Genomic DNA, 72,089 nt, shown 5'->3' with positions numbered 1-72,089 from the left:
TAGAATGATTGACTTTCCAGCATAAGCCGTTAACAGAAAAGCACCTTCTCTAGCACTTATTGATTTCACAGTTACCACGACATTATAAAGTCCCTTCAGACCTCCCACCAAAACACTAAGCACCTTTTAGCAAAGTTGAGAAACAACAATAATTAGGTTGTATGGACCTGTGGAAACAGTGTATCATTCTATGCTCTTCCCCAATCCGGGCTTTTGAAACACTGACCTAGAATGTTTTGCTTGCATGTGGCTTTTTTTTTTTTTTTTTTTTTTTTGGAAGCATCCTGGAGGGATTCCTACCACCTTATTCTGTCTTTGAATGCATCTGTAGGTTTCCAACTCATGAACATTGTGATGGCACACTGGGGCTACAATCAGATCATATTTTGGGCATAATTCCAAGTCATTTACCACAGACTCCACGTACTTAATCACATGGAAAAATGAGTCCCTCTTATGCTTCCAACATATGAAATGGGGTGAAAGAAAGTCACAGCATTTTTTTTCCTTAAAATATATTGTACCTTTTCCTAGAAGCATTTCAACAAATCTGTATATCACTAAATAAAAAGGTCATTAATGTACTCTGATTTATCTACCTCTTAGAAATTGTAGGTGAATAGTCCTGGTTATCTACAGAAGTATTCTGAAGAAGAATGTGATCAGCACTGAGAAAAGAGAAAAAAATAGCTGAGGAAGTTCAACTTGAAAGCAGCACAGACCCACACAGCAGCATTGCCCATCAAAAAATAATTCCTTATGGTTTTTCTCTGCTCAGTGTTCTTTAGCACATCAATTCAGTGGGAATACCTAAATTATCTGTTCCTTTCTCCTTTTTTTGTATTTTTTATTTGATATTTTCTTCATTTACATTTCAAATGTTATCCCCAAAGCTCCCTAAACCCTCCCCATGCCCTGCTCCCAGACCCACCCACTCCCCCTTCCTGGCCCTGGTATTACTCTGTACTGGGGCATATGATCTTCTCAAGACCAACGGCCTCTTCTCCCATTGATGGCTGACTAGGCCATCCTCTGTTACATATGCAACTAGAGACACAGTTTTGGGGGTTACTGGTTAATTCGTATTGGTGATCCTCCTACAGAGTTGCAGACCCCTTTGGCTCCTTGAGTACTTTCTCTAGCTCCTTCATTAGGGGCCCTGTGTTCCATCCAATAGATGACTATGAGCATCCACTTCTGTATTTGCAAGGCACTAGCATAGCCTCACAAGACAGAGCCTTATCAGGGTCCTGTAAGCAAAATCTTTCTGGCATATGCAATAATGTCTGAGTTTGATGGTTGTATATGGGATGGATCCCCTGGAGGGACAGTCTCTGGGTGCTCCTTTCTTCCATCTCAGCTACAAACTTTGTCTCTGTAACTCCTTCCATTGATATTTTGTTCCTCATTCTAAGAAGGAACAAAGTATCCACACTTTGGTCTTCCTTCTTCTTGAGTGTCATGTGTTTTAAAACTTGTATCTTGGGTAGTCTAAGTTTCTGGGCTAATATCCACTTATCAGTGAGTACATATCATATGTGTTCTTTTGTGTTTGGGTTACCTCACTCAGGGTGATATCCTCCAGATCCATCCATTTGCCTAAGACTTTCATAAATTCATTGTTTAGAATTGCTGAGCAGTACTCCATTGTGTGAATGTACCACATTTTCTGTATCCAATCCTCTGTTGAGGGACATCTGGGTTCTTTCCAGCTTCTGGCTACTATAAATAAGGCTGCTATGAACATGGTGCAGCATGTGTCTTTATAACAAGTTGGAACATCTTCTGGGTTTATGCCTAGGAGATGAATTGCTGAATCTTCCATAGAACTATGTCCAATTTTCTGAGGAAACGCCAGACTGATTTCCAGAGTGGTGGTGCCAGCTTGCAATCTCACCAGCAATGGAGGAATGTTCCTCTTTTTCCACATCCTTGCCAGCATCTACTGCTACCTGAATTTTTTACCTTAGCAATTCTGATTGGTATGATGTGGCATCTCAGGGTTGTTTTGATTTGCATTTCCCTGATGATTAAGGATGTTGAATATTTTTTCAGGTGCTTCTCAGCCATTCGGTATTCCTCAGTTGAGAATTCTTTGTATAGCTCTGTACCCCATTTTTAAATAGGATTATTTGATTTTCTGGAGTACGTCTTCTTGAGTTCTTTATATATATTGGATATTAGTCGTCTATCTGATTTAGGATTGGTAAAGATTCTTTCCTAATCTGTTGGTGGCCTTTTTGTCTTATTGACAGTATCTTTTACTTTACAGAAGCTTTGCAATTTTATGAGGTCCCATTTGTCAATTCTCGATCTTACAGCACAAGCTATTGCTGATCTGTTCAGGAAATTTTGCCCTGTGCTCATATCTTCAAGGCTTTTCCCTACTTTCTCCTCTATAAGTTCCAGTGTCTCTGGTTTTACGTGGAGTTCCTTGATCCGCGTAGGCTTGATGTTAGTACAAGGAGATAAGCATGGATCAATTCGCATTCTTCTTCATAATAACTGCCAGTTGTGCCAGCACCATTTGTTGAAAATGGTGTCTATTTTCCACTATATGGTTTTATCTCCATTGTCAAAGATCAAGTGACCATAGGTGTGTGGGTTCATTTCTGGGTCTTATATGCCATTGGTCTACCTGTCTGTCGCTGTAAATGGAGAGAAACTTGAAGCAATCCCACTAAAATCAGGGACTAGAAAAGGCTGCCCACTTTCTCCCTACCTATTCAACATAGTACTTGAAATCCTAGCCAGAGAAATTAGACAACAAAAGGACATCAAGGGGATACACATTGAAAAGGAAGAAGTCAAAATATCACTATTTGCAGATGATATGATACTATATAGAAGTGACCCTAAAAATTTCTCTGATAAACAGCTTTAGTGCCATGACTGGATATATAATTAACTCAAACAAATCAGTGGCCTTTCTCTACACAAAGAATAAACAGGATGAGAAAGAAATTAGGGAAACAATGTCCTTCACAATAGTCACAAATAATGTAACATCACCTTGGTGTGATTCTAACTAAGGAAGTGAAAGATCTGTATGATAAGAACTTCAAATCTCTGAAGAAAGAAATCAAAGATCATCAGAAGATGAAACTATCACCCCTGCTTATGGATTGGTAGGATTAATATAGTAAAAATGGCTATCTTTCCTAAAGCAATCTACAGATTCAATGCAATCCCCATCAAAATTACAACTCAATTCTTCACTGAGTTAAAAATGGCAAATTTCCCAATTCGACTGGAATAACAAAAAACCTAGGATAGCAAAACTATTCTCAATACTAAAAGAACCTCTGGTGGAATCACCATGCCTGACCTCAAGCTGTACAACAGAACAATTGTGATAAATTCTCTGTTTCTAAGTTCTATTTATACCTGGCTATTCAAGTGCAATTTTTTTCCATGAGAGAGATGCTCATCAAAATGTTTATTAGGTGAACATTCTAGAATTTTAGGAATTCTTGCTCCTACAAAGTCAGTAGAAGAAAAAGTACCTGTTGGTGTACAGAGTTCCTGCAATTCTCTAACATTGCCCCATGATTTATTTAAGGCCTGTGAGAATTAGAGAGTCAGACAATGTGGATAGCTTAAAACAAGTTTGCAATTCCACCAGCATGGCGGATTATTCTACTTTCTTCTCATCCTTACCAGCATGTGCCGTTGCTTGAGTTTTTTATCTTAACCATTCTGATTGGTATAAGGTAGAATCTCAGTGTCATTTTGAATTGCATTTCCCTGAAGACTAAAGAAGTTGAACATTTCTTTAAGTGCTTTTCAGCCAATTGAGATTCCTCTGTTGAGAATTCTGTTTATCTCTGTACCAAATTTTGTAATTGGTTATAAAGGTTTTTGGAGTCTAACATTTTGACTTTTTATATATTTTGGATAATAGTCCTTTAATCAAATGTAGGGTCAGTGAAGATATTTTCCAAATCTGTAGGCTGCCATTTTGTGCTATTTACTGTGCCGTTTGCCTTACAGACTCTTTTCAGTTTCAAGAGGTTCCATTTATCAACTGTTGACCTCAGAGCCTGAGCCATTAGTGTTCTTTTCAGAATATATTCTCCTGTGCCAATGTGTTCAAGGCTATTTCCCACATTCTCTTCTATTAGATTCACTGTACCTGGTTTTATGATATGGTCCTTGATCCACTTGGACTTGAGCTTTGTGCAGAATGACAAATATAGAAATGGAAGCAACCCAGACGTCCCTCAACCAAAAAATGGTTACAGAAAATGTGGTTCATTTACACAATGGAATACTATCCTGCTATTAGAAACAAATAGATCATGAATTTTGCAGGCCAATGGATGGAAGTAGAAAATATTATCCTGAGTAAGGTAACCCATACCCAAACGACATGCATGATATGTACTCACTACAAGTACAGAAAGAATAGAATGCCCATAATTTACCCCATAGACCCTAAGAAGTTAAACAAGAAGAATGGGCCAAGTGAGGATCCTTAGATCTCACTTAGAACAGGGAACAAATAATAATGGGAGGCAGAGGGAGGGAGGAACCTGGGTGGAAGAAAGAAGGGAGAGAATAATAGGAGGGCAGAATGAGTTATGGGGGGTGGAAACTGGAGAAAGGTCAAGAGAATTAATGGAAATATGCAGCTGATAGGGAGGGGGGAACATCTAGAAAGTCCCAGAAACCTGGGATGAGGGACAGTCTCAGGATTCAAGATGGGTGATCTTTTTTTTTTTTTTTTTTTTTTTTTTTTCTGTTGGACACTTTTTTTTTTTTTTTTTCCATTTTTTATTAGGTATTTCGCTCATTTACATTTGCAATGCTATACCAAAAGTCCCCCATAGCCACCCACCCCCTCTCCCCTACCCACCCACTCCCCTTTTATGGCCCTGGCGTTCCCCTGTACTGGGGCATATAAAGTTTGCGTGTCCAATGGGCCTCTCTTTCCAGTGATGGCCGACTAGGCCATCTTTTGATGCATATGCAGCTAGAGTCAAGAGCTCCGGGGTACTGGTTAGTTCATAATGTTGTTCCACCTATAGGGTTGCAGATCCCTTTAGCTTCTTTGGTACTTTCTCTAGCTCCTTCATTGGGGGCCATGTGATCCATCCAATAGCCGACTGTGAGCATCCACTTCTATGTTTGCTAGGCCCAGGCATACTCTGACAAGAGACAGCTATATCAGGGTCCTTTCAGCATAATCTTGCTAGTGTATGCAATGGTGTCAGCATTTGGAAGCTGATTATGGGATGGATCCCCGGATATGGTAGTGTCTACATGGTCCATCCTTTTATCTCAACTCCAAACTTTGTCTCTGTAACTCCTTCCAAGGGTGTTTTGCTCCCACTTCTAAGGAGGGGCATAGTGTTCACACTTCAGTCTTCATTTTTCTTGAGTTTCATGTGTTTAGGAAATTGTATCTTATATCTTGGGTATCTTAGGTTTTGGGCTAATATCCACTTATCAGTGAGTACATATTGTGTGAGTTCCTTTGTGAATGTGTTACCTCACTCAGGATGATGCCCTCCAGGTCCATCCATTTGGCCAGGAATTTCATAAATTCATTCTTTTTAATAGCTGAGTAGTACTCCATTGTGTAGATGTACCACATCTTCTGTATCCATTCCTCTGTTGAGGGGCATCTGGGTTCCTTCCAGCTTCTGGCTATTATAAATAAGGCTGCTATGAACATAGTGGAGCATGTGTCCTTCTTACCAGTTGGGGCATCTTCTGGATATATGCCCAGGAGAGGTATTGCTGGATCCTCCGGTAGTACTATATCCAGTTTTCTGAGGAACCGCCAGACTGATCTCCAGAGTGGTTGTACAAGCCTGCAATCCCACCAACAATGGAGGAGTGTTCCTCTTTCTCCACATCCACGCCAGCATCTGCTGTCACCTGAATTTTTGATCTTAGCCATTCTGACTGGTGTGAGGTGGAATCTCAGGGTTGTTTTGATTTGCATTTCCCTGATGATTAAGGATGTTGAGCATTTTTTCAGGTGCTTCTCTGCCATTCGGTATTCCTCAGGTGAGAATTCTTTGTTCAGTTCTGAGCCCCATTTTTTAATGGGGTGATTTGATTTTCTGAAGTCCACCTTCTTGAGTTCTTTATATATGTTGGATATTAGTCCCCTATCTGATTTAGGATAGGTAAAGATCCTTTCCCAATCTGTTGGTGGTCTTTTTGTCCTATTGACGGTGTCTTTTGCCTTGCAGAAACTTTGGAGTTTCATTAGGTCCCATTTGTCAATTCTCGATCTTACAGAGCAAGCCATTGCTGTTCTGTTCAGGAAACTTTCCCCTGTACCCATATCTTCAAGGCTTTTCCCCACTTTCTCCTCTATAAGTTTCAGTGTCTCTGGTTTTATGTGAAGTTCCTTGATCCACTTAGATTTGACCTTAGTACAAGGAGATAAGTATGGATCGATTCGCATTCTTCTACATGATAACAACCAGTTGTGCCAGCACCAATTGTTGAAAATGCTGTCTTTCTTCCACTGGATGGTTTTAGCTCCCTTGTCGAAGATCAAGTGACCATAGGTGTGTGGGTTCATTTCTGGGTCTTCAATTCTATTCCATTGGTCTACTTGTCTGTCTCTATACCAGTACCATGCAGTTTTTATCACAATTGCCCTGTAGTAAAGCTTTAGGTCCGGCATGGTGATTCCACCAGAGGTTCTTTTATCCTTGAGAAGAGTTTTTGCTATCCTAGGTTTTTTGTTATTCCAGATGAATTTGCAAATTGCTCCTTCTAATTCGTTGAAGAATTGAGTTGGAATTTTGATGGGGATTGCATTGAATCTGTAGATTGCTTTTGGCAAGATAGCCATTTTTACAATGTTGATCCTGCCAATCCATGAGCATGGGAGATCTTTCCATCTTCTGAGATCTTCTTTAATTTCTTTCTTCAGAGACTTGAAGTTTTTATCATACAGATCTTTTACTTCCTTAGTTAGAGTCACGCCGAGATATTTTATATTATTTGTGACTATTGAGAACGGTGTTGTTTCCCTAATTTCTTTCTCAGCCTGTTTATTCTTTGTGTAGAGAAAGGCCATTGACTTGTTTGAGTTAATTTTATATCCAGCTACTTCACCAAAGCTGTTTATCAGGTTTAGGAGTTCTCTGGTGGAATTTTTAGGGTCACTTATATATACTATCATATCATCTGCAAAAAGTGATATTTTGACTTCCTCTTTTCCAATTTGTATCCCCTTGATCTCCTTTTGTTGTCGAATTGCTCTGGCTAATACTTCAAGTACTATGTTGAAAAGGTAGGGAGAAAGTGGGCAGCCTTGTCTAGTCCCTGATTTTAGTGGGATTGCTTCCAGCTTCTCTCCATTTACTTTGATGTTGGCTACTGGTTTGCTGTAGATTGCTTTTATTATGTTTAGGTATGGGCCTTGAATTCCTGATCTTTCCAAAACTTTTATCATGAATGGGTGTTGGATCTTGTCAAATGCTTTTTCTGCATCTAACGAGATGATCATGTGGTTTTTGTCTTTGAGTTTGTTTATATAATGGATTACATTGATGGATTTTCGTATATTAAACCATCCCTGCATCCCTGGAATAAAACCTACTTGGTCAGGATGGATGATTTCTTTAATGTGTTCTTGGATTCGGTTAGCGAGAATTTTATTAAGGATTTTTGCATCGATATTCATAAGAGAAATTGGTCTGAAGTTCTCTATCTTTGTTGGATCTTTCTGTGGTTTAGGTATCAGAGTAATAGTGGCTTCATAAAATGAGTTGGGTAGAGTACCTTCTACTTCTATCTTGTGAAATAGTTTGTGCAGAACTGGAATTAGATCTTCTTTGAAGGTCTGATAGAACTCTGCACTAAACCCATCTGGTCCTGGGCTTTTTTTGGTTGGGAGACTATTAATAACTGCTTCTATTTCTTTAGGGGATATGGGACTGTTTAGAAGGTCAACTTGATCCTGATTCAACTTTGGTACCTGGTATCTGTCCAGAAATTTGTCCATTTCATCCAGGTTTTCCAGTTTTGTTGAGTATAAGCTTTTGTAGAAGGATCTGATGGTGTTTTGGATTTCTTCAGGATCTGTTGTTATGTCTCCCTTTTCATTTCTGATTTTGTTGATTAGGATTTTGTCCCTTTGCCCTCTAGTGAGTCTAGCTAAGGGTTTATCTATCTTGTTGATTTTCTCAAAGAACCAACTCCTCGTTTGGTTAATTCTTTGAATAGTTCTTCTTGTTTCCACTTGGTTAATTTCACCCCTGAGTTTGATTATTTCCTGCCGTCTACTCCTCTTGGGTGAATTTGCTTCCTTTTTTTCTAGAGCTTTTAGATGTGTTGTCAAGCTGCTAGTATGTGCTCTCTCCCGTTTCTTCTTGGAGGTACTCAGAGCTATGAGTTTCCCTCTTAGAAATGCTTTCATTGTGTCCCAAAGGTTTGGGTACGTTGTGGCTTCATTTTCATTAAACTCTAAAAAGTCTTTAATTTCTTTCTTTATTCCTTCCTTGACCAAGGTATCATTGAGAAGAGTGTTGTTCAGTTTCCACGTGAATGTTGGCTTTCCATTCTTAATGTTGTTATTGAAGATCAGTCTTAGGCCATGGTGGTCTGATAGGATACATGGGACAATTTCAATATTTTTGTATCTGTTGAGGCTTATTTTGTGACCAATTATATGGTCAATTTTGGAGCAGGTCCCGTGAGGTGCTGAGAAGAAGGTATATCCTTTTGTTTTAGGATTAAATATTCTGTAGATATCTGTCAGGTCCATTTGTTTCATAACTTCTGTTAGTTTCACTGTGTCCCTGTTTAGTTTCTGTTTCCACGATCTGTCCATTGATGAAAGTGGTGTGTTGAGGTCTCCCACTATTATTGTGTGAGGTGCAATGTGTGCTTTGAGCTTTACTAAAGTGTCTTTAATGAATGTGGCTGCCCTTGCATTTGGAGCGTAGATATTCAGAATTGAGAGTTCCTCTTGGAGGATTTTACCTTTGATGAGTATGAAGTGTCCCTCCTTGTCTTTTTTGATAACTTTGGGTTGGAAGTCGATTTTATCCGATATTAGAATGGCTACTCCAGCCTGTTTCTTCAGACCATTTGCTTGGAAAATTGTTTTCCAGCCTTTCACTCTGAGGTAGTGTCTGTCTTTTTCCCTGAGATGGGTTTCCTGTAAGCAGCAGAATGTTGGGTCCTGTTTGTGTAGCCAGTCTGTTAGTCTATGTCTTTTTATTGGGGAATTGAGTCCATTGATATTAAGAGATATTAAGGAAAGGTAATTGTTGCTTCCTGTTATTTTTGTTGTTAAAGTTGGCATTCTGTTCTTGTGGTTGTCTTCTTTTAGGTTTGTTGATGGATTATCTTCTTGTTTTTTCTAGGGCGTGGTTCCCGTCCTTGTATTGTTTTTTTTCTGTTATTATCCTTTGAAGGGCTGGATTCGTGGAGAGATAATGGGTGAATTTAGTTTTGTCGTGGAATACTTTGGTTTCTCCATCTATGGTAATTGAGAGTTTGGCTGGGTATAGTAGCCTGGGCTGGCATTTATGTTCTCTTAGTGTCTGTATAACATCTGACCAGGCTCTTCTGGCTTTCATAGTCTCTGGTGAAAAATCTGGTGTAATTCTGATAGGCTTGCCTTTATATGTTACTTGACCTTTTTCCCTTACTGCTTTTAGTATTCTATCTTTATTTAGTGCATTTGGTGTTCTGATTATTATGTGTCGGGAGGAATTTCTTTTCTGGTCCAGTCTATTTGGAGTTCTGTAGGCTTCTTGTATGTTCATGGGCATCTCTTTCTTTAGATTTGGGAAGTTTTCTTCAATAATTTTGTTGAAGATGTTTGCTGGTCCTTTGAGTTGAAAATCTTCATTCTCATCCACTCCTATTATCCGTAGGTTTGGTCTTCTCATTGTGTCCTGGATTTCCTGGATGTTTTGAGTTAGGATCTTTTTGCATTTTCCATTTTCTTTGATTGTTGTGCCGATGTTCTCTATGGAGTCTTCTGCACCTGAGATTCTCTCTTCCATCTCTTGTATTCTGTTGCTGATGCTGGCATCTATGGTTCCAGATTTCTTTCCTAGGGTTTCTATCTCCAGCGTCGCCTCACTTTGGGTTTTCTTTATTGTGTCTACTTCCCTTTTTAGGTCTAGTATGGTTTTGTTCATTTCCATCACCTGTTTGGATGTGTTTTCCTGTTTTTCTATAAGGACTTCTACCTGTTTGGCTGTGTTTTCCTGTTTTTCTTTAAGGACTTGTAACTCTTTAGCAGTGTTTTCCTGTTTTTCTTTAAGGACTTGTAACTCTTTAGCAGTGTTCTCCTGTATTTCTTTAAGTGAGTTGTTGAATTCCTTCTTTATGTCCTCTACCATCATCATGAGATATGCTTTTAAATCCAGGTCTACCTTTTCAGGTGTGTTAGGGTGTCCTGGATTGGGCGAAGTGGGCGTTCTGGGTTCTGATGATGGTGAGTGGTCCTGGCTTCTGTTAGTAGGATTCTTACGTTTACCTTTCGCCATCTGGCAATCTCTGGAGTTAGTTGTTATAGTTGTCTTTGTTAAAAGATTGTTCCTCTGTTGATTTTGTTACCCTCTATCAGCAGGCGTGGGAGACAAGCTCTCTTCTCTGAGTTTCAGTGGTCAGAGCAGTCTCTGTAGGCAAGCTCTCCTCTCTCAGGGAAGGTGTACAGTTATCTGGTGTTTGGACCTCCTCCTGGCTGAAGGTGAAGGCCCAAAACAGAATCTTTCCCAGAAGCTGTGTTGCTTTGGCCAGGAAGGTGGCCAGTTGTCTGGAGTCGAAGATGTCGCAGCCTCAGAAGCTCTGTGGCTCTTGCCGGGAAGGTGGCTGGTTGTCTGGAGCTGAGGATGGTGCCGCCCCAGAATCTCTGCGACTCTCTCGCCCGTCCCAGAAACGGCTGGCACTCTGTATTCCACACGGTCACCCGTGCAGCCTGCCCTCCGCGGAGTCCCGGAGCCAAGAAGGCTCCCGCCGGCGCCTGTGCCACAAACCTCTCAGGCCAGGCAGACCCCCGTGCTCTCACCAGGAAGGTGGCCGGCTGTCTGGAGCTGAAGATGGCGCCGCCCAGAAGCTCTGCGACTCTCTTGCCCGTCCCAGAAACAGCTGGCACTCTGTATTCCACACGGTCACCCGTGCAGCCTGCCCTCCGCGGAGTCCCGGAGCCAAGAAGGCTCCCGCCGGCGCCTGTGCCACAAACCTCTCAGGCCAGGCAGACCCCGTGCTCTCACCAGGAAGGTGGCCGGCTGTCTCAAGATGGGTGATCTTAAAAGAAATACCCAATAGTGGAGATATGGAACCTGAGGAGTCCACCTCACATCAGAGGAGTAGGGACACCAACCCACAGATATCAACCCACCTACAAAACTTTCAACCCTAGATTGCAGGGACATCTAAAAGAAATGCAGGGACAAAAATGAAGCAGAGACTGAAGGAAAGGCCCACCTGCCCATCTTGAGACCCATCCCATGGGGTGGGGCACGAATCCCTGAAACTATTACTGATTCTGTGTTGTGTTTACAAACTGGAGTCTAGTTCTCTGAGAAGCTCTACCAGCAGCTGACTGACACAGATGCAGATACTCACAGCCAAGCATTGATCAAGGGTCATAGATCCCAATGGAAGAGTTAGGGGAAGGGTTGAAGGAACTGAAGGGGATGGCAACCCCATAGGAAGACAAATAGTATCAACTAATCTGGACCTCTGGGATCTCCCAGAGGCTAAGCCAGCAACAAAAGAGCTTATACTGGTTGGTCTGAGGCCCCCAGCACATATATAGCAAATTGCTGCCTTTTCTGGCCTGGGTGGGAGAGGATGCACCTAAACCTGTAGATTTGATACTCTGGGGTAGGAGGGATACTGGCGGAACACCCCCTCCAAGGCAAAAAAGGAGAGGAGAATGAGGGAAAGAACTCTATGAGGGAGAACTTAGAGGGTGGCAACTTTTGGGATGTAAATAAGTAAAATATTAATTTTTAAAGATAGCTTAAAACACTATTCTCTATGGTTACAGTTAAAATTATTTCCATTACATTAATTTTATTGTTTTTATTATTCTGTTTCCAGAGGGTGATTTGAAACATGTGTTAAAACTTACATATAGATAGATAGATGATAGATAGATAGATAGATAGATAGATAGATAGATAGATACATACATACATACATACATACATACATACATACATACATGTGCCATTGACATTTGGAGAGAATTGTAACATGGAAATGATTGTCCTTAAGCTGCTCAGGAAAATTTTTATTATAATGATGAATTTTTTCCTAGAGAAGTGCATCAGCATGTGTGTACTTTTTGACATTAAGCTGTAAAAAAAAAAAAAAATTGTTTTAAAAAAACGAAAGTCTTACAAAAATTACCTCTTGAAGAAAGTAAATAGACTATGCCAAGACTAGCAATGGCCAATTCAACTGTAAATGGACCAAGAAGAGAAGAGAAGAGAATGGGAAGGGAAAGAGAAAGGGAAAGGGAGAAGGGGAGGGGGAGGGGGAGGGAAAGAAAAAGGGGGAGAGAAAGAGAAAGGGGGAGGGGGAGGGGAAGGGGAAGGGGAAGGGAAAAGGGAAAGGGAAAGGGAAGTGTGAAGCTCAAGTTCAGACAAGTTCTAACTCTCCAGGCAAAGCTTCCCATGCCAGGTCACAAAACAGCCTCAGTGCCATTGCCAGGGCCTCCAGCTTTTTAAGAGAAAACTCAGGTTCATCACTGTCTGCAAAACACCCCAGTGCTTAACTTTTAGCAGATAATTTTAAAATGTTTTCAATACTGTGCCAAAGAATAAAAACCAAGCAAACAAAATAGAATTAGAACTGTGGGCTAATTACAGAAAATGATCATAATCACTCTATAATATTTTAAAGGATATTTATACTAATTTGGTAACTCTCAGAAGACAAAGCTGATATTTTCTCATAGAAAATTCAAGGGCTAAAATGTTATGTCATTTCCATTTTAAGTACAGATACTCCAGGTACGTATGTGGATGAGGATAAAACTTCCCTCTGAAAGCAATTTTGCTTCTGCTTAAATATATGGAAATATACATTGTTAAATCCATGCTTTGCATAGAAGACCATGTTGATATAAAAATTACTGTACTAGCTACAAAGCAATGCCTTTAACCTTTAAAAGGTCTAAGTACAGCTATTGTGGCAAATGTATTCTTGAACAGACTCTCTGCTGGTTGATCAACCATGATTGCACTGGCTGCAAATATATCCTCTCAGATGATTCTATGAATTGAACCATGAAATGGAGTAATCCAGAAATGTCCACTGAAGTGATGAAGAACACCTGCATAAAATAATCATTGTGTTTTTATCAACAGCTAACTCTAAAGGTTTTGGTCAGCTTGGTTTGAGGCAAATTACCAACTATTCTTAACATGACAACATTTCTCAGAAGATTTTTCCATTCCCTTTTCAACTCTGGGGGAATGCTTGATGGTGTAGCTCAAAATGTCTGAGGTTCCCATAAAGTCTGGAAAAAGAGTCTCAAACCTTCTGAACTGAAAGTTCATTGATTTACATAGATGCCAAATAAGCAAACAACTTAATTTTTTTTAATTAAACCAGTGTATGTCTCTCTGGCCCCAAAATGTATTGGAACATCAGAAAAGTCTAAAATCACAAACCTCTACAACCTAGCTATGTTTGCCTTTCATGTTGCACTGTATACTTATCAAGTTGCAAAGCATCCAGATGTATTTTACTGACCTTTTGAGAGATTCTGAAAATTTTTTATTTTGGCTATGAGTAATCGTGTGTGTGTGTGTGTGTGTCTGTGTGTGTGTGTGTGTGTGTGTGTGTGTGTGTGTGTGTGTCTGTGTCTGTGTCTGTGTGTGTGTGTGTGTGTGTGTGTGTATGTGTCTGTGAATCTGTGTGTCTGTGTGTCTGTGTGTCTGTATGTGTGTGTCTCTGTGTGTCTATGTTTTCTGTTCTTTCTCTCTGCCTTTCTTGGCAGCTCTATGTGTTTGTGCTTGTGTCTGTGTGTCTGCCTGTTTGTGAATCTCTGTGTGCGTGTGTGTGTGTGTTTGTATTTGTGTGTGTATATATGTATGTGTGATCTGTCTATGTGTGTGTGTGTGTCTGTGTATCTCTGAGTGTTTGTCTGCTATTTGTGTCATCTGTGTGTGTGTGTGTGTGTGTGTGTGTGTGTTTGTGTGTGTGTGTGTGTGTGTAGTGTGAGCCTGTTCATGTGTCTATCTGTGTCTGTTTGTCTGTGTCTGGCATCTGAGTATATTTGGCTGTCTGTCTATCTATATGTCTGTCTATGTCTTTGTGTCTTTGGAAGTTTGTCTATCCGCATTTACTGGGGTTTGAGCATACTAAGCAAATACAATAATACTAAGGTATCATCTCAGTCTCTGGATTTAATATTGTCTATGTATTTTACTTAAATTGATGAAAGTCAGTTCTGTTCCAGTAAATCTAAACCCTAATTCATACATGGACCAGAACATAATTGAAGAGATATTTTGTGATGGAAATATTTCTTTCTAACTATAGGCTCTTGACTCAATAGAGACCATTGCCCACCAAGAATAAAAATAACCAAGGACTGTGAACTTCTGGTCACTGTGTTTTTTCAAAAATTAAGCTGAATTATCATATGACTCAGCATTACCATTACTGGACATGTATCCAAAGAAATAACAGAGATGCTTCATTCAAAGATCCTTAGCAGCACCCTTCACATTGGTCCCCAAATGGTAACAATCTAAATATCTGCCACTTGATGAATAGAGATGTGGTAAATCTCCTCTTTTATAATAGCATAGATGGAACTAGACATCACTGGGTTTACTATATATGAATAGATAAAAAAATGAGAAAATGAATACTGGATATCAGATACTGAGGAGGACAAGTGAGAAAGACGTGCTGGTATGCCATTGTACATTAGAGTGACTGTCCATTACAATAATGCACCATGCATTCCCAGAAGCTAGTAAAAAGGGTTTTGAAAGTTTTTACCATAAAGAAATGCTGAAGAGATACATTTGGTCAAGTTGACTTAAGCAAACAATGCATTCACATGTCCAAATACCATGTTACACCATGATTATGAATATATGTGTATATATGTGTATGTGTATATATATATATATATATATGCATGTATATGTATATATGTGTGTGCGCATAGAATATATATATGTATATACATACACATATATACACATATATATACATATATATATTCTATGTAATAGGAAAATATTTTACTTCAATAAACAAATAATGCAATGTTGATGAAGTAGATTTTTAAAAAGCCAACTACCAAATCTGTGGAAATGAGTATCTGGACTAAGACAAACCTTCTCCTGGTAGCCATTATTTATCTGACTAAAAGTACCATTAGTCAGAGGGTCCAGATCTATTCCCATGAAAGACCTGAAAACTCTTGTAGCATTTCTGAGTGAGAACAGTGGTGAGCAACAATGACAATATTTAATTTCTTACTCAGCAAGATAGGTACTCCAAATACATTTAAATCGGTTTTCAAAAATAATGAGAAATGCACTATTTATATTTTTCTTGAATTTCTGAGATTACTGAGAAAGGTTTGTGCTCATAGCAATGATCTTATTGTCAATCATAGTAAGTCTACCAGTGTTGATATATAACACGTTTTTACATTTGCAGCATTTTGACACCTATGGTACACACTAGCAGTAGAATGCTGTACTACTGGCATTACTACAAAACATAAAGCATTTCTTATTTCAGGACAACCATGAAGCAGGGTAATAAAAGAAAAATGAGAATTCAAGTTAAGAGAAGCAAGAAGCAGCTATTCATCAAAAAGTTAAGGTAAAAATAATGAACTAAGAGATTTTTATCTAAAAGAAATAAGGAAAAAGCAAGTGTATTTCCAAATAGCAGAATTTCTACAACATCTAAATATCCAAAGTTAGAGAGAAACTTGTTATCTTAGATGCAAAACTGACAGTCTTCTACTATGAATACTATTCTTTCAGCAGAATCTGCAGTCTTGAAACCCTTGTCAGTACCAATAGACTGAGCTCAATGTATTCAGGTATTCTGATATAAGTGGGGAGATGAGGCTCCTCACATGCAGACCTAGAGCCTCACATGAGCCTAAAGCTGGATAGGAGGTGAAAGACGTTTGTCAAAAACAAATACAGTTTCCCAATGCTCAGAGAATATGCTCAGTCTAAAAAGCATAGATTTAGCTCACAACTCAATGTCCTGACATTAGCATATATGTGTTTTAATATGACATTTTCAAATTTAATGCAAATATATCCATTTAATGAAACAATTTTATTCATCTAATGAGTATTCACCAGTATCTTACTATTTTCCAGCATTGATCTTGGTTACAGATGCATGTGTGTGTCACACACACACACACACACACACACACACACACACACAAATGGTACACGGTGAGGGAGGGAGACCTTCAGGTATGCACACACATAAACCCATAGTGATAACTCACTCTATGGACAAAGGCAAAAAGGTTTGATGGGAACATGTCTGAAGAGTTATGTATTAGATAACATGCAAAAATGACAGAGAAATTGCTTTTTGGCCCTTAGATAGAGGAGTATAATAAAGACAGAAATGGTAATCTGAGACCTACATAGGAAAACATGGGAGTATCAAGTGAACACACCCTGAAGCTGGGTGTGTCTGCTATGACTGAAACACAAGAGAACAGTCAGCATGACCTGAACTTAAAAATACAAGGGAAATGACATAGAAGAAGAGTTGGGTATATACCAGGGGACAAACAATGTAGACTATAGAGTGCACCTGACCTTTTCAATAAATGGATTGAAAGCCTTTGGAGAATCATGGAATGAGGGATTGTCCAGTGTGACTTTTCTATTAAAGCATCCATCAGGCTGCTGTGAAGATAATGGATTGCAGGGGATAGAAGTGAAGCAGGCAGGTCAGTGACAGTCTACCTCAGTAATTAAAGAAAGAGAAGGCAGTTGCTTGGAATGGGGTTGAGGAAGCAGTCACACTGCTTGTGGACATATTTCAAGGACAGAACAAATAAATTGACGATGGAGTGAATGTGAGTATGGGAATGAAAGCAGCCAGTGATGATTCCAAAGCTCTGAAGGAGGCATTGCTACCTCAACCAGACTGACCTCTGCCTGATTCAGGGCAAACTGCAGTAGAATCTGTGGAAGAGTTTTGTAACTCATTTTGAATGCTAGTTTGATATGTTAATTATAGATTTAAGGAAACAAACAGATAATCATATAGTTGAGTCTAGAATTCATTGATCTAAAGCATTAGAATTTGTAGCATATGAAGTGTCATTTGAAATCATAAGAGTGTATAAGAACTGTGTACTGATTGTTGATTGGTTTGTAACAGAGGATTCAGAGAGTTAAGTCTATGGCATTCCATTAGCTAGAATGAGAAATCATAGGAAAAACTAAATATAAATCAAAATCAAGAAGAGAGTTATCAATGAAGCACTCTCCAAAGTGTGAGAAGAATGAAAAGACACTAGTTCAAAAAAGCAGCAGGTACCATTTTATAGGACATGGGGAATGACTGTGCCAGTGCCTGCTGGTAGGCTGAGCACTCACTGGTCCCCAGTGAGTACCAATATACAACCACTGGACTTGGCAACTGAGCAGCAGTCAGGTACTACAAAGACCTCTAGTTTGGAGGAATAGGAAAATTGAAGCCTTATGTGAAATGAGAGATGTATAATGCAATATTGTTGTTTAGACATGTTGTTTAGAGTTTAACTAAGGAAACTGTAAAGAAAGAGAATTCAGTTGCCTGGAAGGTGGACTAGGACAACAACATGAGACATGCCAAAGTGAACCGGAAAAACATCACAAGTCCTCAATTCTATTCAAAGAACTACTGAGAAATGCTGAGTTTAGAAGAAATCATCTCCAGGAAATAGCACACCAATTGGTTATCCAATATCAACTAGTCAGTCCTGAAAACATATGTACAAGTACTTTTATACAAACTGAACAGGTAATATTAGAAATGTGTGTGTGTGTATACATGTAACAATTAATTTTAAAGATGGCTAGAAATTTGACAGAAAGCAAGAGGGATATATGGGAGGGTTTGGAAAGATCAAAGGGAAGGGAGAAACCATGTGATAATATTATAATTCCAACAATAAAATAAAGAAAGCCAATGTGAACATAAAAATCCTGGGAGTGTATTTAACATTTGTCAGAACAGAGCAGAGGAGGGGAATGCAAAAGAGCTGGCACAAGAATTCTTTAATCAAAGGCATAATCTGTGAGAAAGCCATACACTGAAGAAAAATACACAATAAACTGGGGACTGTGAGATATTATTGAGAAAAAGTAAAGCACTCTGAAATGGAGAAAATAGCATGGATTTTATGATTCAATATTCAAAAGACATCACTTGTACACTAACATATGTATTGTTGAGGCAAGCCTCCTTCCCTAAACCTAATTTAAAAATTCAAACTAAGGGTAGGCAGAATGCTAGTGAGTTCCTGTATGTGAATGTGTAAATGTTTGTGTATGTTCCTATGGCTTGAGGGAAAATAGACAACAGTTTTAAAAGAAACTTATTCAGAAACTCATTTAAAGACTCAAACTTAACAAACAAATGAAACTAAACATCAACAGCACATATAATGAAGTTGTATTAACTAGTATCCTGTATGACTGAGCACAAGGATAGAGAAGCTAGCTGATAAAATGGAGTAGGGGTGTGCAATAAGAATCTCACGGGCAGAGTTTGTTCAGATTTTATTTAAAAGGTGGTGCAATGAAATAAGGTTCTAGTTATATTTCCATTAAACAAAACTCGTAGTAGCCATATTTTCTATCCATGATCTCTTAGGTTTCAGCATCAACAACTTGCTTCTAGATATGTCACAGATCTACATCTGAATGCTGTATTTCCAGTGGAACAAAAATATCATGACATCAAAAAAGGGTAGGTTACTATACATATGTAAAGACCACACTATGAGTAAAATCAGTCTGCATTAAGAACTCCTGTTCATCAAAAGATACAATCAAGAGAGTGCCAAGAAATACAGACTAAGATATAAAAGACAGAGTTGGAAAGATTCCCAGTGCTTACATGTCAGCAGAACAAACAATGAGCAAACAACATGGTCACCGTGTTGCCAGAAGTGCAACTGAACAAGTGCAAGCTTGATCAAAATGACAAGATCATTTTCCAAGAAAAATAGAATCAAACCCAACATGACAAAAGGAAATAAGATCACAAGCAAAAGGAGCTGTGCAAAAGGTAGCACAATAGCTGACTTGAGGTTTCAGAGCCATAGTAACAAAAATAGCCTGGCGCTGGCACAAAAATAGAAACAGGCCATTGAGTGCAACAAAAGACCCAGAAATAAATCTGCACTACTGCAGCCATCTGATTTGAGACAAGGTACCAAAAATATACCATGAAGAAATGATAGTTTCTTCTCCAAATGGTGCTGGCAGAACTAAATATCCACACATAGGATCTTGAGATGACTCCCTGGATCTCAGCATAAATATCCATTTATGATGAGCCATAGATCTTCATGTAAGACCCAGTAATCTGAAACCACTGGAGAAAACAAAAGGAGAAACAATCAGGTACACGGGCCTAGGCAATGATATTTTGAATAAGACTAACAGCCCAGGAATGATTATTGAGCATTAACAAATGCTGTGGCATTAGAAAAAACAAAAACAACAACCAAAAGGACATTTCACAGCAAAGAGAACAATCACTAGAGTGAAGAGACAGCCTACTAAATAGAAGATATCTGCCACATAACCATGCCACATGAAATTAATAGCCACAAAATATAAAGAATTCAAAAATATTAAACACCAAGTAACATACGATCCAGTTAACATAAGGGCTAATGAACCATACAAACTTTATTTTTTCAGGAGATGATTTTCAAATTGCAAAGCCTAGTGTCATAGAGAAATGCAAATCAAATCTACTTTGAGATTCCATCTCACCCCACTCAAAATGGCAATCATCAAGAAAACAGAACACAGATGCTTCTGAGGATTCAGGAGAAAGTAAGGGCTTAAATACTGCTGGCGGGGACATAAAATCAGTGCAGGCACTAAGGAAATCAGGATGGAGTTTCCTAAATATAGAACTGCCCCGTCATCCAGTTCTACTGCTCCTAATTCTGCACCTGAAGGAATCAAACCAACTTGCAAGGGACACCTGCAGACCTACATTAACCGCAGTGCCTAAAAGCAGCTGAGCAGTGGTGTCAGCAGAGGTATCCATCAAGAGTTGGATGACTAATGAAAATGTTTGCATTATGTTAATTAATGAGAAAAAGCCAGCCACAAACACAGGAGTAGCACATCTTCTCTCATATGTGAAATCTAGAAATTAATATAAATAAAGACAGAAATAAGTAGAAAGGTGATTTACTCAGGAAGATAATGGATACCCAAAGGGTGGAGACAAGAAAAGATTGCCTGCTGGCAAGGTGTAATATGGACTTTAACGTGATCCCCAGAAGTCACAGGATGAAAGGCAAAAACTATCTTATGAAGGTTATCTTCTGACCTTCTTTCAAATTGTATCACGCACGCATGCCCACACACATAAATACAAGCTGGGATAAATTTTTAAAATAAAAAGTAATAGAAATGAATATGTTAAAGAATATGTTAGATGTGCATGCGCACCTGTGTGTGTATACATATAAAAAAAGCATACAAATTAATTCATACAATCAAAGGATTTATGCTTTTAATATATAAAATAACTTTAAAATTAGGAGAGACATAGCTCAATTTAAAATAAGAAAGATGAAAAATGGGCACTCACGAAGCAGAAAATAAAAAGCATTTAACCAAAGGCAAATTGAATTTATGAAATGGCATTTAATTAAGACAAATTAATATACTATGTTATCACTACGTTTGGGCTATAATATCCCAAAGGAAAGGAACAGAACCTGCTGAATATGTTCCTAGTGGAGTGTGGGTCAATGTACACTCCACAGAGAACTGCTAAGCACTGTCCATTAAACCTAACGCATGCTTTCCCTGTGAGCAGCAGTTCTACAGCAGATGCTATTAAAGAGCTAATAAATGACATGAAACAATTATCTATGTCGATCTTCTGAAGCCTAGAAGGCTTGGCTCTGTGTGGCACAACTCCTCACACTTCCTCCATAACCCCAGCCTCCCACACCTCTCATTAGGTTTCCCGATCCACCTTGCATGAATCCTGGCTTAGTGATCCACCTTCTAATCTTACTTCTCCCTAACCTGGGTTCCTCCTCCATGAATAGTATTTGTGTTGGTTACATTCATATTCCTATAACCAAACTATATGACAGCAAAAACAAAGGAGAAATCATCTCCTTGGGCTCATGGCTTTAGTAATTTCAATTCATCATGGCAAGGAAGGTGAAGTGGGTCCATCCAGGTGGCAGGAGCGTGAAGTAGAAAACTGTTCACACTAAGGCAGACCAGAATACAATGAGCTGGAAACAAGGACCAGGCTACAATGTTCAAAGGTGACAATGAAAGACCTACTTCCACACCCAAGTCATACCCCCTAAAGGCTCCAGAGCCTCTCAGAATAGCACTACAAGCTAGGAATCTAGTATCTGAAAATGAACCCGTGAAAATATTTCAGATTCTAACCAAATGTATTTCTGCTTTATCAGCGATTCTACTCTTCACTTAAGCCACAGAATGATACCTTGACCCTGCCTGACACATGCTATCACCTGCTGTAGTTTCTCCTATTGTCAGGATCAATGTCATAATGTCCTGCAAAGAGAAAGACAACTTGACCCAGACCCAAAAGTCCCCACAGTCTACTCTTCAATTAAGTCAGTCTTCTAGTTGCTGCCAAACCTCTGTGTCCTCATGTATGATCGTCCCAAGGCTACTGACAACAGTGCTTCCCCTGCTCATGGCCTACTGCTACTTCTGTTCTACTAAGACCCAGCTCCTGTTTTTGTCCCTCCCACGAGTTTTAGTTGTGATTCCTCCATGAGTCTTAAATCACCTCTCAAGCATTCTAAGTCATCTTATCTCACAATGTCCTACAGAACATGAAAGTGACTCTAGGTTTTGTGCTTGTTTCTTATTTTGGGTCATTTTAAAGATTAGACAAAGCTTAATTTAGTTTCAGTCTCAAAATTACTTCCATATATTTTTTTAACCCTTTAGTTATAAGACTCCTCATTAATAACATCAGGACAGTAGCGCACAGTTTCTTAGACTCTTCATTCATTGCCCCCATTTCTAGAAAGTATTGCTATCTGACAGCAGAATTATGTGAAATGGAAGAAAAAGATACCTCCAGATGTTTTCTACACCAGGACAGACCCTAAAGCAGACAGGCTTTTAATTAAACCACTTCTTTCTATAGCCATCATTATATCAATACCACCAATACAAAAATATAACCTACCAAAATAAGAAGTATAAAGAAATAAACATGAATATTCTGAGCTTCTGGGCTAATATCCACTTACCAATGAGTGCATACTATGTGTGTTCTTTTGTGATTGGGTTACCACACTCAGGATGATATTTTCTAGTTCCATACATTTGCCTACGTATTTCATGAATTTGTTGTTTTTAATAGCCGAATAGTACTCCATTGTGTAAATGTACCACATTTTCTGTACCCATTCCTCTGTTGAGGGATATCTGGGTTCTTTCCAGCCCTGGTGTAGGGCAATGCCAGGGCAAGGAAATGGGAGTGGGTGGGTTGGTGAGCAGGAGGAGGGGGTGGGGTTAAGGAGTTTTCAGAGGGGAAACCAGGAAAGGGGATAACATTAGAAATGTAAATAAAGAAAATATCGAATAAAAAATAAATTTAAAAGATATATAATAAAAAGGAAATGGTCACACATCAAACATTGTGGTACATCCCTCTAAGAGGACAGAGTTTGTCACAGGTTATGCTGTTTATAAAATCACCACACATTAGGGAATGGGTGATAAGTTAAGAATACATGGAAATTTCATATTCCCTCTCATCCTGTTTTTCAGTACTGAGGAATAAAAGAGGGGTAGATGATAGCAAAAGAGTCTAAATCCTGCTATGAATTATTCCTATCCCCAGTGACAGCTAATGCTTCTGAGCTCCAAATTTGCAGCCATAGGCTCATAGTGGTTAGACCCCATGATTATCTCAGGTAATATGGTATAACACATTCCCCTTGCTTTTAGCGGCTTCCCTTTGATTTCACTTGGGTAGAATTAATTAATTATGCATTAGAGTTGCCGTACTAAGAGAAAGATTTTACCCTAAATTTTCAGAGACATAAAAAGGTTAAGTCACCTTATCAAGGTTACACAGCAAGCTATTAAAAAGGCCAGACATAAGCTCCTTGAATATTCACCAGTGAAATATTTAATATTAAAAGTAAGTTTTCCAAGAGTCTTGTCAAATATAAGGAATACCACGTTTTTGTGCAGAGAATGATGAATGAAAATGATCTGGGGGAAAACAGTGAAGTGACTGTTGGTTCTGGCTAAAAGAAAATTCTTACAAATGCTCCTTCCAAATCCACATTCAGCAGAAATTCTGAAAACCTTTCACAATTCCTGAGGTTATGACATCCCACAGTATTATAAAATACTCTACAGTCAAAAGAGCCCTTAGCTGTGCTTGGAGTCAAAAGATCTGGTTTTGAGTCCTGACTTCAATTATCACCTGGGTGACCTTGGGCAACCACTTACACTCAGAGCCACTTCGTTATCTATAAAAAGTCAGAACAATAAGACAATAACTACCAAGGTCATTGTGAGGGTCAAAAGGAGTAAGGAAGTAGAAACTGGGCAAATCACAAATTGCTACATAAATAAAAGTCATTATAAGAGGAAAGGAATGCAAAGGTATTCTTTCAGTTAGAAAATGATAAGTGTATAATGTCACTAAAGATTGCTACTTAGGTATAAAGCAGAGACAGCTCTAGCAAATGGACATGGATGGGGTTATAAAGTGGAAAGGCTGTGGCCTCTTTGAACTGCATTTGAACCCTGTACCCTTTTGGTTTGATCAGATTTCCTCAACATATCCCCCAGACCCTGCCCCATGTACCTAGTTGTCAGGCAGGCTAATGCAATAAATCCTGAATTCATTTGACCATGGCTTTCAGCTCAGGGCTAAAACCTTGTGGAACAAGCACTCTAGCCTTGCAGAGCAGTGTGGGGTCATTATCACCCACTCTGAGTAGACCAGACCAGATTCAGGTTTTATTGCAAGCAATACCTTTGATATAGTTTTCATGTGCGCTGCATTAAACATTGATGTGTGAATGTTTCCATACCTAATACATATTTTCATTAAATAAATAAATGAAGACTGAAATTGGGTGGGAAATGCACTATTTTATATCAAACATCATATAGCAAAGGAAATAAAGCAATAATATTATGCTACACCTGAGGCTTGTAAGCCAGGCAAAACACAGAAAGTCTAGATAGTAGTGGAGGAGTTAATATGCCTCTAACATGACATGCACAGGATAAAAATGAATTTTGCTTCTTGGTTTCTTCTGGAACCTACAAGACAATCAACACAATTCCTCCAATATATATTTTATACAAAAAAGAAATTTCAACTGTAGGTGATTCACTGCCAAGGATGGAGCATAATCTATACAAGTGACCCACACAGTACCACAAGGGATACTACATTGTTGATCACATCCCTCAAATAATTTGAAATGTACATTCAAGTACACATTGGAAGGATAAATGTAGCAGATGCAACACAGTTTCATCCGAAGAAGAATTGGCCATGCTTTTCCTTTTAAATAAGCCCGAGTTCTCATGTGCTATCACTAAAATATATTAAGTAAATATTGTGTTTTTAAATGCTGTTGAGCATGAATAATTTTAAATAACTTTTCTCTTAAAAGTAGAACACATAAATGTGACACTTTAAGGGGCTTTCCAATGGTCAAGTGTAGAATTTTATCAAAGCTTATAAGCTCAGGTGTAAACACAGCTCACTTTCACTGATACAGAAAAATCATAGCTGAAACATTATGATTATTTAAAACAGCAAACAGACTGTGGCATAATTTCTGATTGTAATCAAGCTGGCTGTTGCCTAAATGGGATTTTAAGTTTCTGCAGAGTTGTGTGCACATAGGGAGATAAAGTAGAAAGATTTGTGTGTGCATCCTGCTAGAAAGAAGCCAGTGTTGACCACAGATTCCCACCATACCTTAAATAGTTTTTCTTGATGACTCACAGTTTGGAAAAATATGCAAAAGAAATCCATTGAGTTGTCAATGGAAAAGAATAGTGGAGATGTTGAAAATGAAGTCTTTTTTTCTAGGGATACTTCATTAATCAAAAGAAGGGAGTTGGAGATGAATTGATGCTATGATACAATTTTGAGACAATTTTGGGATGAGCCTGTTGGTTGGAGGCAATTTTGAGGTGATACAAATTCTGCTAGGATCTAATCGCAATTGTACACACACACACACACACACAAAATGTATAGAGTTGAAAATTGCCCTGCCATGTGAAGGTTAAGAACTGGACACACATTTCACCATCACCTGAGCTTAAGACATAAGAAAAGCCATTTGGATTAATAATGATAATTTTCTTTTTTGGCATAAGTAATCTAAGGTACCAACAGAACTCTGAGTGCACAGCCTTGGAAAGTCTAAGACAGAGCATTTGGAACTTCAATGAGTACTGAGGTCATTCTAGGTTCTTGTTAAATGAAGGTTCTGATTCAGTAAGTCTCTGGTAAAACTACCAATTCATTTCTCCCTCATTTTCAGAGGGTAGCAGTGGTGTTGACTCAAAACCAATTATTTTGAACAGCAAAAGTAATTCAGGAATTCTCACATTTGAAGAAATGAGACTCTGATGCAGATCACCAAAACATAATATATATCTTCATTTTGTGACTTTAGATCTGCTTAACTGCCACTATGGTGAATAGGTAAAAATAAAATTTTTTACTCAATTATGAAGATTGTTCTGTTAGAATAAGTACCTTTTGATAGACGCTAAGATGTATCGTCATAAATGGTTATAGCATCTAACTGGCCTGACAATCAGAGGCCATGGTGATGGATATATTAACATATGTTCCTGAAGGAGACAGGTGCAGACTCTGGTTTTCCATCAGCTTCCTGTTTGACCACTTGAAACTCTTACAGATCACCTAGTCAAAGAATCTGAATCTAAGATTTTTGTGTTTTACCCACAAATTTTCACCTCTACTAAATTATCTACGGTGGCCTCTGGTAGCTGTTTGGGGCTCTAACATTGAGGAGATGGTTAGAAAAGAGTTGGGAATGATTTAGGCTCATTTTTGTGTTCAACTACTACGCCTCACACAGGCCTTTACTCATAAGAGCTTCTCACTAGATCTGGATCTGTCCTTTTACTGTTGAGCCATTGAATCAGCAATGTAATCTCCCACTGTACCTAGAGCCCTCTCAATACAAAGCTGAGAGATGAACTGAGTCCTAGAAGATAATAAGCCTGATTCTCACACCTACAAAATATGCATGTGTGCTTCTGGTTATATTCTTCACAGGACATAGATTGTTGACTTCAGGCTTCAGGCATTGGTGTGAATATATATTAGCTCTCAACTGGCAGTATATCAAGAATTAGAGAAGCTTACACAGCTTGTTTTATTTACAGTCTATTGCATGCCAAAGGTGTTGACTCAGGAAAGTCACTCCTGACCTCAAATAACACTAAGCAGCGCTTGCCAGTGGAAGGGCATTCATACTGTGCCTACATTCCTTCTTGCCCTCAACATAAGAATAGGCCTTTAAACAGTATGTATCAATTCCTTACAGTCTTGATTTTATGGCTGTCTCTTTTGTAACTGGCACTCTAACTTTGTATCCAGTATCATTTCTTTGTCTTTCCACTGTATAAGCATATTTCTGCTGTATGTCACATATCTCCTGTCAATCTTCTGATAACGTAAGTTGTCCTAATGGCCTTCATAAAGACCCTCAGCACTGCAATCTGTTCCTTTTGGCACTCATGCTGCCACCAGCTTCTTTGTGTACATTCTGTTCAAAATCCTCGCTGGCACTGGCAGTGAAGAGCTCATTGGTACAGTGTTTAGTGGCTACCACCATGGGAGCTGAGCTGTGTGCAGTGTGAAGTACAGCAGGCTGCTCATCTGTCTCCAGTCCGATGATCACCGAATCTGATTACAGCCCGAATGACTTGTGAAAGTGCCATCTGAGCACGTTGGCATATGAGTGCACTTCTCCTTTGAGAATCCAGTTCAGAACAGGAAAAAGACCTAGAGTAAGGCACAGCCAAATGGCTCTGCTCCTTGTAACATGATGACAAATCTATTTGGCAAGCAACAGGGCAGCACTAATGCTACTCTTGGACAGAGTACATGGAAAAACAAAAGCTTCTATGCTACTATCCATCAAGAACCACATGTAGCAAGTGCTTTGCCAGTGAAGGTGCCTGGATAACACTGTAAAACATATAACTAAAGAAACTATGGTACCTTTCTAGGGAAGTCCAGCACCACAACCAAACATTCTTCCCATCATCTCTCTTGATGTAAAACAGATTGGGTAAATTCAGTTCTGGTCACTATGATTTAATTCTCTTGGGAATGACCTCATTGACCTATGCATCTCTTTTATTTTCATTATATTCATCTGAACTGTCTGTCCTCTCTTGAATATTATATCACTTTTCTCTTCTACTTTACAACATGACATCCTTGAAAGGGAATAAACCATAACTGGCCTCTTTTGGTGGTAAATTTTCAACTCTTGTACAACCTTTTGCTCACAACAGATGCTCGCTCACTGCACATAAAACTGATTAAACTTAGGTTCCATAGAAAATTAAATGAAATGGTTGGGGAAAGTAAGTTTCATTGTTTCTCTTATCTTTATCAATAAACTGTGAAGGGTTATAGAGTTATAAAAGCCAACATTTCATCTGATCTTAATCCAAACATCTTCTGATGATGAAAGAAAACCACCAAATATGAAAAACTAGGTGATAAAAGTCTCCGTTGTGGCAGAGCCAAGATACAGCCTAGATCTCATCATTTCCAACCTAATGATTTCCTTGCTGCCATGCTGCAACCTCTCTGTGTTGGCTTCAACTATGATCTCGTTAGACCACACTACCCAGTTTCTTTGGATTACTAGTTTAGTGATGCACATTAAAGATGTGATGATTTTCTGCAAGCATCTTCTCAACATTTAGGGCTACTTTATAAGGCACAAATCATGTATAGCTCGACCTCTGGGTTCCCAGGTAGGTACTTTAAGACAATAGCAAAAATCTTAATCTTTCTTCAATAAACAAAACCAAGACATCCTGAGAAGAGGCAGGAGCCAGGCCACCTGGGCCACTCTGCTTGGCATTACAAAGCCTTTCATGACAAGCTTGTCAATGAGATGATGGGAGATGTGACATGTGGGCCTACAACTTGTTCAGCCTTCAGCAATTACTAACAGAGCAGTTGTTACACCACTAGTCACAGCAATTGCAAGTGCTTTGCATAATTCTTTCTTCCTTTTCGTGAAGCATAGAATTTTACAAATAAAGCTAAGTGGGAAAGTAAGACATACACAAGAGAAGAAGATTTTATTTAGAACAACTCTAGTTGTGAAGACTAGGAAAGCCTCAGTTTAAAACGTGAATAACAGAGAAAATGAGTTTATAACGTTGAAGCATATATTGCCTGCTAATTAGAAATCAAAAAGGAATTTCTAAGCACATGTAGTATCATTTAAATTGGGATTTCTAGGAACTGGGGAAGAGCCTTGATGTCTTTTGAAAACTACTATGCATCGATCCAGCCTTGAGTAACCAGTGGTAGGGTCTGTGGTTCTCCATACCAATCCCTCAAGACCAGATGTTCTCATTCTTTTTACCACCCCATATGCCTGGGGTCTAGAAACTATCTCTTTCAGTAACAGAATCTCACTGAAGCATGTATAAATGCAGTAGAATGGTTGATATGGACACAATGTGACATCCTCTAGGTAAGTATAACAATCTCATTGGAGAAAGAAAAGAAAAGAGAACAGGGATGGCTCAAGCGCCTTGTGTTTATCATTCCCAGCTTAATGTCCACAGACCTTTTTATCCCTCTCCTTTTCCAATAATGTCAAAGCAGCATCTAATTTCATCTGTCTTTGTCCATACTGCAGTGACTAAACAGGATGAGGTGCTGTTTTCCTGGCCATTCATCTTTTCATCCACTCTGGCTTTGTTGCTTTTTTTCAGAGGTTGTAGGAGATTACAGAACAAATTCTGTTGAAATCTTCATCTTGCAGTGTGTTTCAACTGGGGTATGCACACTTAAATATTTAAAAGAAGAATGGCAACATTGTATATAGATAATTTAAAAAAAGTAGTCAGACAATGGTGGCACATCACTTTAATTCTAGTACTCACGAGGCAAAGGCAAGGAGATCTCTACATTTGAGACAATTTTGATTTACAGAGTGAGTTCCAGGATAGCCGGTGCTACAGAGAAATCCTGTCTCAGAAAAACAAAACAAAACAAAACAAAAACAAAAATAAAAACAAAAACCAACTAATTGCATATATTAGTCATGTTTAAAAATAACTTTAGTTCTGAATTTTAAATACCCATTTCAAAGAAAGTTTCTTTGAGAACTGATGACATAACTCATCAGATAAAGACAAATGTCAATTTTTGATGCAAGCCCAGAGACCTAAGTTCTATCTGTGGAACTCATATGATGGAAGAGAAAAAATGACTCCACAAAATTGCCCTCTGATCTCCATGCATAAATGTCATGTTAAATGGGCTGTGCATGCACATGCATGTGCGTGCATGTAAACAAACACACACACACACACACAAACACACACAGACCCCACATTCCAATAATAACTTTATAATAATAAAATATTTAAACTAAGTGTGTATATGTATCTATGTGTGTATGTATATGGTGTATATACATGTGTGGTAATTTGCATATGTGTTTGTGGTGTATGAATATGTATGTATGTAGTGTATGTATATATGCATAGTTCAGGAGTTTTATATATGCATTTGTATGTGTGTGTTTGCATGTATGTGTAACTTATAGTATGTATTTGTCAGTGTGTGTGTGTCTGTGTGTGTACTCCAGGGAGCCTCCTCATGAAAATTAAATAACAAGGGAACATATTCCTGGGTCATAAAATTGTAAGTCTATATGAATCACTGTAAGCAAGATACTATGACCCAACCATTTGATCTTCAAGTTCTACATTGTTGAATAAACAAAATAAAACACACTATGTGAGGGAGAAAATAACCTTACAAGATAAATATAATTCAATCAGTACAATCACAGAATGTTCACAGTTTAAACCTGTCACTAATAAAAATGAATTCATAATTATCTTCTTTTCAATTGACTTTATTCAGTTAAAGTAGTTTTAGCATAAGTTTGTTGTAAAATTTTCAACTCAGGCTAGAAGGTAATGAGCTTAATCTGATTAAATTGAGTTCAGTTATTTATTAATGCTTCAAGAATTTAAAGTTGGCCTTGAAAGAGGGAAAACAAATTGCTTCTGAGGTACTTCTCTCAGTTCAAGAAAATACTTAATTTAACTCAAAAGTAGTGAGAACCATACATCTATGATAGGTTATATGCCTTAACTTTAGGTCAGAACCCAGATCTCTCTGGATGGTTATACCCTGTCATTCCCATGAGGATTTCCAATGCATCATGAATGTCACCATGCCTCCTCATTTCTCCCTCACAAGACCCTGCTCTTCCATCTATTTTATATAAGTTCATATAAATACCTCTAAGTAACCTTCAAAATGTTAGCTCCACCAGACAATCTGTGCTTTAGTCATTAAAAAGTAGCCAGAAGCCAGAAAGGGTGCCCGTTCTTAATACTGTACTTCATGTTTGCACAATGAAGAAATAAGTGGATGCCAATAGTTAAACTCTAAGAATATAGAGAAGTGATAATAATGTAAGAGAGTAAGACGAGAAACAAGAAGATGGCGCTGTATGTAATTGGTGAGTAGAAGATTCAAGAAGTGATAAGGTTACATATTTCATTTTTCTTCAAGTAGAGGAATTTTGACAGTTTTACTAAGGAATAATATATATACACATATAGCCTCAGTATGTTTAATGTATATAACTCACTGCATTCAAACATAAAACAGCCATCCAATCATTGCCTCATGTGCACTACTAAGAATACCAATAACCTCCAGAATTTTCTGGTGTCTCTTTGTGTGTGTAACTTTGAGTGTGTCTCTCTGTGTGTATGTTTATGTAGGTGCATCTTTGTATGCATCCAGAATAGAAAACTTGAAATCTATTCTCTTAAAAAACGTATCAAGTGGAGATCAAAGAGATGGTTCACTGGTTAAGACCACTTTCAGAGCTCCCGTGTTCAATTCCCAGAACCCACATAGTGACTCATATGATCTGTAACTTTAGTTCCATCACCTTCTTTTGGCTTCTTGAGATGCTGTACACATATGATACCCAGACACACAAGGAGAAAAAACACCCATATGCCTGAGATAAAGCAATGTTTCAAGTGCACAACAGCATTGTTGTTAACACTGTTTATAAGCAGCTCTAAAGCCCTTGATAATCCTCCATACCTGAAACTGTACACCAGTGTGGCTCACATTCTCATCTCCCACTCTATAACCCTCACTGACTCCTATGGGGCTTTTCTTTATTGTCTGCAACAGTTTATATATGGCCAATACACAGTAAGCTGTCTGAGCTAAAGTACATAGCTATATACATTTGACCTTTTGTGTATAGCAGAGAAACTAGGATAGTAATTAGCATATCCATCATCCAAGTCAAACTCTTCCTGTCCCACTCTGAGTACCAGCCTCCAGATAACCTCCCAATTCTGCTCTGAGTCTCTGCATTGTTTCCCTTTTCTACATTGTTAGAGGAAGGGAATCTTCTTTTATTTTTTTTAGATACTTTCTTCATTTACATTTCAAATGCTATCCCCAAAGCCCCCTCTACCCTCCTCCTGCACTGCTCCCCAACCCACCCACTCCCACTTCCTGGCCCTGGCATTCCCCTGTACTGGGGCATATGATCTTTTTTTTTTTTTTTTTGCCGTACACACAAAGCTATTTAATAAAGCGGGGGGGGGGGGGGGGGGGGGAACCAGCGCGCTGGGGCCGAGACTCGTACACCTCTGCATAGGGTAGAGGAGTCTCAACCCCGACTCAAATTTTTCACAAGCTTTTAAAGGCAAAAACCACAAACTGGGAGGGGATTGGGGTGGGAATAGGGGAAGTTTAACAACCACAAGTTTACTCAACCAAAGAGTCATGCCCTATGTTTGGCAATGCACCTGGCCTGTTGGAATATTCTGTGGTTGTTCCAGAGATTGTTTTTCTCAAGAACATTCGGGAACTGTTTTCCAGATGGGAGGGGTTGGGCTCCGAGGTGAAAAGTTCATGTTCTCACAAGAGGCCAGTAATTTTCTATTCTTCAGTTTCAGGGTTACGAGATAGTGGGTTCGAGTCCCACCTCGTGCCTTGGTTTTACATCTGGCAGAGTGAGGAACAAGTGTGCTTACCTGGTTTTGGTCGTCTAGGTAGAAGTGGACGACGGTGTTTGTAGACGATGGGGTGATGGGGTTTTCTGAAATGCGCGCGCGGTCGATATTTGCAGCTGTCCTTTTGGGCCGTAAGGACCGGAGGACTGTGGTCAGCAGACGTGCTAGGAGGACCACAGGCTGTGGCCCTGGGGGACGCCCTGGGAGGTAAGGAGAGCCAGGGATGCCTGGTCGTCTCCGGATTGGTCAGAGGGAACGAGTTCTGTTGAAGTGGAAGCTTCCCCCTCCAAAATCGTCTAATTCTTTTGCCTCGAAGCAGGCCAAGAAGTCCCTCAGGTTTGGGAAGGCGTCCAGGCACTTGGGCTCAAACATACGGTACTGGTCAAGAATGTCATAAGCAAGGAAATCCACATAGGTGACCTTGTCCCCTGCAAACCATGGCCTCTTGCCCAGGAACTCAGAATAGAGCTTCATTTTCTCAGGGATGGCCTTCAAGAACTCTGGCTTCTGCTTCTCAAAATCGGGACTGCAGCAAACTATCATGAGCTGTATGCGGGTGTCCATAACCTGGTTCTCCAAAGTATCCACACGGATCCTCTCCTCCTCTGTCTCTCCACAGGTTGTTCTTCCGGACAAGGTAGCGCAGGATGGCATTGCTCTGGGTGACCTTGTGTGACCCATCAATTAAGTAGGGCAGATTGGGAAAATCCAGGCCAAGATTGAATTTCTCACTCAGCCACTGGCTTCGGTCAAAGTTGGGGGCATCCCCCATGACATATCTCTTCTCCTCATAGCTTGAATCTGTGTATTCCAGGAGCAAGCAGATGGAGTGAGTCAGTCCGCGGGTGTTCCAATAGCCCAGTGTCATAGACATGGCGCTGGTGCTGTGGTCTTCTCAGACTGGCTTCAGGTAGGTTGAGCTGGAGAATTTTTGTTTGTTTGTTTTTTTTTCCATTTTTATTAGGTATTTAGCTCATTTACATTTCCAATGCTATACCAAAAGTCCCCCATACCCACCCACCACCACTCCCCTGCCCGCCCACTCCCCCTTTTTGGCCCTGGCGTTACCCTGTACTGGGGCATATAAAGTTTGCAAGTCCAATGGGCCTCTCTTTCCAGTGATGGCCGACTAGGCCATCTTTTGATACATATGCAGCTAGAGTCAAGAGCTCCGGGATACTGGTTAGTTCATTATGTTGTTCCGCCTATAGGGTTGCAGATCCCTTTAGCTCCTTGGGTACTTTCTCTAGCTCCTCCATTGGGAGCCCTGTGATCCATCCATTAGCTGACTGTGAGCATCCACTTCTGTGTTTGCTAGGCCCCGGCATAGTCTCACAAGAGACAGCTACATCTGGGTCCTTTCGATAAAATCTTGCTAATCAAAAATTCAGGTGACAGCAGATGCTGGCATGGATGTGGAGAAAGAGGAACACTCCTCCATTGTTGGTGGGATTGCAGGGATGCTGATTATGGGGTGGATCCCTGGATATGGCAGTCTCTACATGGACCATCCTTTCATCTCAGCTCCAAACTTTGTCTCTGTAACTCCTTCCAAGGGTGTTTTGTTCCCACTTCTAAGGAGGGGCATAGTGTCCACACTTCAGTCTTCATTTTTCTTGAGTTTCATGTGTTTAGGAAATTGTATCATATATCTTGGGTATCCTAGGTTTTGGGCTAATATCCACTTATCAGTGAGTACATATTGTGTGAGTTCCTTTGTGAATGTGTTACCTCACTCAGGATGATGCCCTCCAGGTCCATCCATTTGCCTAGGAATTTCATAAATTCATTCTTTTTAATAGCTGAGTAGTACTCCATTGTGTAGATGTACCACATTTTCTGTATCCATTCCTCTGTTAAGGGGCATCTGGGTTCTTTCCAGCTTCTGGCTATTATAAATAAGGCTGCTATGAAGATAGTGGAAAATGTGTCCTTCTTACCAGTTGGGGCATCTTCTGGATATATGCCCAGTAGAGGTATTGCTGGATCCTCCGGTAGTACTATGTCCAATTTTCTGAGGAACCGACAGACTGATTTCCAGAGTGGTTGTACAAGCCTGCAATCCCACCAACAATGGAGGAGTGTTCCTCTTTCTCCACATCCACGCCAGCATCTGCTGTCACCTGAATTTTTGATCTTAGCCATTCTGACTGGTGTGAGGTAGAATCTCAGGGTTGTTTTGATTTGCATTTCCCTGATGATTAAGGATGTTTAACATTTTTTCAGGTGCTTCTCTGCCATTCGGTATTCCTCAGGTGAGAATTCTTTGTTCAGTTCTGAGCCCCATTTTTTAATGGGGTTATTTGATTTTCTGAAGTCCACCTTTTTGAGTTCTTTATATATGTTGGATATTAGTCCCCTATCTGATTTAGGATAGGTAAAGATCCTTTCCCAATCTGTTGGTGGTCTTTTTGTCTTATTGACGGTGTCTTTTGCCTTGCAGAAGCTTTGGAGTTTCATGAGGTCCCATTTGTCAATTCTCGATCTTACAGCACAAGCCACTGCTGTTCTGTTCAGGAATTTTTCCCCTGTGCCCATATCTTCAAGGCTTTTCCCCACTTTCTCCTCTATAAGTTTCAGTGTCTCTGGTTTTATGTGAAGTTCCTTGATACACTTAGATTTGACCTTAGTACAAGGAGATAAGTATGGATCGATTCGCATTCTTCTACATGATAACAACCAGTTGTGCCAACACCAATTGTTGAAAATGCTGTCTTTCTTCCACTGGATAGTTTTAGCTCCCTTGTCGAAGATCAAGTGACCATAGGTGTGTGGGTTCATTTCTGGGTCTTCAATTCTATTCCATTGGTCTACTGGTCTGTCTCTATACCAGTACCATGCAGTTTTTATCACAATTGCTCTGTAGTAAAGCTTTAGATCAGGCATGGTGATTCCACCAGAGGTTCTTTTATCCTTGAGAAGACTTTTTGCTATCCTAGGTTTTTTGTTATTCCAGATGAATTTGCAAATTGCTCCTTCTAATTCGTTGAAGAATTGAGTTGGAATTTTGATGGGGATTGCATTGAATCTGTAGATTGCTTTTGGCAAGATAGCCATTTTTACAATGTTGATCCTGCCAATCCATGAGCATGGGAGATCTTTCCATCTTCTGAGATCTTCTTTAATTTCTTTCTTCAGAGATTTGAAGTTTTTATCATATAGATCTTTCACTTCCTTAGTTAGAGTCACGCCAAGATATTTTATATTATTTGTGACTATTGAGAAGGGTGTTGTTTCCCTAATTTCTTTCTCAGCCTGTTTATTCTTTGTATAGAGAAAGGCCATTGACTTGTTTGAGTTAATTTTATATCCAGCTACTTCACCAAAGCTCTTTATCCGGTTTAGGAGTTCTCTGGTAGAATTTTTAGGGTCACTTATATATACTATCATATCATCTGCAAAAAGTGATATTTTGACTTCCTCTTTTCCAATTTGTATCCCCTTGATCTCCTTTTGTTGTCGAATTGCTCTGGCTAATACTTCAAGTACTATGTTGAAAAGGTAGGGAGAAAGTGGACAGCCTTATCTAGTCCCTGATTTTAGTGGGATTGCTTCCAGCTTCTCTCCATTTACTTTGATGTTGGCTACTGGTTTGCTGTAGATTGCTTTTATCATGTTTAGGTATGGGCCTTGAATTCCTGATCTTTCCAACACTTTTATCATGAATGGGTGTTGGATCTTGTCAAATGCTTTTTCTGCATCTAACGAGATGATCATGTGGTTTTTGTCTTTGAGTTTGTTTATATACTGGATTACATTGATGGATTTCCCTATATTGAACCATCCCTGCATCTCTGGGATGAAACCTACTTGGTCAGGATGGATGATTGCTTTAATGTGTTCTTGGATTCGGTTAGCGAGAATTTTATTGAGGATTTTTGCATCGATATTCATAAGAGAAATTGGTCTGAAGTTCTCTATCTTTGTTGGGTCTTTCTGTGGTTTAGGTATCAGAGTAATAGTGGCTTCATAAAATGAGTTGGGTAGAGTATCTTCTACATCTATTTTGTGAAATAGTTTGTGCAGAACTGGAATTAGATCTTCTTTGAAGGTTTGATAGAACTCTGCACTAAACCCATCTGGTCCTGAGCTTTTTTTGGCTGGGAGACTATTGATAACTGCTTCTATTTCTTTAGGTGATATGGGACTGTTTAGATGGTCAACTTGATCCTGATTCAACTTTGGTACCTGGTATCTGTCCAGAAATTTGTCCATTTCGTCCAGGTTTTCCAGTTTTGTTGAGTATAGCCTTTTGTAGAAGGATCTGATGGTGTTTTGGATTTCTTCAGAATCTGTTGTTATGTCTCCCTTTTCAGTTCTGATTTTGTTAATTAGGATTTTGTCCCTGTGCCCTCTAGTGAGTCTAGCTAATGGTTTATCTATCTTGTTGATTTTCTCAAAGAACCAACTCCTCGTTTGGTTAATTCTTTGAATAGTTCTTCTTGTTTCCACTTGGTTGATTTCACCCCTGAGTTTGATTATTTCCTGCCCTCTACTCCTCTTGGGTGAATTTGCTTCCTTTTTTTCTAGAGCTTTTAGATGTGTTGTCAAGCTGCTAGTATGTGCTCTCTCCCGTTTCTTCTTGGAGGCACTTAGAGCTATGAGTTTCCCTCTTAAAAATGCTTTCATTGTGTCCCATAGGTTTGGGTACGTTGTGGCTTCATTTTCATTAAACTCTAAAAAGTCTTTAATTTCTTTCTTTATTCCTTCCTTGACCAAGGTATCATTGAGAAGAGTGTTGTTCAGTTTCCACGTGAATGTTGGCTTTCCATTATTTATGTTGTTATTGAAGATCAGTCTTAGGCCATGGTGGTCTGATAGGATACATGGGACAATTTCAATATTTTTGTATCTGTTGAGGCCTGTTTTGTGACCAATTATATGGTCAATTTTGGAGAAGGTCCCGTGAGGTGCTGAGAAGAAGGTATATCCTTTTGTTTTAGGATAAAATGTTCTGTAGATATCTATCAGGTCCATTTGTTTCATAACTTCTGTTAGTTTCACTGTGTCCCTGTTTAGTTTCTGTTTCCATGATCTGTCCATTCATGAAAGTGGTGTGTTGAAGTCTCCCACTATTATTGTGTGAGGTGCAACGTGTGCTTTGAGCTTTACTAAAGTGCCTTTAATGAATGTGGCTGCCCTTGCATTTGGAGCATAGATATTCAGAATTGAGAGTTCCTCTTGGAGGATTTTACCTTTGATGAGTATGAAGTGTCCCTCCTTGTCTTTTTTAATAACTTTGGGTTGGAAGTCGATTTTATCCGATATTAAAATGGCTACTCCAGCTTGTTTCTTCAGACCATTTGCTTGGAAAATTGTTTTCCAGCCTTTCACTCTGAGGTAGTGTCTGTCTTTTTCCCTGAGATGGGTTTCCTTTAAGCAGCAGAATGTTGGGTCCTGTTTGTGTAGCCAGTCTGTTAGTCTATGTCTTTTTATTGGGGAGTTGAGACCATTGATATTAAGAGATAGTAAGGAAAAGTAATTGTTGTTTCCTGTTGTTTTTGTTTTTAAAGTTGGCATTCTGTTCTTGTGGCTGTCTTCTTTTAGTTTTGTTGAGGGATTATCTTCTTGTTTTTTCTAGGGCGTGGTTCCTGTCCTTGTATTGGTTTTTTTCTGTTATTATCCTTTGAAGGGCTGGATTCGTGGAGAGATAATGGGTGAATTTAGTTTTGTCGTGGAATACTTTGGTTTCTCCATCTATGGTGATTGAGAGTTTGGCTGGGTATAGTAGCCTTGGCTGGAATTTGTGTTCTCTTAGTGTCTGTATAACATCTGTCCAGGCTCTTCTGGCTTTCATAGTCTCTGGTGAAAAATCTGGTGTAATTCTGAAAGGCTTGCCTTTATATGTTACTTGACCTTTTTCCCTTACTGCTTTTAGTATTCTATCTTTATTTAGTGCATTTGTTGTTCTGATTATTATGTGTCGGGGAGGAATTTCTTTTCTGGTCCAGTCTATTTGGAGTTCTGTAGGCTTCTTGTATGTTCATGGGTATCTCTTTCTTTAGATTTGGGAAGTTTTCTTCAATAATCTTGTTGAAGATGTTTGCTGGTCCTTTGAGTTGAAAATCTTCATTCTCATCCACTCCTATTATCCATAGGTTCGGTCTTCTCATTGTGTCCTGGATTTCCTGGATGTTTTGAGTTAGGATCTTTTTGCATTTTCCATTTTCTTTGATTGTTGTGCCGATGTTCTCTATGGAATCTTCTGCACCTGAGATTCTCTCTTCCATTTCTTGTATTCTGTTGCTGATGCTCGCATCTATGGTTCCAGATTTCTTTCCTAGTGTTTCTATCTCCACTGTTGCCTCACTTTGGGTTTTCTTTATTGTGTCTACTTCCCTTTTTAGGTCTTGGATGGTTTTATTCAATTCCATCACCTGTTTGGTTGTGTTTTCCTGCAATTCTTTAAGGGATTTTTGTGTTTCCTCTTAATGTCTTCTACCTGTTTGGTTGTTTTCCTGTAATTCTTTAAGGGATTTTTGTGTTTCCTCTTTAATGTCTTCTACTTGTTTAGCAGTGTTCTCCTGTATTTCTTTAAGTGAGTTATTTAAGTCCTTCTTGATGTCCTCTACCATCATCATGTGATATGCTTTTAAATCCAGGTCTAGCTTTTCAGGTGTGTTAGGGTGCCCTGGACTGGTCGAAGTGGGAGTGCTGGGTTCTGATGATGGTGAGTAGTCCTAGTTTCTGTTAGTAAGATTCTTATGTTTACCTTTCGCCATCTGGTAATCTCTGGAGTTAGTTGCTATAGTTGTCTCTGTTTAGAGATTGTTCCTCTGGTGATTTTGTTACACTATATCAGCAGACCAGGGAGACTAGCTCTCTTCCCTGAGTTTCAGTGGTCAGAGCAGTCTCTGCAGGCAAGCTCTCCTCTTTCAGGGAGGTGCACAGTTATCTGGTGTTTGGACCTCCTCCTGGCCGAAGATGAAGGCCCAAAACAGGATCTTTCCCAGAAGCTGTGTTGCTTTGGCCTGCAGACTGCCCGCTGCGGAGTCCCGGAACCAAGGTGGCCCCCACGGAATGTGAGGCAGAAGCCTCTCGGGCCGGGTGGACCCCTGTGCTCTCACCAGGAAGGTGGCCGGTTGTCTGGAGCCGGAAATGGCGCTGCCTCAGAGGCTCTGTGGCTCTTGCCCTTTCCAGAAGCTGCTGGCCTCTGTGTTCCACACTCTCACCCACAGACCGCCCGCTGCGGGGTCTCGGAACCAAGGTGACCCCCCGAGGAACGTGAGGCAGAAGCCTCCCAGGCTGTGTGGACCCCTGTGCTCTGACCAGGAAGGTGGCCGGTTGTCTGTAGCCGAAAATGGCGCAGCCCGAGCTGGAGCGGCATATGATCTTTACAAGACCAAGGGCCTCTCCTCCCATTGATGGCCAATTGGCCATCCTCTGTACACATGCATCTAGAGACACAGCTCTGGGGGATACTGGTTAGTTCATATTGTTGTTCCTTCTATACGGTTGCAGGTTCCTTTAGCTCCTTCGGTATTTTCTTTAGCTCCTTCATTAGGGGCCATGTGTTCCATCCATGCTCATGACTGTGAGCATCCACTTCTGTATTTGACAGGCACTGTCATAGCCTCACAAGAGAAAGCTATATCAGGGTCCTGTCAGCAAAATCTTTCTGGCATATGCATTAGTATCTGGGTTTGGTGGTTGTATATGGTATGGATCCCCAAGTTGGGCAGTCTCTCGATGGCCCTTCCTTCTGTCTCAGCTCTGAACTTTGTCTCTGTAACTACTTCCATGGGTATTTTGTTCCCCATTCTAAGAAGGAATGAAATATCCACATTTTGGTCTTCCTTCTTCTTGAGTTTCATGTGTTTTACAAATTGTACTTCGGATATTCTAAGTTTCTGGGCAAATATCTGCTTATCAGTGAGTGCATATCATCTTTTGTGATTGGGTTATCTCACTGAGAATGATATCCTCCAGATCCATCCATTTACCTAAGAATTTCATAAATACATTGTTTTTAATAGCTGAGTAGTACTCCATTATGTAAATGTACCACATTTTCTGTATCCATTCTTTTGTTGAGGGACATCTGGGTTCTTTCCAGTTTCTGGCTATTATAAAAAAGGCTACTATGAACATAGAGGAGCATGTGTCCTTATTACAAATTGGAACATCTTCTGGGTATATGCCCAGCAGAGGAATTGCTGGATCTTCCAGTAGTAGTATGGGCACAGGAGGAAAATTCCTGAACAGGACACCAATGGCTTGTGCTGTAAGATTGAGAATTGATAAATGGGACCTCATAAAATTATAAAGCTTCTGTAAGGCAAAAGACAGTGCCATTAAGACAAAAAGGCCACCAACAGATTGGGAAAGGATCTTTACCAATCCTAAATCAGATAGGGGATTTAATAATATCCATTATATATAAAGAACTCAAGAAGATGGACTCCAGAAAATCAAATAACCCTATTTAAATAATGGAGTACAGAGCTAAACAAAGAATTCTCAACTATGGAATACCAAATGGCTGAGAGCACCTGAAAAAAAATGTTCAACATACTTAATCATTAGGTAAATGCAAATCAAAACAACCCTGAGATTCTACCTCACACCATTCAGAATGGCTAAGATCAAAAATTCATGTGATAGCAGATGCTGGCAAGGATGTGAAGAAAGAGAATCACTCCTCCATTGTTGGTGGGATTGCAAGCTGGTACAACCACTCTGGAAATCAGTCTGGCAGTTCCTCAGAAACTTGTTAGAGAATCTTATGTTATATATTCTTTGGTGGGTGCATCTGGATTCTTCCACCTACTAGAAAAAATTAAAATTCATCTTTGTTGTTACCTATATTAATTCATTGTCTTAGTTCAGTATACATCATGTGACTATCAAACCTTACTGTTACCTATTGTACCTATTACAAATTAGAATATCCTTTAACAAGAATGATTAAAATTCAGAATTGCTTCAGAATGTTTTGATACATATAATGAAATATATTAGCTATAGGGCTTGAATTTAATCACAAGTTTTATTCATGTTTCATAGAAGGCATATGCCTTCTATAGAAAGCTTGAAAGGTAATTTCACATATGATCCAAGGAGACCTACATTTGGACTGTAACCTGACACATGGAGCCTGCATCATTAGGTATCCCACTTCCTTCTCACAAGTACTTTCCAGACTAGAGAAACAAAACTAACATGTCTGAAGTGTTATTGTGTACACTTCCTTGACCTGAACAATATCCGGTATTAGGCATTTTGTTCTAAGCAGAAAACCTGTCTCAAAAGCTGTGTGACTGGGTGTCAGTGCCACATCTCTGAAGGTTTAATGGTGATAATCCAATGAAGAATATGCCTTAGAATGAAGTGAGTGGCTTTGTAGTTCTACAGAATTAATGTGGGCTATAGAAAAATCTATTCCCTAAGCATTTGGCTAATTACATACTGTCATCGAGGTTAGCATGCCCTTTGTTCTTGCAAAATCAGTTAGAATAAGCCATTAACTTTCTATTAGATCAGCATTAGTGGGTTCAGTGTGTTGGTTCTCTTCAGATAGAAAATTTATATGCAATAAATAATTTAACATTGAAATTTACATTACACAGAAATTTCCTGGTGGAATATCAGGGATTATTATCTGGAACAAATTACAGGAAAAAATTATCTTTTATACAATAATCATACTACACAGGAAAGGTTTAGAAAATCATTCATTAGACTAGCAGTACATAAAATTACAATAGTCACTAATAATTCAAAAGGAAAACAAAATGCAAACATTTTTCCATTTAAACATTGACACAAAATTGTAAACTGCATTTGGAGAAAATCTGTATGGCTTTGTTTTTTAAGAAATGCTAACAAGATTAAAAACCTTCATACCTTTTTATAGTTATTTACTTAAAAAACTATTTATATGCCTTCAGCAAAATTTCAGTCCTTGCCTACAAACAGGATCAGTATTGTAGCTTACTCTGGAGAATTGGCATTTATATACATACACCAGAAAAATGAATAATAATATCTATGTAAGCAGAAGATATTACCAGAGAAATAAAATATATGCCTTTCTAAATTTGGAAATATTATGCTAGGTGTGTTCATCTCAATAGAATCACTTTCCTAATAGAAATTCTAACAAAAAAAATCAACTTCCGTTTGGGACAAGATATAGTAAGAGAATAGATTCCCAGAAATGTTTTGTAATCTATGGCTGTTACTTGAAGAAAATAAAATGAAAGAAATGCATGATTGTAACATTAAGCAATTAAGAAAATATTATGAGATTATGATAGTCAGAGAATTTAAAGAATTAGCCTAGTAATTATTTTCCTTTCCTTGGGGCAAGCATCACTCAAATGATAGTCCTTTATAAATAGCACAAATGTGACTTTCCTTTTGGGTTTGAGAGGGGCTGCAAGCAAAAAAAAAAAAAAAAAAAAAAAAAAAAAACAAAAAAAAAAACCACTGTGTATAAAAGGTGAGAAATATTTTTCCACCCACACTATCATCTAGGCCAAGGTTAACCACATTTGGCAGAAAATTACATTCCAAGACAAAGAATTTACCCAGAAAGTAACATTGGAAAAGCAATGCATCAATGTCTTGTAGCAGAAGATAACATGTACCATATATGTAGTGAAAGACCCACAACGTGAGGGCTCCCCCACGTTCTGACTCAGGAGAGGCGACACCCCAAAATCACCCACAAGAAACGGGTCTTGCTGCAAATTGCAAGAGGATTTTTTATTCAAGAGCGCTCTCGGGCCCATGGTCATACACCACGCAGGGGAAGAGTAGCTGGGTAAGGGGGTATTTAAAGGAAGAAACCACAACTTAAGGAAGTGGGGAGGGCGTTGTTGGAAGATACCAAAGATACCAGTTAAGAGTCACAAGGAAGTGTAAAGTTACAAGAGTCACAAGGAATACCTGGTAATTGTTAATTCTCAAGACAGCTTCTAAGAGCCCCTAACAATAGCACATTTGCATTGCAGGTTCTGGGTGACTTTCTTTGAATGAGCACTCTTTGAACCCAGGAAGCAGGTGGGTGGAGGAATGTTGCTATGTGTTTTATGATTAGCATACCTTTACAAAGGCCTTATTCCCAAGCCTGGGCCTAAAGGCCTAGAATTCTGTTTTTACGTTGTTATACTTTCAGTAGCTGGCACACATCACCAGCACAGAGCCAAAGAAACATGGGTCCTGGTCACCACATTTCCATGTCTGTTAGCCACCTGCAGCATCACAGAGCAACCTTGGAAGAAAGATATAAACAAAGCATAGGTTTATGTTCCCCTTCCCTTCCTCCCAAATTTTAATGACAGAAATAGAGTTGCAGGTGGGGCTCTGCTACCAGTTAACTGCTCTGAGTAGCATAACAAAAGCATTACAAAACCCCATTGTTCACACTTTTTTCAGCTACAATCTCTGATACTACAAAGACAAGATGAAGCCTCTGTGTGCTTCCAATCGTGAACAATCCACTTAATGATGAAGAGCCAAATGGGGTCAGACCTGCTCTAAGAGGAGCACAAGGTGTAGGCTCTGGTTCTGACATGGGGAAATAGGAACAGATGGTGAATGTCCAGCAATGTCTTATTCCCAGGACATAGTTACTATCTGCATGTTCCCTTGAACAACAGGACTGATCGAAATACCGTTGAAGTAGGACTGTCGATTCTCACCTAAAAATATCAGATGTCAGCCAGAACTAATGAGATGAGTTCTCAAGCTGCAAGAAAATGTGTGTAAGTAGGAGAGCAATCTGCATTTGGTGGGATTTAAGGTTTCCTACAACCTTTCTAGTTTGTCAAATGATGCCACTTCCCACACAATGCAATTTCAATGGAGGCACAATCTATTAAAACTTACAAAGAGCCCTAGACCAGTACCTGGGGCATACATATACTATCATGTGTATATTATATGCATTCACAATATTGCTGTCATCATTATTAGTTGTTTTCGTATGCCTCTATAGAATGATTCCAAATGCTCAAAAAGATAGTTTGAAAAGATGACAATTTTTTAAGTGAGAATTTTCTTGTTTTATATGTATTTCCATTCATAACAAAAGTCCTTACTGATATTTTTACAAATGTCTGTCATTTGGTACAGAAGCTGCCATTTACTACATTTAACAGCATACTAAGCAGAGCAGTTACTGAACTATTCTTCCACCCTTGTTGGCCCAAGTTTTCCACATCCTCACAGACAGATGGTTTTTTTTCCATATTTTGGTGATGACTGAAACCATGAAAGCTAAAGTTTAGATTTACCAAAACAATGTGACTTGGGGAGATGGAAGATGTTGAACAAGGATTCATATCCAAGTTAGGTTGCCTGAAATGTACTCAATCCCAGTTGCTCACACCATTTTACCTCATCTAGCACTGTAACTAGGAATCCAGTTTTCTCTTCATTCACCATTGACACATAGGTAGGTCAACAGATGCTGCTGCTGCTTCTTCCTCTTCCTCCTCTTCCTCCTCCTCCTCCTCCTCCTCCTCCTCCTCCTCCTCCTCCTCCTCCTCCTCCTCCTCCTCCTCTTCTTCTTCTTCTTCTTCTTCTTCTTCTTCTTCTTCTTCTTCTTCTTCTTCTTCTTCTTCTTCTCTCTCTCTCTTTTTTTATTTTTGGTTTTGGTTTTTCGAGACAGGGATTCTCTGTATAGCCCTGGCTGTCCTGGAACTCACTCTGTAGACCAAGCTGTCCTCAAACTCAGATATCTGCCTGCCTCTGCCTCTGCCTTTGCCTCCCAAGGGCTGGGATTAAAGGTGTGCACCATGCCCGGCTTTTTCTTTTTTCAGATGCTTCTTAGAGAGTTTCCTGTTCCTTCTCTTTCCAGGAACCTAATCTGATAAGTAAGAAAAGGCTAATGATGGTGAGCTTTCAAAAGTCACTTATGGTCATGGGTTGACAGTAAGGGCACTCACTGCCCAGCCAGAAGATCTGACTTCAGTCCTTGAAGCATACATAGTGGAAAGAAAGAAGCAGCAGCTTATCCTCTGATTTCATTTGCACCATGCCCCGCATATGCCCCACCACACAAAAATAACACTATATATATATATATATATATATATATATATATATATATATATCTTAAGATGTCACTAAAAAGTCATCATTTGTTACCCTGAAAATGTTATTCTTATGCTTTAAATTCCACTCTAACTTTTCAAGGAGAAATGGGAAGAGTTTTCCTGTGTGTACTCTATTATAAATACCTACTCTTAATCCATTCCTGAGTCCCTCATAGACACAGATGCAGTATGTAGACATTGCTAAACATCATGTTATGAATAAAACCACTAATGTTGTGTATCAGTCGTCAGAAATTTTTCAGGAAAAAAAATTGTATCAAATCAAAAAAATTTAATCCCAGATTTAAAATATTAAAAGGTGATGTGGCTAAGATTCCCTTGGGAAGATGAGAGATATCAAGTAGGATACTTCAAAAGGACATATCACGTGTTACAAAGACAAACTTTAGCTTCAATCAGTTCAACCAACATTCTCCAACTGCCAACCAGGCTCAGGGTTATGAATGATTTGAAGTAAAACTGCCCAGGCATCACCTCTTCATATCTGTGCCCAAATCCCACCACACTGTCTCAGGGGAGGCCTCTTCCAGATATTCAATGCCTGTGGTCTTAATTTGCTGAATTCTTATTTCTCCCCTTTCAGAAACTACTTGGAATACAAGAATTGGTCTTCAAAACCTGAGAAAAAAGACACAAAGGAGGAAACAATATGCACACTGGCATGAGGTCAGAGCTCTAGTTATCTCTAACTTCAAAAGTTTTAAACTTCAGTCCTACAAAGCAAAAAGTTCCTGGGAGACCAAACCTTAGCAGTCTGAAAGCATTTCATCACCAAATCTGTCACAGCTGTTTCTGGAGTTCTTTTGCACTTTTTTTTTTTATTCTGTGGGGACTTTTAACATTTAGGAACTTTATGGTTATTTTTTCCCACATCTTCTCATTGGTTCACATCTTGTTCTGCTACTGTTTATGCCTGTGTCCTCTGAAATTTTTCAAATTCTTTGGGCCTAAAAATTAGGAGAAATTAATGGTGCCAATGTCCTTATGCTTACTGTGAAGAAAGCACACACACACACACACACACACACTTCTTCTCTTGCACATCTCTTCCAGGAACTACTGCCTATTCCAGCTGAGATGTCAATCAAACCCTATCTCTCAAGGACTACCTTGTAAGCCTTCAGAGAATTGGTAGTGAGAATCTTCTAACTCTACGAGAAGTCTGTTCCTGGGCTCATAGCTGCTCACAGCTCTGGCTGAACTAGGGCTACTTTCAGATGTTCTGTTTCTACATTAACATTGGGTTGTCTTAAGACTGAACTTCAAGCATCATGCAGTTAGTTTATACTCAAAGAAGTTGATATTATAGCACCTAGGTGTGCCTGAGCTCTCCCACTAGACCACAAGCATGTCTTCTCCAAGAACTAATACTACCCTAGGAATGTTCACTGAGAAAAGCAACTAAGGTGGCACACAAGACTGAAATAAAAATGGACAATTGCCAACCAAAGAGTATGCATGGAGGGACCCATGGCTCCAGCCCCATATGTAGCAGAGGATGGCCTTATGTGGCATTAGTGTGAGGGGAGGCCCTTGGTCCTGTGTAGGTTTGATGCCCCAGGGTAGGGGAATGGTAGGGAGGTGAGGTGGGAGTAGATGGGGGGGGGCTTCCTCATAGAAGCAGCGCAAGGGCAGATGAGATAGGGGGTTTGTGGAGGGGAAACCAAGAAAGGGAATAGCTTTTGAAATGTAAATAAATAAAATATCCAATAAAATAATTGACAATTACAAATACATTTAAGGACCTCAAGAATCAAGTGTATAAATGCTGAAATGTCGTCTACAAAAGTACAAAATAGCAGTTAAGTTGGCTGATTAAAACAATTCAAAATGTGAAAATAAATTTTATAAAGTGATAGAATTTTGGGAGAAAAGTCAAACTGAAATAAAAGTTGAAATAAAGAATTCAAGAAGTCGAATGCACGGCCTACTCAACACAAAGGAGTAGACTAATGGAGAAAGGACTATTGCCAGTTTCCTAAATCAGTAAAAGTCTCAACTGCATTTTTAAATACTTATTCTTACACCTAGAGATAAATGTAGCTCTCACCCCTAATCAAGAGAGGTCCTTTGCAGCAGAAATTCATGACTGATCAAAATGCAGAGAAATAGCTGACAATGGGGTGCCAACCGCAGTTGATAGATATATAGCATAACTGCATAAGGCCTAGAGAATATCACAGCAGAGGAGAGGGTCCACAAGTTATGAGGCAGAGGACCAGAGACAAGATAGTCACTTCTGTGAGGGCATGGAGATGAACACATGAAATCTTAACAATAGTTTCGCCTAAATAGGACCTGCATAATGACAACACCAGCTGACATGCTGATGTTGACGAGGGAAATCTCACCTGGATGATGAGCTACAGACAATTAATTGCTTGTGAGAAAGGGTTAATAAATCTAATTTTGGGACAAACCCCTTGATAGGCTATCCAATCTCAAGTGGTCAGTCCAAAGCAAATATACATATGAACAACATTAAATATATTCAGCAGATTTTATTATACATACACACATATTATAATTAAAGAAGAGCTTATTAATTTGAAAGGTACTGAATAGGGGAAGTATAAGGAGGAAGTGATGTAAATACAGTATTCATGTATGAAAAGTTGTTCTTCAGTTCATTTCCCAGGCTTTTTGTGATACATGGAACTTGAATATATGTTATGATTGAAGCAGGATGCTTTGTCCTATGTTCACACTAAGGAATGATTAAACCTAGCTAGTATGTCTATTGCTCAAAATATGTATTATTATGTCACGAAGGGCATAAAATACTTTTTCCTATTTTATTACACCAGCTTTCATTTTGATGTTCTTTTCTCATCTACTGTTTTATGATGGTTTGTTCTTGTTTTTCCAATATCCTCAAGTGCACCATTGTGCTATAAATTCGAGTTTGCTTGATGTTTTTACACTTTTTGTACTTTTATAACTTTATTTTTCAGGCACACACAATTATTCAGTATATTATAAATGGCAGTGTACTAGAGCACTTGAATTTATGTAGAGATGAACCTCTATTGTCACCAACTCCTCCTTATACAGAACTTGAACCCTGCCTTGGCTCCTTCAAACATCTGTTCTATTTTCTGTTTCTTTAAATGCAATTCATTCACATCACAGAGTTAGGTGAGATTAGCCAAACATTTATCTTTCTATGTTCTTCTTTTTATTTCTCTTAACATATTTCAAGATCATCTATGTTGTAACAAGTGATAGAATTCTCCATTTTTTCAGTTTATTATTTTATTAGATACATCATTTACATCTCAAATGCTACCCCCAAAGCCCCCTATACCCTTGGCCTGCCCTGCTCCCCAACTTACCCACTTCTGCTTCCTGGCCCTGGCATTCCCCTGACCTGGGGCGTATGATCTTCGCAAGAACAAGGGCCTCTCCTCCCATTGATGGCCAACTAGGCCATCCTCTGCTACATATGCAATTAGAGACACAGCTCGGGGGGAGGGGTTACTGGTTAGTTCATATTGTGTTGCGGACCCCTTTATCTCCTTGAGTACTTTTTCTAGCTCCTTCATTAGGGACCCTGTCTTCTATCCAATAGATGACTGTGAGCATCCACTTCTGTATTTGCCAGGCACTGGCATAGCTTCACAAGAGAAAGCTATGTCAAGGTCCTGCCAGCAAAATCTTTCTGGCATATGAATTCTCCATTTTTAAGGCAAAAAATATCTCATTACATACATATGCCATATTGTCTGTGTATTTGGTCAGGGACATGCGCAAGTTAATTCCATATCATCATTAGTGATGCCACAATAAGCATGAGAATACACTGATGATAACAGCACTCAAAAATTTTTCCATGAAGATGTCAGTGAGACTTCTGTAAATATCTTTTACAAGATGCTATTCTGAATTACTTCTTAATGTTGATAATGTTGGATTAACACACTTCCCAGAGATTTGCTATTCTTCAAGGAATCTGGAGATATGAGAAGGGCTGGAAGAATTACTGTTGACTCCAAAGGGAATGGAAGCATCCAACATGACAGGAAGAGAAGAGTGGAGATGGTCATGAAGGCAGGCCATTGAACTTACCTCGATTTCCCAATCCCCATTCTGACTCTGGTGCTGGGGTGATGAAAGGAGAAAATACTTTCACCAAGCATCTTTGGACTTGCGACATCCTTACCTGCAGGAGATCAGGAGTTGTCGATGTCCTCTGTTGAAACCTGACTTCCTTTTCTGTTCTGTGCTCTGTGTTCTGAATTATCAGCTACTTCATAGGCTGGTGAGGTAGAGCAGATAGGTTTTGTTCCCTTGTTACCATAGCCAGTAAAAAACACAACATGGTTTCTCTCTAAACTGCAATTGAAGCAGTGGTAGCTGGGCAAATACAGCCATCTTATGACCAAATGACAGAGTGTTTATCAACTTTCAACTCTTGGGGAGTTATGATATTCCTCCATTGGTTTTTATTCTTCTTGGCAGGTTTTCTTCTAGTGCATCTTTTGGTTTATCTGAAGTCTCACAAATGTTGCCATTCTTTAGAGCATGCTCCAAGGAAGCCACAGTTTTTCTGTGAAATTTTATCAATGTTGTATCACATGTCAGAATCATTGCTCTAGTCAGTTTCACATGAAAAAAAAAATGACTGGAGCATCTTTGGGACAAGAATTGATACTTATATTTTTATTTCACTTTAGGTTGTTTTCTATATATTATAAAGGGGCTCTAATTTTATTCTGCAGTGTCCAAATGCAATTTCTCTAATATCATGTATCTAAGACTGTCCCCTCCCCAGTCTGTATTCTTGATACATTCACTGAAATTTGGTTTTTTTTGTTTTGTTTTGTTTTTGTTTTGTTTTTGCATCTGAACTTTCTACTGTATGTGATAATATATATGTCTTTTTAAAAAGTTTACTAGTATTATGCTGTTTTGATTAGTGTAGCACTACAAAATATTTAAAATATGTAATGCGATGCCTCTAGCTATAGTTTTGTGCTCGACTGTTTTGAATATTTTGGATTTTATTTTTATTCCACATAAATATTACAGCTTTTCTTCTAATCTGTGAAAAAAATGTCATGACATTTTGGTTAGGATTGAAATGAATTTGCTGATTCCTTTGAACTGCTTAGGCATTTTAGCAATGCTAATTATTCTCATCAGGAACAAAATATGTTGTGTGTTTGCTTTAATTTCTTGTTTCTGGGGCTTTATTTACTGTTATTGATAAAGCAAATATAATAAAATTTAAAATGCTCATTCAGGGTGGAGAGATTGACAAAAATAGAAAAGTACAAATTGTAAAGGATGTTTTATTTAAAAGATTTAAAAGGGGTATTATATAAATGCACTCACTGTGCATGGTACCATTGTGTAAATCTATCCTCGTTCAAGTCTACACTGAGGATCTTCTTTTCCATGCCTCCTCCTTGCTGCATTGATTGCCCCTCCCCATCACTCACTTTTCCTCTTCTAGACCATTTTGACTTCAGTCCTTATGTCATACATATGTAATCTTAGTCACTTAGGCAAAAATCTAGAAATCACATATGAGAAAAAAAAATGTCTGTCTTCTTGCGACTGCCTTAATTTGCTTGATACTATTAAGATGAGCACTTTTATTATTCTCAGTTTACAGACTTTTCTAAAAAAAAAAAATGCAAAAGCCACAGAACTACTTAAAGATGGATTTAAAGACTAATTAACTTCTTCAAGGTCAAGTGAACTGGAGCTCAGGCACAGTCCACAATCAACTATTCTCCTTCCTCATGGAAACGCATAGTAACAAAACAAAAAGGACATAGTAAAACTAGGCTGAAAAAAAAAAGCAGCAAGAGAATAAGCCCAAACTCACACAGACAGACAGACAGAGGTGCCTGTACAGTCAGTATCAAAAGGCTTCTATTCACTATACTTGGGCTAGAATGTACTACAAGATTTTAAAATCAATAGATGTTCCTTTAATGTTAATGTGAAATGAATTGAAGAGGAAAGCTAGAGAATTCATAAATAAATATTACCCTCACAGTTCCAAAAATATTTAAAAGAAAAGATACACATTTGGCAAGTTAATAAGAGATGAAAGAAAATGCAAATTCAAATGTACAAGCAAACATGTTCGTCATAAATGGGGAAGTCAGTTCAAACCAGAGGATGATTGGGAAAAAGTTAATAAGCATGGGTTTAATCATTAAATAAAAATTTACAAAGATTGGTCAATGAAGTAGCTCAGGAAAAAGCACCTATTACTGGGTCTGACAATCAGGATTTGACTCCTAGGAACCACATGGTGGGAGGAGAAAACAACATCTATAAGTTGTTCTCTGAGCTCTACCTGCACACTGTGGCACAAACCTCCCCACCAATTCCTTCCACAGACACAATGAAATTTAATAAAATTTTGTTAAAGTAAAAACATAGTATAGTTATATCACATTGTTGGAAATTCTCTGGCACATGTCTGAAAGTCTTCTATCTCATCCTAATATCCCTATATCAATTATAGTTTACTGTATCCCAAGGCATTCAGCACTAATTTCATATGATGCAGATTGCAAGAAAGTTATTTAGACTGTGCTAGAATTTGGCCGCCGCTTACTTTTATTTATGTGCCTACCTCTATCCTATGCAAACAAAGACGTGTTATATCCATGTGTGGGACAGAGCAGATTAGCAGTCTGAAGTGTGCTTCTGCCCTATCGTAAACATCACTAGAGTCTGGTCTGCATTCCAGGCCATGGTACCCATGCTTTTCATGTCCTTCGCTTCCTCAACATCAAGGACCATAAGTCAGTGTATCTTCTACTTTCCAGTAACCAAAACTGAACACAGTACTGAAGCTTCTAGTTCTCATCAATTCTGAGAAGACTGAAATTAGTTTAAAGTAAACAAATGTCATTTTTCTCTTAATACTTCATTTATGATGCAACTTTATGTCTCATTAATTTCTCATTGATTAAAACCATGTGTTGTAGTGGTTATTTCCATTCATCTTTTAATAGTGCTACTGTTTAAGATTTATACAAAGTTCTACATGTCCAATAATTACCTTATTCTCCTAATCCAATATTTCTATATGTTCAATTTCATTTAAATTTCTATCATCTGTGGGATTCTTTTAGCTTCATTTATGCATTTTCCTATAATGCCACAAAGAATATGTTAATTTATCACCTATCTGCTCAGTTATATAGACATCTTTCTTTAACCAAGCCTGTGAAACTCCAGCAAACTGAAAGTTTGAAAGTTGTGCTTTCCATAAAGATTCCCTAAGTACCTTAGATGTCTCACTCCCAAACTGGCCCATGCCCAATTAGTGTAAATGATTGAAGTTCCTCAGTAGATACATCAAGGCAATTTGTCAGCAATCTGTAAAGCGATTTGCCATTGCATCTGTCACTGACAGTTGGCAGCAAGAATACTTCACTTTCAAATGGTCTGCTGACAGTTGATAACTGTCATTCAGTTAGATCCTCGGTGCATCCTGTGTTAAAGTGAGACCAAAAAAAAAAAAAAAAAAAAAAAAAAAAAAAAAAAAAAGCAGTGAAAACAGCAGAATCATGGTTGTCGTGTGCACAAAGGAGGCCAAAAATAATTTATCTTAAATGTTTCTTCTGATGTCTTTCAAAACCTAAATATGGTGTCCAACTCACTAAAATATACTAAATATTTTTAAATCCATATTTAATGCTTTTATTGAATTATTCACTGTTGTGACTTTTAAAAATAGCCTTGTAAGTAAACATTTTCTTATTTTGAGGGTAGATAGAAGCATTTCCCATCCTTTACTGGTAACTGTGAGACTTTTCTATTAAAGAAGAAGTTACAGAGACAAATAGATTGAGTGGACATATGTACTCACAGTGGAGAATTACTAAAATGTTAGTGGGAAATTAATATATCAACTACTTCTGCTTGATTTTAGAATCAATAGATATTTTTTTTTAGTGTTAATGTGAAAGCAATTAAAGAAGAAACTTTAGAGAATGCATAAATAAATATTACCCTCACAGTTCTCAAACTGTTAAAAAGACAGAAAAATACACACTTGGCAAGTTAATCAAAGATGAAAGAAAATATAATGAATGTTTTTAGTCAGTACGTGTCCATTGACACAGAATTTAATAGCCATAAGAGACAGTAGTTTGGGGGATTCCCTCCATAATGCACCTGAGACCTGGGAGGTGAGAGAATCACAGAACTTAAAGGGAGGGACCTTAGATGAAATGCCCTGCAGTAGAAAGAGGGAGCTTATAGATCCCACCTCCAGCAGGAAGACAGGACATCAAGTGTGGGATGGGGTTGCCATCCCACAGTCACAACTCTGACCCATAATTGTTCCTGTCTGAAGGAAATTACAGAGATGTAAATGGAGAGGAGCCTGAGGAAAAGAAGGTCAAGCTACAGGTCCAAAGTGGGATCCAGCTCAAGGGGAAGTCCCAAGTCCTGACACTACTCCTGAGGCTATGGAGACTCAGAAAAAAGGATCTATCATGACTGCCCTCTGAAAGACCCAGCAAGCCGCTGAAAGAATCAGATGCAGATATTTGCACTCAACTAATGATCATAAGCAGTTGACCCCTAATGTTGAATTAGGGAAAGCTGAAAGAAGCTGAGAAGAAGGGCAATCCTGTAGGAGGACCAGCAGTCTCAATTAACCTGGACCTCCAAGATATCTAAAACATTGGACCACCAAACAGGTATCTTACTCCAGCTGATATGAGGCCCCCAACACATAGAATAGACGACTGCCGGGTCTGTCTTTATTCAGAGATGATTCACCTAACCTTCAAGACACTGGAGGCCCCAGATAGTTTAGAAGACAGGTGGGGTGTGGGATGGGGACACCCACATGGAGACAGTTAGGTGGAGAGGAGGAATGGGTTGTAGAACTGTCAGGGTAGAGACGGGGGCGAGGAATAAAACATAGAGTGTAAAAAAATAAATTAATTAATTAAAAAAAGAAAGAAATCATGACCAGTTATAATTATCCATAATTATCAGTCTTGTTAATAAAATAAAGTTAATTAAAAAATAGATTCACAGAAGGTTACTGTTATGATTAGAGAAGACTGGAGTAAATAAATTCTGTAAGGGAGCATAAGATAAGATTGTGATGAAGAAGGAAGAGCTCTATGAAAAAGGTTCAGTAGAGAGAACTTAACTTCACCAGATGAAGAAGTATAGAAGTAAGGACCTAGCAAGTTACATCCTTGAGTAATTCTTCATCAGTCCATAAATTATTGATTAAAACTGGACAGTCCTTAAATCAGCTTTTATAACCAAAAAAAAAAAAAATCAAGGAGAAATAATCTATGATCTATAGAGAGCAAAACCAAATGAAAGAGACAGAAACAATATACATGAAAATACATAAGATAGATATTTTATATTATGGTTTTACTTGAAATGTTTGCATCATTCCTGAGATTAGATTATGTGATGCCTATTCTTAAATTCCCTGGCACTTATAGCATAATTGTTGCCTCATCACATTCTTCCTTAATACTGAAGAATTTATCCTCACTCTCCCTTTGTGTATGAGGTCTTATAAAGTCTTTGTCTCACAGAAAATATATTGTGGCATGGGGCCCTTTATGTTCCCTGTTTCAAGAATTCTAATTATTATTCAAGGATCTTCCTAACATTCTGAATAATGAAGGAGAGTATTACTCTTTAATCATTGCTTGATGGATTACAATCAGCATGTCTAGACAAAGTGAGTTGATGTTTTCCTCCCACAAAAATCAGCAAGCAACAATTATGCAGCTTCTCTGCAATTTTGCACAAAAAGCTTCAGGAACATCAATAGCTCCAAGTCCTGCAACATCACAAATCACTTAGTAATCTCCTGTCAAAATGGCTTCCCAGTTGCCATATATGTGTATGAACAATTATTTCTTACAATGAGACTACAATTTCAGTAATTCCTATCTTTTTTCCTTAAACTTACAAGAATACTTGGTATTTGAGGACCTGAAGATTAAAGTTAACTGTTCAAGTGGTGTTTCTTTAAAAAAAATTAAATAAAAAAAAAACAAAAACAAAAAATTAAAAAAAACAATCTTTTCTTGTTTTATCCTAGTAAATAGTGTCATTGATATGTTCAGGAACAACTTATGAGACAAATAAATTTTATCTATTGTGAGTTTAGTGTGCACATTGTATATCACCTAAAAGGTATATAAGTTAAGTCATTTTTCCTGCTATCTTTTTGTTTGTTTGATTGTTTTACTACAATGAGACTTTAGTTTACAAAATATTCAAGGTTGAGAATGTAGAGTTATGGAAGCTAACATATTTTTAAAACTACTCAGCAATTATAGGGAAAGAACAGGTTACTGGAGTGAGTTTTAGTTGTTTTGTTTTAGTTGGACATTTTATTTATTTACATTTCAAATGTTTCTGCTCTGTAAACCCCCTATAGCATTCCCCCTTACCCTGCATCTACGAGGGTGCTCCCCCACCCACCTACCCACTCCTGCCTCACCACCCTAGCATTCCTCTACACTGGGCATCAAGCCTTCACAGGACCAAGGGCCTCCTCTCCCATTGATAGGGCCTCCTCAGCTCCCTCAGTCCTTCCCCTAACTCCTCCATTGGGTCCCTGTGCTCACCTCAGTCTGATGGTTTGCAGTGAGCATCCACCTCTGTATTGGTCAGAATCTGGCAGAGATTCTCACAGACAGCTGTATCAGGCTCCTGTCAGCAAGCACTTCTTAGCATCAGAAATAGTGTCTGGGGTTGGTGTCTGCATGTGGGATGGATCCCCAGATGGGGTAGTCTCTGGATGGCCTTTCCTTCAGTCTCTGTTCCACTCTTTGTCCCTTTCTGTCCTGTAGACAGGAACAATTGTGGATTAAAATTTTGGAGATGGGTCGGTGGCCCCTTCCCTCAGCTGGGGGAAGGAGGCATGCCTAACCTCTGGATATGGTCTCAACAGTTCTCCCTCACTTTTGTGGGGTATTTCAGCTATTGTCATCCCCGTGGGGTCCTGAGAGACTCTTGCTTTCCTGGAATCTGGGACTTTCTGGTTGCTATCCCCAGTTCCCCATCCCCCATAGCTACACACCTCTGTTCAATTTCCTGACCCTCTGTACTTCGCCTCCATCTACTCCCATAGATGTTGTTTTCCCTCTTTTCCCCCTCCCCCACTTCTCTTCCTCCCAAGCTCCTCCCACCTTCTAACTCCCTTGATTATTTTGTTTCCCCCTTCTAAGTAGGACTGAATCATCCACTTTTTGGTCATCCTTCCTCTTGAGTTTCATGTGGTGCCTGAGTTGTATCATGGGTATTCCATGCTCTTTGTCTAATACCCACCTATCAGTGAGTACATACCATGTGTGCTCTTTTGAGATTGAGTTACCTCACTCAGAATGATACTTTCTAGATCCATCCATTTGCCTATGAATTTCATGAAGTCATTGTTTTTTAATAGCTGAATAGTATTCCATTTTGTAAATGGACCACATTTTCTGTATCCATTCCTCTGTTGAAGGACATCTGGGTTGTTTCCAGCTTCTGGCTATTATAAATATGGCTGATATGAACATAGTGGAGCATTTGTCCTTATTACATGTTGAAGCACCTTCTGAGTATATGCCCAGGAGTGGTATGGGTGGGTCCTCAGGTAGAATTATACCCAATTTTCTGAGGAACTGCCAAACTGATTTTCAGAGTGATTGTACCTACTTGGAATTCTACCAGCTATAGAAGAGTGTTCCTCTTTCTCCACATCCTCACCAGTATCTGCTGTCACCTGTGTTTTTGGTCTTAGCCATTCTGACTGGTGTGAGGTGGAATCTTAGGGCTGTTTTGATTTTAATTTCCTTGATGACTAAGCTTGTTGAACTTTTCTTTAGGTGGTTCTCAGTCACTTGAGTTTCCTCAGCTGAGAATTCTCTGTTTAGCTCTGCTCCCCATTTTTAATAGATTTGGTTCTCTGGAGTCTAACTTCTTGAGTTCTTTGTGTATATTGGATATTAGCCCTCTATTGGATGTAGGATTGGTAAAAATCTTTTCCCAAGCTGTTGGTTGCCATTTTGTCTGATTGACAGTATCCTTGGCTTTACAGAAGCTTTGCAATTTTATTAGGTCCCATTTGTTAATTCTTGATCTTAGAGCATAAGCCATTGGGAAACATTTCCCCTGTGCCAATGTTTGAGGCTTTTCTCTGCTTTCACTTCTGTTAGATTCAGTGTATCTGGTCCCTTCCATATAATTAAGATGCATATCTTTATGCTAGGTCAACAGAGGTGGTTACTACTAGAGTTCTCTAATGTTGAAGATTCCTTGAACTGTAATATTCTAAGAGAATAAGCAACCACAGAAATGAAAACTTTCAACTCAGTGCAACAAAGACCATAATAATAATGTCAATGTATCAAATGTCTCTACCTGGAACAACTAGGAGGAACTTCATAGCAAAAGGGACATTTCAAGTGAGCTTTGGAGAAGAATTCCATTTCAGTCAGGTAGTTAAGAGCTAGGGGGCCATCTCTAAAGTCAAGACAAGTCCTAGAAGAAAATTTGAGAGGAAATGACAAGCCTGAGCCTATTCAGAAAAGAAGTGTTCAAATGTGTCCCTGAATGTCTTGTTCTACAGTTTGTAGTTTATACTGTAAGTGTGGAAAAGCTAAAAAATGTTGACAGAAACCAGGTGGAAAAGTGTATTATAAAAAAGAAGTCAGATGAATGCCAATGGAATAGATTATGGAATATGTGTACAGAGACATTAATTTATAATGTCTTAGTATAATAAATTTATGTTCTGGATTTGTGTTGAAACTGCAATCGTAATATATTTTTACACTTATTTTCATTTTACTCATATGAACCACAAAACAAAAAAACTGAAAAATTATTTATTTCAGTGCCTTGATTTTTAAAGATTAAAAAAAAAATATCACCTCCTGAATTAGCTGTCCCAAAACTTAGGATGCTCCATTTACTTCCAATCACTTACCTCACAGACCTGTAGTCCTTCTCTTAATATTTATCTGAACTGAGTTTCCTCATGTGTCTGTGAATAGATCGAAAGGTCTATGATTGTTCAGCTAGCAGCATATTGCACCCGAAGTCCACACAATCTTTGTGACAGGCTGGGTTCTAAGAAAGCAAGAAGAATTATGCACAGATACAAACTTGAACCAGTTTAACTGAGCATTCTGTTCTACCAGTCAAAATAAATGACGAGGCTAGCTCAGAATCCCAGAATTTCAGTGTAGAAAAGGAGGTTCCACCTGTCACTTCCAGGTAGGCTAAGATAACAACCATGGTTTTGAGTTTTTCAATTTGCCTGCTTTACAGAGTGGCAGAGTTACATTGACTTCTAATAATTTGTGTTCCATCTATATATAAAAAAGCCAGAAATTGACATTTTTATTTAAATTGAGCTATAACTTTTCATTTATTATTATTTTTTACATTACTCACTTTGAAAATCCATATTATTTTCTCCAATGATGTCTAAAAACACCAAATGTAAATTAAGAAAATTTGTTTTCACCGTGTCATTATGCATAGCCATAAGACATTATCCATCTTCCACAAAAGGTTTTCAGAAGGAAACACAACACTAAATGTTTCCTGTTGCATCCAAGCTTGGCTGAAGAACCCAAAACCATACAGCAGTGACAAAAAAATGGTGTTTGCTGTTTTCCTGCTGTAATACCCAAGCAAAAGCCCCTGGCTCCCGAGAGAGCTCGTTTGTGGATGCGGGTAAGGCCATGAAAATAGGAATGCCAATCTCTTGTTCCTTTTTCGAAACGGATTTGGATCACTTTCGTGTATTTTTGGAAAACTTGCTCACTTCATCTTTTTGGCATTTCATTAGACTTTACGATCACAGAGTCAACTCTCCTGAAACAAAGCGAAACATGGCTCTTTGAAATAAATGTTGTCATTAACAAGCCATGCCAGGCACAGTGACAGATTTGCAGCTGTAATGAATAACATTTCCCGCAAAGTTCTCCTGTCTGACAGAAAAGCTGTGACATTACTGCAGGCAACAGTGTCGAAAACGAAAAGATTGATTGATGCAAGTGGATAATTGAAACGTTAGTACTGTCACATGCGTGTCGTCCTAACAACCAAACCACTACTCTGAGATAATATTTATCATGATACATCCTCTCTATGAATAAAAAAAATCCACGTGTTGAAAACATAGATTGTATCCCATTAAATATGATTTAGGGGGTGCCATTGTAGACCAGTCTATCAACAGCAATAAATTACACAGTACTCAAACTTGCTCTAAAATTCACATTTTTGGTGAAAATTAGTTTCTGCAGAGATACCCAATGTAGGCAGCTAACTCTGCTTTTAGTATCAACATAAAGGCTGCATTTTCTAACTCATAGGTAATTAACCTTGCAGTAAACCGCCATTTAGAGGGCTGAATTCCATAGACTATGCCCCATCTGCATCTTGATTAAAAAGTTTCTTCTCAGCTTAGTTTCTTTGTCTAGTCATTTGTAACAGGTTTTCTAATAAACACAATAGTTCTATACTTATATAGGCAATGTTCTCTGTATAAACAACACATGGTTCATATGAATATGTGTTATTACAGACATAACTTTAGAAGTGTGTATCTATCTGCCTTTCATTTGATAGTTGGGAGAGGGAATATGACAGGCATTTTCATATTAAAGGAGGGCATCAGGAAGTTCTTCCTTAGTTTCTCAGGTAGAGTCATTGGGCATGTTTGCTATTCCTTTAGATTTAAGTTTTCTTTTCTTTCTTTTTTTTTCTATTGTCTTCTTTTTTAATTTATTTTTTTATTAGATATTTTCTTTATATACATTTCAAATGCTATCCCGAAAGTTTCCTATACCCTCCCTCCGCCCTGCTCCCCTACTCACCAACTCCTGCTTCTTGGTCCTGGCATTCCCCTGTACTGGGGCATATAAAGTTTCCTCTGTGACTAATTTAGCCTGGTTTGCGATTAAACTTGTCTAAATGTGGGAAAAACCCTCAGTTCTGGATGATGTCCTCATTCCTGGCATTCTGGTGTCACAAATTACTTCAAAGAGATGATGAGGATAATCTCTTTCTATACAAAACTAGGCATACATGCTTGCAAGCTGTCCCAGAATATCCCAGGGCATGGGTCATTCATTTATTATTTCAAGAAAATAACTAATCTGGCTTATCAATAAATCTCAACCCATTAAACATAGTATTTGTAAATTAAAAATAGGGTCTTCGGTGTCATTCCCAACACATTAGTTTTGTAATGAATAAATCAAAGGACAGAGGAATGAATTTTCTAACCCTGACTGCAGAGAATTGTTCCTCTGGAGTTACATGGGTCACATTTACATCTTTTCACACCTCATTCCTTCCTTTCTAACATTCCAAGAATTCAGAGCCAGCCTCACCATGGAAGCTGTTAACCTATGAGTTTGAGATTTAATACTCAGAACTGAGTAACAAGCCTAACGTTTAAAAATGTATTTGGGTTGTTCCCACTGAAACAAGGATTTAAGCAAAATACAAAATTCTTAGTAATTCACCAATAGCTTGACTTTAAACATTTTTGAGATTGGAATTGCACAATTTCCACTTCCCTTTCTTCTCTCTACACACACCCATATATCTTCCACTTGCTCTGCTTTCAAGGCTTTGTCTTATCTATCTATCTATCTATCTATCTATCTATCTGTCTGTCTGTCTGTCTGTCTGTCTGTCTGTCTGTCTGTCTGTCCGTCCGTCCGTCCGTCCGTCCGTCCATCCATCCATCCATCCATCCATCCATCCATCCATCTATCTATCTATCTATCTATCTATCTATCTATCTATCTATCTTTCTATAAACACACACAGAAATTGCACATATACTCCTAAATACATAAATACAACCTGCTCCATTTAATCTCTCAATTTCTATAATGCTCAGAGCCATCATGATAGCCAATATCTGTGCATTTGTCTAACTCTGGCCCTTCCTTTCTCATATTTGTATTCTTTAAATACTGCAGGTCTTTACAAATAAATTCTCAAGCATTTCATAAATGAAAAACAATAGCTGATTACCTAATATGTGCCAGAAAATAGAAAGGAAAAAGAAAAAAAACTAAGTTTGTTTTCCTTATGAGGAAAATTAGTAAGCAGTAAGCCAATAAACAGGGAACTTATAAGCAGCTCTAGGGTGTGATACAGAGTACAAAATATAGGACAGTAATAAAGAGCTTAGTAATGTCAGGAAGTGTGGTGGCAGAGTTCTTTTCAGTTAATATGTTATCTAGTTACATAAAAGATGGCATAGATTTCCATGAAGAGTTTTTGTTGAAAAAAAAAAAAAAAGACAATAGAGGCCAGGCCATGGTGATGTCCCTTCATGCATCTGTGATGTTTGTTTCTTGCTGAGGCAAGAGCTTATGCAGATCCTCAGAGAGGAAACAATAGCCAAGCAGCTTTGGAGTCCTGGTTTTTAATCTCTACTCCTGCAGAAATGCTCAGCTTCTGGCACTCAGGCTGCTGCTGAAGAGGGGGAGCTTTCCCTCTGCTGGAGCACCAAATCCTCATGACAGGAGCTTCCCACACCTGACACACTTAGAACCATTTACTTCTGAGTCCCAAGGACTTGTATGTGACATCAACATGAATGGATTTGGGGGAACAAACCAGTTCTCCATTCTTCCTGATCCTCTATATGCATATGTCTTCAACAGCTTTCAAATTTTGGGGTCATCATGTAGCATTTAGTCACGCTTTCTTATACCAAACTATTATTTCATACACCAAATAAAATATATTTGGTGTGTGTGTGTGTGTGTGTGTGTGTGTGTGTGTGTGTGTGTGTGTGTGTAAATCCCAAAAAGAGTCAAGAAAGCAGAGGTAAAGCACATGGTTAGGAGTTAAAACCTCAATATACTCATGTAAAACACAGAGCTACACATTCAGAGGAACTATTTCAAGCATAACATTTCCACCAAGTAGAAAGCAAATCACCATACCAGAAAACTACATTTCCATCTAGCAAAACATATTAAAATAAGCCAAGTACATGCAGATGTCATTCTCAGTGAGAGCTTTGATCTTACAGTAAGAAATCAAAGGCTTCTGCTGTAGTTCTAGGTAACATTAAGGTCCATAGAAGGACAATCTTGTGCCCTCTCTACTTTAATATAGCCTTGATGTATTACCAATCAGTTGGCAGTGATTTGTGGACGCAGCCAATGTTTATTGGAAAATCTTAAAGCACTTATTGACGATATAAGAGATTTTGAAACCACATCTACATTATCTATTTGCCTCAAGTGGAAGCTCTGTTTTTCCAGAACTATGTTAGCACTTCTGGGCATGTATTCTTCCTGGCTTTGTACCCAGTGGGTAAATTCTTAGCCTCTGCCAAGTTGAGAGCACTTTCTAGATCTGCACCTGACAGCCTGTCTAAGATCTGCTTCTCATTTGGTTTTATATTAACTCTTACTTCTTTAGATGTTCCACTTACCCCAGTGCCCTTTTTTATGCAATGGTATTTTTCATCAAACCATTCACCCTCCTCCTTTTTTGTGTAACTGCCATAAAACTTATTGTTCCAGGAGATGCCTCTCAATTCTCAGTTTTTCATGTGGACCAAACTAAATGTGTTAGAACCCCAGCTTTAATCACTCTCTAGTTATGGTACCTCCTCTCAAAGCCCTAGTGCACTGTCTTGTAGGAGTGCTTACTCTACTTTCTTCTCCATGTTACACAGCACCTACCCTCAGGGATTTACAGTTCCTGCTTGTTATATCTTACTTCACAACTTTCCCCAGTTTTTCTTAATAGAAATCTTTGGTTGTGTTGTTGTTTTTGTTGTTGTTGTTGTTGTTGTTGTTGTTTTTGTTGTTGTTGTTGTTGTTGGTGGTGGTGGTGGTGGTTGCAGTGGTTTGTTTTGGGTTTGCTTCTGCTGTTGTTTTTCTGCAAGATCATAATATAACTTTTCTTGGTGTGCATGCAAACTAAAAGAGCTGATTGATTCAATAAAGATAGATAGAAGATAGATAGATAGATAGATAGATAGATAGATAGATAGATAGATAGATAGGAATAGAATGGTAGATGGTAAGTGACAAAGATAAAGAAGGCTGAATAATTTCCCTAGAATAAGCAGCAACCAGACTGTCTAACATCAGAATCTAATGGGACATCTCATCGAAGCACCATGATTAGAACTAATACATATGTTTGGGAGAAGACCATTTTCTTCCAACCACAAAGATACCTGTACTGGAACCCTTGGAACGTTTGCATGCATTATTTTTTATGGAAAAAGGAATGCATGGATATGACTCAGAAGATGAGCTTTCAGAGGAGAGAATACTGAGGGTATACAAGCAGACCACTTGTCCTCACTAAGGTTCTTGGAGGCAGTGAGCTGTTTGTCTAGATAAGAGCAAGAACGATGTTATGATGGACAGTGAGAAGGATGAGATTTTACTGGCTCAGAAGATGAAGAAAAAGACTACAAGCTAAGGAACTTGAGCAGCAAAGGGCAAGAGGATTAAATAACCCCTAGATTCCAATGGAGGAAGTAGCCTGCTGCCACTTGTATTTCAGCGTACTAAGACCTATGCTACTCTTCTCATCCAAACACTGGTAAAGATAAATGTGTGATACTTTAAGCCATTAAATGTACGGGAACTTATTACAGTAACGTGGTAAACATAGTCAGCCTTGGGAGAACTTCTTAAAAATAGGAAAACCAACCATAGCATCTTTAATCTCGTGTATAAGCAAAAGAACGAAGGGATGGAAAGGGGTAAGGAAGAGGAAATCAGGGCTTACTAGGAATCTTGAATGCAACATCAATCTTTTTTTTTTTTTTTTTTTTTTTTTTTTTTTTTTTTTTTTTGCGTATCTGTCTTGCCATTGTTTTAAACAGAATGCCACCCAACTCTTCAAATGAAACCAGAGAAAGGAGCAGCAGATGACCCTCTAGATTTATAGGCAGAGGTGATGCCTCTGTTCTTAACTGTCTCATTCTTCTGGTAAACAGTCTCTGACCTCTTCCTAAAGACTGAAGGATACAGATCTAAGCTGAGGTTGCTGGCTGACATGTGCTTGAGAAATCCATGAATGAAGAGGACTTCACCTCTGAACTGGGAAGCAGGAGTAGGTGGTCCTCTCACTCAATAACTACTCTCAACATTCTGTCACTCTCTTCCAGAGGATTTATGGCTCATGGAGATATTCTGTGTATGACTTGGTTTTAACGTGGTTCTGAGCAAAATTCTGGCCTGAGCTAAAGTCCATTACAACCTGGCTAATTCCTCACTTAACATATGGAGAACTGGTAGTGAGATGTGAAAGAAGATGCAGGTGAAGCTCTAACAGCAGAAGCAGAGCTTTTAAATGTTTGTTTCAGGTGTAATAGTGGAAATTCTGACCCTCAGTTCAGAAAGACTCTATGGTGATGAGGTGGTGTGGTGGTTTGAATAGGTTTGGCCCCCATAGACTCATTGGTTTGAATGCTTGGTCTGCAGGAAATGGCACTTTTAGGAGATGTAGCCTTATTCAAGTAGGCGTGGCCCTGTTGAGGAAGTGTGTCACTCTGGGGATGGGCTTTGAAGTCTTCTATTTTTAAGCTCCACCCAGTATGTAATCAGAGCCTCCTCCTGGCTGCCTGTAGTAGACAATTCCCTTGTGCTGCCTGTGCATCAAGACGAAGAACTCACAGCTTCTCCAGCATTGTGTCTGCCTCCACAATGCAATATTTCCCCCCATGAGGATAATGGACTGAACCTCTGAAACTGTAAGCCAGCCAAAATTAAATTGTGTCCTTGATAAAAGTTCCTTGGTCTTGCTGTCCCTTTGCAGCAATGAAAACCTAACTAAGACAGGTGGAGAAGTTGGTCTGACTCAAGTTTTTGTATCATCCTTTTCTCATGTTGATTGATATCTGCCTAAAGGCCACACAAAGGCTTTGACTCTGTGATGGGCATTTGACAAATGATTCACACTACTATACACACAGGAAAGGGAAAGAAAGGGAAATAGGGATTATGATGATTTTTAGGGTTGATACTGAGAGTTATTCCTGGAAAGTTGGAGCCTCTTGGCATTCCTTGATCTAACTATTAGCCAAAGACACAGTAAGTCTTACAGGGCAGGATAATTGAATCCTCAGTATGAACTGGGTCTCATATGGCTCAAAGAAGCCAAAAGTCACCAGCCAAAGTCAATTAGAGCTTTGACCATGGGATGGAAGAGGAAAGTCACAGACTTGAATTCAGCCATAGCTGAAAAGGGCTTCCATTTCCTTCTTTCTTGTAGTCTTAACTGTAATTAGTCTCTCACTCTCTTTCTCTTTGTCTCACTGTCTCTTCTCTGTCTCTCTGTCTCTGCCTCTGTCTCTGTCTCTTTCTCGTGTGTGTGTGTGTGTGTTTCTCCCACTTTTACTCTTTTTTATTGTACATAATTTGTCTGCACTGGTGGAGGATTATTTTGTCAAGGACTTAGAGGCTTCACATCACAACAAAGGCTTAAGCCAGGATGAAACATTCATCATCTGCATAACTTCAAACAGAAGTTCCATAAATACTTTAGTTTATTTTGGTAAGGTAAACAAATGTGCTTTTGTAAAGTTCTATTAAATTTGTTTTGACAATTTTTATAATTGATATAAGGCACTCACATTTCTCTCTCCCAGTATGTTTCCATCCCTGTCAACCTGCCTTTCCCTCTCTTCTTTCCTCTTTCTTATTTCCCTATTTATGGCTTTTCATTTGGTTTGATTTCCCATGGAGTTTAAGCAGAGATGTCTGTGTGGTCATGGTTTTGAACCACCTATTGGAGCCTGTTGGATTAATCAGTGGATTCACAACTGGAAACAATGAGTGTTCCTCTAGAATCCTTCAGTTGTCAATGTTCAGTAGGGAAGAGTAGGGCCCCATTTTATCCCCCTGATCCCTACTTATGCTGGACAAGCCTACTTTTGTGCTGGAAGCCATAGTTGGGAGATCATGTTTATAATAGCTGTGTCATGCCCAAAAGATAGCATACCACAGACTTTCTCTCAATCCTACAGTTCTTACATCCTTTTCAGTCCATCCTTGAGTTTAGGACTGAGCACCTAACTGAGGACCAGATCTGGGCAATCAGTCATAACTACTCTTCAGTATTGCTTCTCCTATGCCAAGATCAGTGCCTTTTCTTTCCTGTTGTGGAAAAAAAAAAGCCTTCTATTGCTGCAAGATGCTAATAGACCTAGAAGCACACTGCTCTTCCACCTCAGAAGAAGACTCATAAGACACACAAAAACAAATCAGAAGTGTGGGGAACACTTATAACATACAGAATGACACATAGCTGTGAACAGCTGCCCCTGAAAGGTGTGCTCATCTGTTTCTGCCTCAGACCTCTCCCTCCCTTGACTTTCTCTTGTGTCACCTTCACTAAGCAAAGTATTTCCTAGCTGGTTAATTTCTTTTCTTCTCTTCTCTTTTCTTTCTTTTTTTAAAATAAAACAAGAATGACTTTTGGTACTTGTTTCTGACAAGCTCCAGTTGTCACATTTGTTCAAATGCTGGTCCCAGTTGTGTATGAAAGAGTCTGTTCTCTATAATTACAAAGAGCTGTTGCTACTGAAGCATGCCTGGAATAGGCTACTGCCATTCATACCCTGGGGTGTATCTAACACATGGGAGCATCTTCTGACATCTGCCACCCGCAGTATTGAGTGAGAATTTTTTTTTAAATCAGCCATGATGAGATTTGTACTCTGTTCCATGTGTACTATGCCTGACACCAATCTCACTCCTTTTTAAGAGGTGTTCATGTCCTTCTGTGAATGATTCCAAATTATAGCTGTTGGTTTTCTTACTCCATATTATCTATATCCCCCTCTTTTCTCAGATAACTATTATGTATGAGTGGCAACTCACCCTGATGTCACTGTCAGTGTCAGAAGGCAACAGTTCATCTAGCAACAGTTTTCCAATGTTGAACACACTGCAGTTCTGGAAATTCACTCTTTAGTATTGACTTTGGGGATATCAACTACTTTAACACTGAATCCTCTTGGTACAGTGGTTATAACTATTAAACATATACAGATTTTTTTTCAGTAGGCTTTAGCCACAGGACTACAACTCCTGGCTGTAGTGGGGTTAAAATGATTTTGCTGGTACCAAGTATTGAGGACCTCCCTGAGTTAAGCATCCAAAAATGCAATTTGACTTGAATACTGGTTGTCATTTAATGGTATAATTGTTTAAGCCAAGAAAACACATTAATATTATCTTCTAGCATTGTAGAATACTAGGATACTAAAAATTCCCATAGCACTGTAGCCCATGTGAGCTGCTCTTTAACCTTTGGATATAAAGTTACATCTTAAGAGGCTCTAGGTACATGGAAGATTATGGGAATAATTATTGACAAGTTAATTTTATAGTGGTAAGTATAGTACAAATAAAAACAAACTTAATCTGGTTTTCTTATTTTGACACAGTTGGTAAATGTAGCCTATGAAATCATTTACAAAAATTGCTCCATTTGCTCTGCTTGGCTGTTAAAACAAGCAAACACTTGATACAATAACTTGAATAGACCCATTTCCCAAAACAACACAGTTCTGTGTCTTTCTCAAATAGTTTGTTGATTTTTGTTAAATAATGGTTGTAGCAATTTTTTACAAGTCTTCCCTTTTGTTTAAGATAAATCTGGATTATAGATGCATAAATATGAAACTGAGATACTTATCCATATCTGAGGTGTTTCTGACCACCTGCAATGAGGCTATAAAATCCAAATGGTCTAGCCTTCATAACTCAGGCAGAACTTATGGGTAAGGTATGAGAGAGAGAGAGTTATTTTTTGATGTGGTCAGGGAGCACCAGTAAGGAGCATGATCATGAAGACAGAAATATGGACAGGGATTATGATCAGCTCCAAGACACTGGAAAATGACTAATACTCTCTGAAAAACTGAAAAGAAACAACACACTGTTAATACTATCTATTAGTTCATCTAATACAGCACTGTAGCCCATGTGAGCTGCTCTTTAACGTTTGGATATAAAGTTACATCTTAAGAGGCTCTAGGTATGTGGAACACTATTTATCTATCTTTCTGTCTGTCTATTTACCCATCTATACTTTCTACATTTATCTGTATAACTATCTACCTTCTATCCTCTATCTGTCTGTCTGTCAGTCTCCCAGCATTTCCAACTGAGAGAATATACTTCTGCTATTTTGGGCTAAAAATATCTCTTACAGTTTATTACAACATCCAGACAAAACTAAAACAGGAGGCAGTAAGCATTTCTTAGATTTGTATTCATACATTTCTTAAAGATGTTTTATTCTACATCCATCAAGAGCTTTAAAAGGGATATTTGACCAGAGTCAGTTAACTTTCAAGGCAATTAAATAAATTCTCTAAATATTTTGAAGAAACATACCATATCTGATTGTCATATAACTACTTCCTCTCACCAAGCAAGCACTTCTAAACAGCCTATACTTTTACATAGGGCAATGATATGCTTAAGCTCCTGCCAAGCTGAAACATTTTTTTTCTTCCATTTCATTCTGTGTCAATAGAAATTACTTAAATAAAAACAAAAGAATTGTACCTTTCTGCTCAATTGGCAACTATAGCTTCAATTTAGAGTATTATGTTTTGTTTAGACTCTGATCATTCTTTTGAAAATATATAAACATGCCAATTCCAGAAGATTTCTTGAACCCACTAGATTTAGCAATTAATGAAGCCCAACATTGACTAGGGGCGAGTCCTTGTGATTCATGAAGTGATTGATTCCAAAGAAGGACTATTAGAGTTTCTTGCTACAAGGTGAAAAGAATAGAGCCACTGGATACTGCTAACCTGGCAAGCTGTCCCATTCCATTGAAAAATCTATCTGCATCTTTCAATCCATTCTTCAACTTTCAGGGAATCTCCAATGTTAAAATTTGATAATTTGGAGCTGGGCTCAATAGGTAAGAACACTTGCTGTAGAAGTGTGAGTACCTAAGTTTGGATATTCAGAGTTCATGTAAAAAGTCAGATGTGGGTGCATAAAGCCCTAAGTGGGAGGATGGGAGGATGTCTGGATCTTTCCTGACACCAGACACCCAACAAAACAAGAAACTTCAAGTTCAGTGTCTCAAAAAATAAAATACAGAATAATATAATAAAAATCCAATATTTTCCTCTGGTCTTCTCATGGGCAAGTGCAGTATATGTATATTCATACATATTCATAAACATATGCACATGCCCCAAAGTATATATAGACACACACACACACATATGCAAAGGTAAATTCATATTGGTATTTGATATTAAAAATACTGGTCCTCCCTTCCACTATCTCAATCTATATTCTGACACACATCAGTCAGCTTTTCCTGATTTCTTGGCTTGTACTTCACTGTACACATTAGTGCAGGATAGATGTATGTAGTGATGCAGAATTCCATAAAACTGCTCACTTTCAACATAAACAGCAGACCATGTGGCATTGATGTATCTTGTCTCAATGAATGTACATTCTCACACATGTGCAGAACTTATCCTGAGCTGCACACCAGTGTGCCCACTTCAGGTGAGTGGACAAAAATGTAAAGAAATTGACAGAAAGACATCAATATGTTAGATACTAGTTGCTTTGATTTTTTTTTTTAAAGCAGGCTCTATTAAAGACTGTACACAGCCTGGCCTAACACAAATCATTGTTATGAATGCTTTTAAAAGAATGGATCTTATGAAAGAAACAAGTTTTAACATCAAAGAAGATATCCTACATGGGGCCGATTCCATGGCTACACTGTTGAAAGAAAAGGGAAAAAATGTATTAAAAGGACAAAACCAAGGAAATTTAAGGCCCTATTTTTTATGGCACCACTTCCAACAAATTTAGAATTCTACTTTGCAAACCTTAATATTTACACAAATCACTTTGACATTTACCATACATCTGGGGAAAGCCAGAGACTATGTGTTTCCCAATAAGGTCTTGGAAGAATGCATATTGTTGCCCTAAGAACTGACCATGGAAAGTAAGATTTATAGAAGTATGAAGGTCTGAAATAGTGCATTAATTTTTTTCAGTTAATTATGGCAACACCTCTCTGCTCTAAGGCCTTGGCTGGTTCAATGAACTCAGTGATATTCTTTCTTACAAGCCTAGATGGGCGATACTGAAAAGTGATGCCTTGGGCCATATACTGTGGTTGATTTTCAAATATATTACACTCTCTTCATGAGAGGTTGTTAAAGTACAAAATCTCCCTGACCCAGCTCTCTGGTTGATCGAATCATTTACAGTGACTTATGCCTTAAGGTGAATGACCGGCCATAAGCCATCAGAGGTGCTAGCAATAAAAAAGAAAAGGAATCTTACTGCATTGCTACAAAATAGCCATTTCAGCACCTTGAACTTTCTGTTCTTTGAAGAACTGTTCCCAACAAGGCATTGCCTATTGGCACATAAAGGAAAAAAAAAAAAAAAACTACAACTAATTTTGATTTTAAAAAATTCTTACAAAATACTTTACAAGGATTTCCAGACTGCCAGATGATTCATAGGGATTCTCCAGATTTCTTTATTTAAAAGTGGTAACTGCCTTTTATCAAGAACCATGCTGAACATCAACTGCTAGTGAATTTGAAATGTTCAAATTACTGATGACCAGTGCTTCACAAATTGCAGTTATATACTACTCAAAGAGCTCAGTGTTATGGTAGGTGTACTTGTTTTTTCAGAGATGCATGATCTATTCATTTGCAAAGCAAGTGACTGAAATAAGGAGACAAGTATAGAACTGGAAAGTAATGCTCAGGTATTAGCAGAGTATTGTGATGCAGCCAATTGCAGAAAACCAAAATAGAAGGGTTTGTGTTTGCATAAGACAAACACTTTTAAAGTTGCATATAAACTGTATACTGTGACAGTTGTACAAACAATAACATTTTTAATCAAAAAGGACTGTTGGATATATAATTGTAGTTCAAGGAGAATATAATAAAACTGAATGAAGATATGTCATAAGGTTCTGATGCAACACATTTATTTTAGTTTGCTGTCTGTTGTGATAAACACCATGATCAAAAGCCACTTGGGACTGAAATTGTCTATTTGGTGTACAGGTTATAGCCCATCGCTTAGGGACACAAAAGCAGAGGCTCAAGAAGAAATCTGGAGGCAGGAACTAAACCAGAGAATGTAGAGGAACACTGTTTATTGGCTGCTTTCCTCTGGCTTTGTCAGATACTTTTTTCATACACCTTAGATTCACCTGCTTAAGGGACTCACATCCCATAGTGGGTTAGGCTTTCCTCCATCAATCAACACTTGAGGAAATTCCCCACAGTCATTCCTATAGGCCAGTTTGCTGAAGAAAATTCCTCAACTGCGGATTCTTCCTATCAGATGACTCTATTTGTATCAAGTTGACAAAAAAAACTAATGGGAATCACATTATTCATTTGTTTGTAGTGATTTTGCTATAAATAAAACAACTGAATTGTCAATTATATAAATATATGGTTTATAAAATTCAATACAATGAACAG

General features: G+C 38.6%; 2 pseudogenes; both read right to left on the bottom strand.

The window, feature by feature from the left end:
- Gm8834 (predicted gene 8834) lies at positions 32,829-33,393 on the bottom strand (annotated as a pseudogene).
- Gm18252 (predicted gene, 18252) lies at positions 49,489-50,192 on the bottom strand (annotated as a pseudogene).

The sequence above is a fragment of the Mus musculus genome, chromosome 10, assembly GCF_000001635.26.
Source record: "Mus musculus strain C57BL/6J chromosome 10, GRCm38.p6 C57BL/6J".
Classification (NCBI taxonomy): domain Eukaryota; kingdom Metazoa; phylum Chordata; class Mammalia; order Rodentia; family Muridae; genus Mus; species Mus musculus.
This window is presented reverse-complemented; position numbering and strand designations above follow the sequence as displayed.